Source organism: Lissotriton helveticus, chromosome 2_1, assembly GCF_964261635.1.
Source record: "Lissotriton helveticus chromosome 2_1, aLisHel1.1, whole genome shotgun sequence".
In the NCBI taxonomy this organism is placed as follows: domain Eukaryota; kingdom Metazoa; phylum Chordata; class Amphibia; order Caudata; family Salamandridae; genus Lissotriton; species Lissotriton helveticus.
In genome coordinates this window covers 421,016,910-421,088,998 of record NC_136059.1, presented here as the reverse complement: position 1 = coordinate 421,088,998, position 72,089 = coordinate 421,016,910, and positions in this window count along the sequence as shown.

The following is a 72,089-nucleotide window of genomic DNA, read 5'->3' as shown; positions in this document are numbered from 1 at the left end:
TCAATATCCATGCCAACGGCCGGCCTGTTTTATCCCCTTTGCTATGTAGATGTTGTCTATACTGTTTGAGTGTATATTTATCTAGGCAGTCCCAAGTGTCACTACTTCATCTGCGCAGTGTTTGTTCTCGGGCTGTCCTCCTATTGTGAGAACCTTTCCGTCTGCAGCTCCACCAAGACCCTCTCCCCATCATTGAGCTCCCCCTGGGGCTGTCTACGAATGCCACAAGTCAGACCCAGGGATATTCCCCTCAAGACAACCTTCATCACCTCCCACTCATTAGCTCTGCATGTCGTAGAGCCCCAGTTGATCGTCATATAATCTGACAGTGCCCACAAAACTAACTCCCACCCTTCAGGGCCTTCTAGGACTTCTGCGGATATCCTCAAGAAGAGAGACTCTTCTGCCGGTCCACCCCATCTCACAACACAACTGACCGATGCATGATCAGACTGAATCATCCCATATGTGTAACCACGACATCACCAAATCTTGGGATGATTGCCATCAGTATCCTGCCCAGTCTACTGTTGGAACCGTGTGTAGCCGAATAGTATGTCATATGTGTTTAGTATAATTACTTCCCAGCCATCTAGCTCCCCCTTAATGTCCACATACCGTCCATCCACATCTGCATCCAAATATGTATGGGTGAATGGAATTCAATGAACCACCCATGTCAATGTGCCCCTAGTATATGTAGAGTAGGCGGAATGGTACACATGGCCACAACATATTTTAACTAAGCGCATGGTGCCTGAATCATCCCGGTGTTTCTTGCAAACATGCTAGGGAGATTTGATGTATTTTTTAAATAAGATATTACTCTAGACCTCTTAATTTACGTTCCATGTCCATGACATTCCATATCAGTACCTTAAGTTCTGGTCCCATCCTGGTTTTGAATTGTCACTAATCTTCATCTGCCCCGCCCAAGCCCACGGTCCACCTCAATTGCCTTGCTCTGATTATGAAACTGATGCACCCAACTCATAACCCAAACTTCCCATCCCCCCACCCACGGGAATGTAATGTAATGTACAACTGATTAACCATAAAAGCCCATCCTCTGCTGGTGTTAGGACTTACACAGCAACCCATTAGGCCCAACAATTGTACGATAACAATCAGCTACTCTGCCAATCCCTCTTTTCTGTTTAAACTATATAAGCCCTAAATGGTTGCCCTGTCACTTCCCTCTCTACTCATTATAGCCCAACTTAACTACCACTCTCGGGGCATCCCCCAGTACAGGTGCTTGTGGCATCAATGTTAGGTGTTCAGCCGAACCTCCTACCAGAGCCGTAGATCATGTCCTCTCCAATCCCACAAGAGCACTGTAGGACCACACAGTCGCTCCTGATAACAATTTCAGGCATTCAGACAGCACCAACTCCTGGTGCAATTGGCATTATTGTGTCCGATATACAGCCCGGGGTGGTGTTCAAAATTGAAGCGACAGTTCCATCCATGCCCGACAAAGGGTTTTCTTCCTTTTCCATTTCCCGGGCATCCTCATCGTCTGGTTGCATGGTTCCATCTTCTCCCACCGTGACCCTTTGCTCTCCCGATGGTACTGTGTTAGTGTCGTTATCAGCCGAACTGCTTTGATGCAGCACTCTTTTAGTGCAGGTGACCTATCTTTTACGTTGGCTGCATTTTTCTGGCGGGGCAGCGCTTTACTTCAAATTTACAACCATTCCCACACTTCCTCTGGTGTGTTGAAGAAGTGCAGCTTCCCCGGAGTCAAAACTTTCAGTTTTGCTGGATACAGGAAGGAGCATGTGCTGGAAGTGGCGGGCCTCAGCTTTCGCTTTACCCCTATGAAGGATGTGCATACATCTTGCACCTGTTTAGTGTAGTCCGGGCATATGGTGATTTTGGCAATGTCATAGTGTATGTCAGGGTGATTCCCCTGCCGCCTGAAGTATAATATCGCTGTCCCGGTAGTTGAGGATCTTGGCGATTCTTGCCCTCGCGGGAGCTCCCAGGGGGCGGTGGTGGCACCAGTGCCCGATGAGCCCTCCCCACTACAAAGAATTTGGGTACTCCTCGAGGGCTGAGGTCTGTGCAGACCCAGTTCTCCAGAACTTGTTCAGCCGACCCCTTTTTTGCTCATTCAGGAAATACCAGGACACGGATATTGTTTTGTGGGACCTGCCTTCTGTTCTAAAGCTTTCGTGGTCATGGACTTCTGTGCCATTTGTTGTTTGAGGGTGATCACCTCCCCCTGTAGAACAGTGATATTACCTTCCGCGGCAGTTCTTTTGTCTGCCACAATGCGCAAGTCTGCTTGGAGCAGATTCACATCAATAGATATTGTTTGTATTTGTTGCTCCAGTGCCATTCTGGAGCCTTCTGTCACCACCAGTAGTTCTTCTCGAGTGGGTTCTAATGAGCCATGGCATGTTTCTCTGTCTTTGCTGTGGCCTGTGTATCTTGTGAGTCTCTGCATCGGATGTCCTGGCATGGTATATTGGGTGATTGTAATTTCGAATGAGGTCGCACACTGCTCGTCCCATCAGCGTGTGACCCCGGAGCATGATGGCGATGTAGTAGGTATCAGCGGGTGCGCTTCTACCCGAGTCTTTAGTCGTGAGGGTATCCACTTGGTGTGCTTGCCATCCCTGGACACGTGTTTCGCGGTTATTACCGCTCGTCAGCAGGGATAAGGCATAGAGGCCTTTGACGGTTGCTTGGCGGCCTTCTCTTCCACCCCTAACTATTTTCTCTACTGATGAGGGAAGTTATCCCGAAACCCGAGCCATGTCTCGGGTGATATCCAAAAACCCGGGACATGTATCGGGTCTAGAGATCATCAGTTCAACAAGTACCTACTTGCACCCACTGGGGTGAACCACTCAAGAACTCCATGTACCAGAGTCCCAAGGGGCAATCCGGAGGAGGGGCTAGCGGTGTGCGGTCCATTGCGATTGTGTCTACATATTGGGTGATTGTGTTTGTAGGGACAACATGCACCGCCTTGTACTTACCCATGTTGCGTGTACTCTGAGGAGGGTGTCTGTAGGAAGCAAGTCTCTCACCGCCGCCGCGGAGGTGCCTCTACCCGGGTAATACTTCTGGGCCCTTATTTCAGTCTCTCCGCCACGCGGATACAGAACACGTCTTGTGGTATTGTGGTTTCTGGCACACCTGACCACTTGTCGGCCTGCGCAGGGGCCCATTTACCAACAACACGGGGCCCCTCTCTGCGCGCTGCTTCCCAGGTGCAGCGAGATATCGCCTGGCGCGTCCTTCAGTGAGACATTGAAGTGCCTTAATTTCGCTGAGTCTAAGCCCTTCACCACCCCCTCTTTCTAGGGCCATGCTCAGGGTCTACATATGTCTTTTCTCCTGGAAAAACCGTGGGGGGTCACATCCAGAGAGGAGACCATATCCCTGCGTTATCACTCCAAGCTCACCTTTTCCTTCTGCCCAGCAGTCACAGCCTTGTAGTCAGGTGTACCGTGCAGCTCTCAGGACCAGTAATCATGGTCCCAGTCTCTAGTGCTCAGCTACAGGCAAGCTTGGGCCTTATTCAGGGTGTGTCCCGTGATCAATCGTGCTCTCTACATGGTTTGGCCGTGTCTCAGCCTTTCCCTAGTGCTTTATTGCCTGCTGGGCTCAAAAGTATATGCTGGTGACATGCATGGTGGACGGTCGCAGCAGGCGGGTTGGTGTGTGTGAGCATCCGCGGTGCTCCTCCCCTGCCCGCCGGGAGCCCCAACTTGTTTGTGCCCAGGAGGGGGCTGGAAGCATGTGCAGGAGTGCGGCTACCCCCCCTCCCCGCCCCCCGCCCCCTCACCTGTACAAAGCTGCTCATCCCGCTCCTTGATGTCGTTCCCAAGGCCGCTGGAAATATTAGGAAGATCCACTAGAGGAGTAGCTACATCTTGGGCGGAAGCTAATCGTACTTTAATTTGCGACATAGGTTAGGCCTCAATTTCGTCTACTCCAGTATGTGAAGTCAAATGAATTAAATTTGAAACATTTTAAATAAGAAAAAGAAGACAAGGAAACTAAACTTTATTTGTGCATTCCCATCAAGAATCATTTTTCGTAGTATGACTTTAGTGATATCAGCAGAGATAAACTTTGTAAATTGTCACGTGCCAGTGGCATGATTACTTACTGGCAAATCCATTATTCCAGGTCTCAATATTCCTTGTCCCTATCTTACAACCCTCCCTGATTCATGCTTTCCTCCTGCCAGCACACGCTTGCTAATTATATTTGATGTTTGGGGGTTATGTTTGACACATACATCAACAGACCATTGTCTTTTTATAAACAGGATGACGACTTCTGGCACAGGGGTTTTGTTGAATTTGACTGGGAGAAAGTAATCGGTGAAATTCAGTGGCACCTAACATATTCTTAAATTGGACATACCAACTGGTATAGGTGCTTTTCATCTAATGTTCCTTCGGCAGATGCCTGAAATTCCCCAATTATAGTTAGCTTTGCAATCCATAACTCATGCACCAACTACTGTGTATCGATCCCTTGTTAAATTCCGGCAGGTTTGGCCTGATTACATTTGACAAATGTTGAAGAATGTAATGCACTCAGTAATTACTGTGTGTGGTAAATACCACATAACTCGGATTTTCGACCCCTGCTCTAGCAATGGTTTGAGCCGGCGTCAGATAACCCTGACCGACTCATAGTAAGGGCCTTTGCCTATGTTGTTATTATCCATTTATTTTTCTACCAGTAATGAACATTTGGCAAAATACAGACGTTGATTTTTACTTTCTCAAAACAGTAGTCACTAGCATTAAAATAAATGAAGCAAATTAGCACGTAGGTCTTTATTGATCGCCAATCTACATGTTGCTTGTTAGAGTTACTTTGCTTAAATTCATTTTGATGCAGTCTGTGCTGTTTTCCCTACTAAATTCCTTCTGCAATTTCTTCTGTATGGGGTTGCTTGCATTCTAATGCAATTAATAAAATGCAGGTACATGAAAGTTTGTCTTATTTACCAGATTACTTTCATGAATAATAAGGCACACCTGTAAACGTCTGTAATATAGGCTGAGCTGACATTTTGAAGCTATTTTCTGGCAGCAAGATCATTTTTTCTGCCTGTTCGCTTTTATTTTGCCGAGATAAAAGTTATTTACAACTAGTTGAATAAAGCAGGTATAACTTGTTTTGAGATTTCTGTTTACATTTAATCATCGAAAGGGCTTTTTCGTTGACCTACTACACCGGAAATAGGTTACATGTTCCATTCAGTGCTTAGCATAACTACAGGATATTTTATTCAATTCAACTTCTTGTGGTTATTTGTGTTAATTTAAGAATGGTCTGTAAGACATTTACCAAAAACACAAACGTGTTTTTGTATGGCGGTGTTCATTGTCGAGCAGATGCCCTTTGACGACAGGCAAGAAACCAAAGCTTAGTGGGCTGTGAAAACATGTTGGGGAGTGTATCGTTTGCTTAGTGGCGCCAAGGAGTATGTTGTAAGATTAGGCCCACAAAATCTTTCATTCATCGAATTACAATGTAACCCTCGAAATCCATTCAGTAAAGCTTCAACAAAGAGTGCGAAAGAATCACAAGAGGGGCTGACTTAAAAATAAGACAAGTGCATGGGAATGTAAGTGTCGAGTATGTGTATTTTAAGTAAACATAAGGATGTTTTGGACTTCCAATTTCATTTTCAGAATTACTGACATCATCCCTCTTAGCCATCTATCTTTTCCTTTCTTAGCAATCTTCAGTCAGAGCAGGTTTAGCCCAGTCTCACCGTGCCTTTAATCCCTTGTCACTCAGGGAGGTTTCAGGGACCGCATTTAGCGAACACATTTTTCACCATGAATATTCAGCTTTTTCGCATTTATTTCCATCTTCTTTAATGCATGATATGCTTTGTTATAGTCATTAAGTTTTATGCTTTTAATGTTTCCTTTAATATTTCATTGACAAGATATTGAAAACAATTGCTTGATCTATTTACTATGTATCTGACTTACATTACTTGATTTTTGTATGTGTCATTTTTTTGGAAGGACACAATAGACGAATTTGCAAAATAGCATTTTACAAATTTATTACAGAGATGATATTTTTATGACCCTTCACAATCCCATGAAAGTAAGTAGCAGACTAATAGAGAGCGCGTTGTTTCATAACCTAGGAGGCTGGATTGAAAATAGGGAATACAATATACCATTTTTTTACATAAATATTAGCATGAAAACGCTGTTCTTTCTAGCTTAATAAACATTGTCATTGCCAATAGGGATGGCTTTTTTTGTGCTAACACCTCAAGCAATAGCATATTGGAGTGAGCCACAAGGGAGGGAGACCGGAGAGAGATGCCGTAAAATAGTAAATTAGTACCTTATGCAATTTAATACAAGTCTTCAAATGCAGGTGGAAGGATATACACAAGCAGCCAATAGGATGAGATTTAGAATGAATACTGCCCTGGGCTGAGCCAAGACCTGCTTGAACAAGTCTCAGGTCAACGGATAAATAACACTGGGTAAACAAAGACAATGGCTTTTTGTGATGCACCAGTGGCGTAAACAATGCGCCTTGTTGCGCCATATTTACAAAGTGACGCATCTAGGTAGATGTGTCACTTTGTAACCCCCTGCGCCACATTATACCTGCGCTAGGTATAATGTATGCAGGGGAGGCGTTCCCCCGCAAAAAGCCTCGTAGAAGTGACTCAGTGAAATCTATGAAATTTCACCGCGTCACTTCTAGGACACCGTTGCGTCAAAATCTTGCGCCTGCCTCACACACACACAAGCCTTTTCACATGGGGCTTGCCCCATGTGAAAGGAAGCATTGCTGGAGTTGCGTCACTTTTGTGACACACTCCAGCAATGCGCCACTTTTGCGCTTACAGATACGTCAGAAATACTGACGTATCTGTAACTCCTTGCGACATGATACGTCATACATTAAATATGACGCATCAGGTATGTCGCAAGGAGTGCGCACTGAGAAGTGACGCATCGCTGCTTTCACGCAGCGATGCATCATTTCCCATGAATGAGGCCCTATGTATTTTGTAAGTTAAAGATCAATTTCAAAGGTACACTGGCAAAACCAGACCTAAAATGAGAGGAGTGGTGTGAAATGTCTCGGAAGAAGGAGTTGAAAGTAACAAATCAATATGAACCCGATGGCTTACATGAAAAATTGAACGGTTGTCAATAAACCAGACTCTGATTTGGGCAGCAAAGGCTGATGGAGGGTGAAGGTCACAGAGGAGGACGAGGCATGGTGAACCGGCTGTTTGGAAGTGGCTAAAGTGTATGATCCAGCCATCAATAGCAAGGGATAAGGCTGTGAGATCTGTGTTTTTGCTGTCTGCTCCCTAGAGGATACTAGTGCGCATAACCCAAGTTGAGTCTAACATAGAAATGAGTAAATTGATATCTGAGGACATTCCAAATTGAAATGTGGCCTTAATTCCACATTCCAAAGGGTACAAAATTAATTCATTGTTAAAATTTAATTTTCAATGCTTGCAACCTGATGTTCAGTGTATTTAACATGCAATGTGTAAAATAAGGTTATAGACAAGTACATAATGAAGAAATGTTGCAAAGTAAATACAGGTATTTTATGCAGTGTTTTGCAAAAATCCATTGTGAAAACTAATATTGTGCATTCTTACCAACTGTATTTAAAAGCCTTGACAAGGCAAGATTTCTTCAGAAAACATTTGGCGGCTCAGTAGGTTGTAGCTGATTGACTGGGACCTTTTTTCGCATATGATTAAATTGTAAATACATCCATCAACTTTGCAGCGGGTGTCGCCTTTATTGTAGCTTGAATTAATAATGAGGACTGAGTCTTATGATCGAATGAGCAATTCTCTAGCTTATGACGTACTGAATTTAAATTAATGAGATGCAACATGTCACAATGAAGAACAGGAAATCCACCAGCCAGATAATGGCATCGACTGAAAAGTCATTCAAATTGACTTGTGTGTCTATTGTATACTGATGGATGGACATGCCTCTCAAATACACTGAATACAGCCACAAGTGAAATTCAAGATTAAGGTCATGTGTGACAGAATGAACCCAGGCACCCAGGACATCACAGGCAAGGGAAGGATGTTTGATCTCCAGTCTTTGCAAATCGAGATTTACTATTAAAAAAGAGGCAAGGCAATCAGGACCATGTCATTTCGAACACATGTGCAAGCAGAGAAGATGCTTAACGGTGCCTCATGGGCCACTATGTCACGTTCCTATGAAAGATCAGCAGCCCTGCTAAACAGGAATCCCCAACACCAACCACAATGAGGGGATCAGTAACCACCTGAATGGTGGTCGTCTCTGTACTGCAGCAAAGACAGAACTTAGACTAATTAGATTCAAATAGATCATGGTTGTAAATAGGCACTCATAGCTGATGTGCCATTTCTTTCCTGATTGCTTCATCAAAAATGCAATAATGCGTTATTGAACAATAAATAATTCCTAAGGTCCAATCACATGCATCCAAGTTGGCTTTTTTACACAGCGGCGGAAAACATAACACTCCTACTCTCTGGTCCTTGTGGTGGCTTCCTACACCTCTATCCCACACAGAGTCTTCTCCAGACTAGCGGTGATGGCTCATCACATCTTTTACCCAACAGTCCTCACCTATTTGAGAGACCATTTCTGTTGTTATGTTACCATCAATAGTCTACGCTGCATCTCAGCTCTGCACTTCACAAACGTGATTTTCCATTAGGTGCAGGAAGGGTGAAACATATGAAATAATATTCATGAATCAATATGAAGCCATCAGGATCATGGCCAATGCGGAAAATCCCAGGAACGGACTTCTCAGTGGGGTCCATATCACTGCGAGCTATTCACAAACACTTCTATCTTACTTAATGGAACGGTGAATTTTCAAAGGAGAGCTCCTGTATCATAGCGGAATGCCTAAATTAAAACTGAACATTTATACTATTTACCGCTGCAGTTTAAGTCGTTTTACCATGGTTTTACCAACAAAATATTTATTTAGACACACCGCCATAATGGTAGATGAATCAGCTAGTAAAAAATTAGGCGTAGGAAAACTCAAGACCAGCTTAATTCTCCATGTATCTAATTTTTATTAAAAGTAACCCTTGGCGTAGTAGGCGTAGTGGGGCTACGTAAAGCTACGTGTAGTGGGCGAGAAACTACGCCCACCCACGCACTTCGTGTAGCCCCACTACGCACCACCCGCCTCTCTCCCGCCCTCCCTAAATACTTACATTACCTTTTAAAAATGAATAAAAAACACTTACCTTGTACGCTGCATCCCCCGGGGCTCTCTCTTGTAATCGCTCCGCTGTCTCGGATACTAATGCGCATGCGCGGCCGCCCGCGCATGCGCATTTCTCGCGAGAAATGCGCATGCATGGGCGGCCGCGCATGCGCATTAGTATCCGAGACGGCGGCGCGATTACAAGAGGGAGCCCCGGGGACGCAGCGGACAAAGTAAGTGGTTTTTATTCATTTTTAAAAGTTAATTTAGGTATTTAGGGAGGGCGGGAGTGATGCGGGTGGCGGGCAACTTTGCTACACCCACAGAGTGGGCGTAGTGTTGCCTGCTTCGCCTACTTTGCAAAGGGCGAAGTAGGCAACACTACGCCCACTTCGTGGGCGTAGAGAAGTCCTTTGCCCAGGGTTAATTAAAAGCAGATTCGGCATGCCTAACAGTTTATTTACTTTATTTATTCCTTTATTCTAAAAGCAATTTTAAAGAAGAAAGTTTTATTCAAACTGATTTTTAATTTCTTTCAGAAATTCAGAAAATAGACTTTATTAATTCGAGTCAGAACACAAGTATTAGCAAAAGACATAGTTCCCAAAATTCATTTTCTCCTGACTTCCTTAACTAAAACCCTCATCTAAAGTGCATTTCTCATTCAGTGAAAAATAGAAAATGATTCAAAGTCTTACATCTCAGGAAAATCAGCATACCGGCAGCATCTCGGGAGGAAATCGAAAAGGAGTTTTTCCTTAGTAAAAACAGCACTTTTTATACCCTTTTCACTAGCTCTGTCTATCTAAAAGAGTAACTTTCAGCATAAATTTGAGTTCTGATTGGACAATTTGGGGGTGGATGAGCATCACCTCATCATCACATTATTCATTTTTCTTCCATCAGTGAAAATTTTAAAAGGTTCTTTGTTTTAGAAATGTCCGGACTAGTCACGTTCTCCATTAGCAACTTCATGAAATCTTCTCGCGTTCAGAACTACTACACTCATCCTTTTTGACAGTCATCTGGACTTTAAGGCCACACTGTCCTTGAACTGCCTTCACTTCCGGCACAAACAGCTCGCATTCGGACTCGGACTTTGGCTGCGCATGCTCAGTTCATCTTCTATTCGCAGTTTAATAAAATAGCCAGGTTTTCACTAGGCCTCACAGGCCAGAATGGGAACTATCATAGAAACAACCACAAATGAACGTTAATTTTAGAAATCTAACTCTTCTGTTTACCTCCCCTCTTACTAAGGTTTTCCCTATTAGTAGTTACCTAGCGAAATAAGCAACATTTATGCGTAATATGCTCACCTGTCTTCATGTTTTGCCACAAAATACTTAAACAAAAAGCATATTTATGCCGCATTTCATTGTCTCAAAGCTGCTTAATAGTTCAGGACATGACAGAATCACAAAATTAGTTAATTATGATTGCAACACAAGCAAAATTAGTTCCCACGTATGTCTGTGTAGGTGCAACGCTTATTCTAGGTTGGGTATTTTCATACATCACTCAATTAGTTCAAGTTATGGTTATGGAAGTGTGATTTTGCATGGGGTACACAACATTTTGTTTCTTCACCTTGCTCCATCAACTCCCCCCTTTGGTGATCTTATCACCAAATATCTCCCAACATTTTGCAAATTTTATCAAAACATGTTCCAAGTTCTTCAGATTAATATGTGTTTATAATTTAGTATCTTTTTCCCTAGTCTCTTTAAAGACCCTTTCTCGGAATACCTCCAATTCTATATCACCTTCTTCTCTCTCTCTCTCTCTCTCTCTCGTTTTTCTTGGATTGCCTTCTTTAATGACGTTCTAACATTCCTTCTTTTTCTGTATATGCAACATAATCTTATCATTAAAATCACTAACACTATCACTGTTACTTGAAACCAATGTTTAACTGCTGTAAAACTTTTACCAAGACGTTCAAGAATACCATCAACCTCCAGTGGTTCAATTTCTCTATGCAACTTTGTAATATTTGTGATGTACTTTTCAATATTTTGACTTATGTCTAGAATATAGGTACAACAGTGCTGTACCTTTAATATTCCACAGACTCCTCCTTCTTTTGCCAATATTATGTCAAGAGCAAGACGATTTTCCATTACCATAGCTCTCATAGCAATCATTTCAGTGTTTACCATTAAGAATCCACCTGCTGTGTCTGTTGACAAACGATCTACCATCATTGACAATCTTCGAATTCGATTTGCATTAAAAGATATTCCCACTGCTGGTATCAGTGCTCCAAAAATATCACCTATTATTTCTATAACACTCTCCCTTTTTCTACGACTTAAAGGTTTACCTATCTTGTGTATGCCATTAGTACCTCTATCTACATGAAAGATTTTAGGAAAGACCAAACCCGCATAGCAAGTCCTGTACCAGTGGTCAGGTAATCTATCATAAGCCTTGTTTCCACAAATGAAATAATTACCAGGAAAAACTGGATTGTTTCCCCCTTTAAAACCCCAACCCCCTATAATTCTATAGGTGTCCTTACATTGGATTGCTCCCACAAAATAATTGCCATACACAGTGTTGGCTCTCCTAATACAGAATTTCCCTAACAATGGAGTGTCTATATTTATGGCTACATTCACATTTCTTTCATCAAGAATTTCATCTTTAAATGTCCAATATTTGGATTTCTTATGCTTTGCGTTTTCTTTACGTTTATAAGCCATTCTTCTCTCCTCAACCATGTCTAAAACTGCTTTTTCTTCCACTCTCATTTTACATGTCAAATTATTTTTAAAAGCATAATCGTGGTTGAATTAATCTATCTCCCCTATTACTGTGGCGAACTTTATCTTATTCAGTGCATTATCAGTTTTCAACTTTGCAAACATTTTATCCGAATTAGAATAATGATATTCCACTTTTCCTGTTTGATAAAACAGGCTTGCAATCACACTACACGTGACTCCATATGTAAGCGGAAGGTGGTGATATGTCACCCCTTCGGAAACAGATGCAGGTAACTTCACGCATATGTAACAGTCACTAGCATCCATTGTTCTGATATATTCAGACAATAACCTTGAAAACTTATTTTTTGTGTAATCACTAATGGACCTATCCTGATGTGTTTCTGGCCTATATACATGCTGCTTGTTAGGCTTTGATTCTACATTTTGTTCACTTGAACTCACATTATGTTTCAACTTCACTAAGTTATCCTGGAAAGGAATGACAATAGCTAAAATTATCCATATCAATATTAGTAATCCAGTACATATCAAACATGATCTACACCATTTTCTAAATAAAGAACATTTCGTTTCATGCTCATTGTTAACCACATTTTTTTTTATACAGTGATTTTTTTTTTAACAAGTTTTCTTCGACCTTTTGTCACCTATAGGTTTTGACCTTTCACTTACAATGCCTTTTCTTTTATCAGGTTTTCAGGTTTACCTTTACCTTATCTCTTTGATTGATTATCACATTTCTCCGTGATTCAGTTCTTTACTCACTTTTCCCTTTTGTCTCTGGGCAGTTCAAATGTTCTTGACTACTGTTTACTTCTTCAATTGGAGGTAATACTATATATGTCCATTCAGGTGTTTTGTACTTCTGATTTGGTCTTCTCACTCTTTTTGGCCTTTTAACAACTTCTATTCTTTTTCTCAATGACTCCTTTTGACTGGTTATTTCATTAACTTGCTCCTCTAGTTTTCTTTCTTTGTTAACCCGTTTAAATCACAGTCCATCATTTCCTTTAGGCCAACTATCTCCTTTACAAGCTCTTTTTGTCTTAGGCTCAGTGGTGTTATGTTCCACTCTCCAAGCCCTTTTTCTTGAACTCTTTCCCAATGGAATTTCATCTGCACTGTCGTCAGTTTCACTTTCAGTCTCTTCGACAGTTTCGTTTATAACAAACTTTACAATATCTTTTCCGTTTTCAGAGTCAGTTTTCTCCTTTGACAGTTCTTTCACTCTGTGAGGAACATCTCCATAGCTGGTACTTGGAATCTCATCCTTATTGTGAGTTATTTCCTCTTTTCCAGTGTCAGGATTTTCGTTCCTGCTTCCAGAGCTTTCAGACTATTCTTCAGAATTTTATTGATCATCAGTTTTATCTGTGCTTTGCTCAGTATCCTTGCTGGTGTTATTCTCTACCAATTCTCGATCTTCAGATTGATCTTCAGAATTCGGTACTTCAACATTTTCTCCTTCTTCAGAAACAGAGCTAGCATTTGATACTTCCAGATATCGACGTTCTTGTCGAGCTTCAGAATCTGGATCTCCCTCTGGTTCACCTTCTGAGTCAGAATCAGTTGTGCTTTCACCTTCTTTGTTTGGATTTTCAGGTTCAGGCACAAGGATGGTAAGACTCGCATGCACCCATCTCTTTACTCCAGCACATTTAACTGCAGTGGTGCTAACCAAGATGACTTGTCTCGGTCTCTGCCAACGAGGCACCAAACAGTTTCCTTTGCAGTGTACCTTAATGCGGACCCAGTCTCCAGGAACTAGATCATGAGTTGGATTTTTCTCTTTCGTGTTCGATTCAGTTCCCACCTGATGGAAACCAGAAGTCACCACGTCAGACAGGTTTTTGCAGTAATCCAGTATGATGTCATCATTAATAGTCAATAGGCATGGGCGTATTTCACGGATCCACGATCAGCGAATTTTGCGTATTTGCGTATTGTTGATCCACAAAATCCGCAGATCTGCGGATTTGCGGATTTTTAAAAATTTTTTTTTGCGGATTGCGCTCGTGAAAGTCAAGGATGCAAAGGCCTCTATCCAGCATCACAGCTGATTTTCGACGGTAGATTTCGGAAGAAAACACACCTGCCCAGCCTCGACAATGCTCACGATTGTTTTTGGGCTGATGAATGCATCACTGAATTTGAGCTTCAACTGTCCATCATAGTGGGTAAATGGCGGGAAGACGGTTCACACCGCAAGTGTGTGGGCGGGGCCAAACGGGCGGGGATTCCATGCGAGCACACATGCCTCTGGTGTGTATAAAAGGTCACAGACCGATCAGAGCAGCAGATGAAGAGAAAGAAGCTCCTGGTCACAGGAACAGCCAGGGGATTGCGCTTGTGAAAGTCAAGGATGCAAAGGCCTCTATCCAGCATCACAGCTGATTTTCGACGGTAGATTTGGGAAGAAAGCACACCTGCCCAGCCTCAACAATGCTCACGATTGTTTTTGGGCTGATGAATGCATCACTGAATTTGAGCTTCAACTGTCCATCATAGTGGGTAAATGGCGGGAAGACGGTTCACACCGCAAGTGTGTGGACAGGGCCAAATGGGCGGGGATTCCATGCGAGCACACATGCCTCTGGTGTGTATAAAAGGTCAGAGACCGATCAGAGCAGCAGATGAAGAGAAAGAAGCTCCTGGTCACAGGAACAGCCAGGGGATTGCGCTCGTAAAAGTCAAGGATGCAAAGTCCTCTATCCAGCATCACAGCTGATTTTCGACAGTAGATTTGGGAAGAAAGCACACCTGCCCAGCCTCGACAATGCTCACGATTGTTTTTGGGCTGATGAATGCGTCACTGAATTTGAGCTTCAACTAGGGCACATGCTTTATTGATATCTGTAAGTGCTTCCTGTTGAGGTTTAATTTTTGTGACAGGACCATCGTGCCAGAATGAACCCTGCCCTTCATATCCTGTAACTATTTTAGGATGGCGCCGGCAAGCTGCTCAAGCACCAGCTTTATTTTATCTATTTGTGCTTCCTGTTGAAGCTAACTTAGTAACTATTTTAGGATGGCACTGGCAGTTTGCCGGCGCCATCCTAAAATAGTTACAACTTCTTCAAGCTTGAAGGCTTGAACTTTTGCCACCCGGATCCGCCGCTCGCGGATTTGCGGATTTTTGGTAAATTCGCGGGAGTTCGCGGATCGCAAATTTACCGAAAATCCGCAAAATCTGCGAGCGGAACGGATTTTCCGCCCATGCCTAATAGTCAACAGTTTATCAACTGGTACAAATGCTTGTCTAATCACCCTCCCGATTAAGATCTCATGTGGACTCAGTCCAGTCTTTCTGTCAGGAATGCTTCTTAAGGTCATCAAAACAAGTGGCAAGGCATCTGGCCACTTTAGTCCTGTTGCCAAGCACATTTTTGCAACCCTGTTTTTAATGGTTCCATTTACTTGCTCAACCACTCCTGAAGCCTCAAGCCTGTAAGCACAATGCAGTTTCTGACGAATAACCAGTGCTTCACATACCATTTGTGTGAGTTCATTTTGGAAATGTGGGCCACGATCAGTTTCGATGGTCACTGGAAAGCCGAACCTAGGGATTATCTCACGTAGAAGTAACTTTGCAACAGTTAGCCCATTGTTCTTCCTTGTGGGGAAGGCCTCTACCCATCGGGAGAACAAACAGATGATCACTAAAACATATCTGAGTCGGTTACAAGGTGGAAGTTCTATAAAATCCAATTGCATTCGTGTAAATGGACCACCCTCACGTCCTATGGTTCCCAAATTCACAATTGTTTTCCTGTTTGGATTAAACTGCTGACACACTAAACATCTTTGACATAAGCTTTCAGCAATCATCCTAAACTTTGGATTGTACCACGTCTGTCTAAATAGACGAAGCATGGCATCTCTTCCAATATGAGCTTGACCATGGTACATTCGGGCCATATTTGAGATTATGCTAGTGGGCATCACTGGTCTTTCATCTTTGTAAACCCAGATTTCATCTTCCTCTCTTTGTCTGCATCCTGCTTTCAACCAGACATTTTTCTTTTCCTCACAAGATACTTCCTACATTTGCCTCACTTCCTGCCAAGTTTCAACTACAGTTGTTAGCATTAAAGGACTTGAAACATGTTCCTTTTCCCTGTCCCGATTGATGGATGCAAGATTTTTAGTGCAGCATTTGGCAATTGAGTCTACATACCTTTTACCTCGGGTGATGTAGTCATCCCCCTTCTTTTAAACCGCGCATTTCACAACAGCAATTTTATCAGGCAACTGAATTGCATCTATCAACATTCTCACAAACTCTGCATTCTGTATTGGTGATCCTGCAGACGTCATATAACCTCTTTGGGACCACAGTTGTCCGTAATCATGGACAACTCCAAAACCATACTGACTGTCACTATGGTAACCTTGATTTCTTTTCCCAGTTCACATGCTTGAATCAAAGCAATCAATTCTGCTATTTGAGCAGAACGAATCCCTTTCAGACAAGAAGCTTCCAGTACATCAGCCACTGTGCGAACGGCATATGCTGCACTCAAAACACTCTCATCTGTTCTCAGACACGAACCATCAACAAACATCACATAGTCGGACTCAGGCAATGGCTCATCTCTGATGTCTGGTCTTTATTTGGTACAGTATTCAAGAACATCTAGGCATGTGTGATCAACCTCATTTCTCACCTCAACTTCCATGGTATCAGGCAATATTGTAGAAGGATTTACATTTACACATCTAGAGATTGTCACATTTTCTGCTCCCAAGATTGTCTTTTCATATTTTGGCATCCTACTGTTAGTCAAATACTGTGTCTTCGTCCTAGTGAGGAGATTCTCCACAGAATGAGGTACATACACCCTCACAGGAAATCCCATCACTAGCCCTTCACTTTGTCCTATACTGACACTTGCAGCTGCTACTGCTTTCAGACAACCTGGCAACGCCTTTGCAACAGGGTCTAAAACAGCTGAGAAATACGCACTTGCCTTTCTCAGTTTTCCATGTCTCTGAATCAGTACTGACAATGCACATCCTTCTCCTTCACTGCAGTACAATTCAAACTCTTTTTCATAGTCAGGCATCCCTAAAGCTGGTGCTTCACATAAACTCGTTTTTAACTGTTCAAATGCTTCCATCTCAATTTTGGTCAGTACTATAGGGTCTCTGATATCTGCTCTGGTTAACCTCTGTAATGGCTTTGCAATCAGTGAGAATCCATTAATCCACTGTCTACAGTAACCCACCATTCCCAGTAACATCCTCACTTGTCTTTGAGTTTTTGGTGGCTGCAATCCTTGTATCATTTTAATTCTTTCTGCAGTGACTTGTCTGATTCCTTGGGCAATCTTATGACCTAAGTATTGCACTTCTTTCTGACAAAATAGTAATTTAGATGGAGACACTTTATGTCCCAGCTCAGCCAAAAGATTCAGCAATGCAATATTATCTGTTATACATGCATCTTTTGTCTTCGATGCCACTAGGAGATCATCAATATATTGAACCAATACAGACTCTCCAGGCATGTTTAGGCTTTCTAATGATTTCTTTAGCAACCGGTTAAAGATAGATGGACTTTCAGTATACCCTTGAGGAATTCGGCACCATGCCAAAATATCATCTCCGAATCGGAACGCAAATATTGTCTGTCTGTCTGGATGTAATGGAACTGTAAAGAACGGATTACACAAATCGATCACAGTGTACCATTCTGCATCATGGGGAATTTGATATAAAATCACTGCTGGATTTGCTACAATCGGAAAACATGGGACAACTATTTATTAACCTTTCTCAAATCCTGTACAATTCGAAAGGTTCTATTTGGCTTTTTCAATCCCATTATTGGTGAATTACAAGGACTGCTCTCTATTTCTCTCAGTATGCCTTGATCAATCATTTTGTTTATCACTGGAGTTATTTCTTCAATTATTTCTGCTGTCATTTTGTACTGGCGAATGTTCGGGTAACTAACACCTTCTTTTATCGAGACTTTTACAGGATCTACATCTTTCATTAATCCAATCTCTTCTCCTGTTTAATCCCACACCTTCTCTTTCACTACCTTTTTCATCTCATCAGGTATCTTTTCTCGATCAAACACAGGGAACAGTTTATTTTGTTCTGCCTCAATCATGAGCATAGTAATTTTATACAGGCTATCTTCATCTGGGGTTTGCAACTCTATGCCATCCGGTGAACCATATATGGCACAGTTCATTTTGCACAAAATGTCTCGTCCTAACAGATTTACGGGTCTACTATCACACACCACAAATCGGTGCATGTCTTTGAAATTTCCAATTTCTACCTCAACTGGTTGTGTAAAAGAGGTTTTAATCTGTCTATTAGCCACACCTACAACTTGGATACTCTCTCTCTCTCTCTCTCTCTCTCTCTCTCTTTCGAGAGAGAGAGAGAGAGAGAGAGAGAGAGAGAGAGAGAGGAAGATTTTGGACTTCCACTGATCTAACAGTAGAACGGGTAGCACCAGTGTCCACTAGGAAAGTTATTTCTACATCATTCACCTTTCCGACCACAAATGGACCAGACTGATCTACCTTAAGAGTGGCTCCAAGCACACACTCTTCTCCCTCTCTCAAGCACAGTCAGAAACTTTCATCCGACTAACTCCCACCTTCCTCTTGTAACCAATATTGGGGACTCACATTCACTCTGTGTGATCTTGTTACCTGCTCGCCTCCGCTGAATCCTGTCTCTGCACTGTATCTCTGTTGGGTTACACTGTGTGGAAGTGGCGGTTGTGGCACCTGACTTTGCTGATTAACTATCTGCTGTTGTTGCGGTTGCTGTTGTATTACCTCATGCTGCACCTGCGGATTCAATGATGTATTTTCTGGATTAACTCTTGGTGGACACTTACACTCTTTCCTCCAATGCCCTATCCTGCCGCAATTATGACAAGGGAACTTCTTCTTTAGCTCTTCTATATTTATTTATTTATTTATTTATTTAAAGCACTTATATAGCGCGGCTGTCACCTAACAGGTATCCTGGCACTGGAAATTACTCCTAAGGTGGAAGGCGGTGAGGAACAACCGAGAACAGGAAGCCCGAGTGAACAATTAAGGAAAAAGCCAGGTTTTGATCCGCTTTCTGAAAGGAAGAAGTTGCGTTGTTTGGCGAATGTCAAGGGGCAGGCTATTCCACAGTTTTGCAGCTGCAACTCTGAAGGATCTTCCCCCAGTCCTGACCTTGTTGATTCTTGGTACTGTGACAAGGCAGGCTGTGGAGGAACGGAGAGCTCTGGTTGGGATGTACCAGGTAAACATGGCTTTCAAGGATCTGGGCCCGACTCCGTGCAGTGCTTTAAAAACAAGACAGAGTGATTTAAAAGCCACTCGCTGCTTCAAAGGGAGCCAGTGCAGCTCGGCCAAGGCCGCTGTGGCCAAAGATCTCCTGGTCCAGCCAAGGGCCAGTTTGGCAGCGGCCGTCTGAACTCTTTGGAGTTGGTCTCACAGTACAGCTGGGGCTTCGAGCAGCATTGCGTTGCAATAGTCAAGGCGACTAAGAATGGTACACCTGACTATTAACGCTCGGGCCTGTGAGGGGAGGAGTGGCATGATCTTGCGTAGAGAGTGCAATAAGGCTGAGCAAGTGGACACTGTTTTCGCAACCTGAGTTTCCATGCTAAGCTTGTTGTCCATCATGACACCCAGGTTGCGGACAGTGGTGACCGGCTGTGGCTTTTGCGGGGCTTCCGGGGGCCAAAATTCGTCTGGGAACAGGCGAAGAATCCGGCTTCCAGCACAAAACAGAACCTCGGTTTTGGAGGAGTTAAATTGCAGGGAGTTTTTGTGCAGCCAAGCAGCTGTATCTCTCAGACAGTCATGAAACGATTCCAGAGGGATCGATTCTTCACCCTCCCAAGAGAGGATGAGCTGGGTGTCATCCACGTAGTTTATGGCTTTTAGCCTATGGGATTTTATTAACGTAACCAAAGGTTTAAGGTAAACGTTAAAAAGAATGGGGCTGATGGACGAGCCTTAAGGCACCCCATGGGGTACTGAGGAGAAGGTAGATTGAAACGGGGGAAGGGACACAGCCTGCTTCCTATCCCGCAGGTAGGACTGGAACCAGAGCAGGGAGGTGCCGTCAACCCCAGCCTCCCTTAGTCTCATCAGCAGAATCACATGATTGACCGTATCGAATGCGGCAGACAGGTCCAGCAGGATCAGGGCTACTGCCTGGCCCCTGTCTGCACGCATACGAAGGTCCTCCATGGCCGTGAGGACAGCTGTTTCGGTGCCATGGGCTGGACGAAAGCCAAATTGTATGTCGTCCAGGATGTGATTCTGCTCCAGATGTTTAGAGAGACAAGAGCTCACCCAACGCTCGGCAATTTTCGCCGGGAATGGTAGCAGGGAAATAGGCCGATAGTTCAGTAAGCACTCGGGGTTCAAGGAGGGTTTCTTCAGCAGCAGAGTGATAAGAGCCTGCTTCCAGGGTGTCGTAACAAATCCGCAACGTAGGGATTGATTGCAGATCCTGCAGAGAGTGCAGAAGAGTTCTACTCTGAAAGCTTTCCAGGTTTTAGGGGGCAAAGGGTCGAGAGGGGAACCCGAAGAGATCCCATGCGCCAGTCTATCGAAGTCCACCTCCAAGATCGGGGGAAATTCCCGCAGACAATCCAAGGGTTGGCACCCTGGGTTCACCGTATCAGAGTCAGTAGTGACAGCCCCGGGGCCGTTGAGACGGCCCAGTGAGGGGGAGGTGTTCAGGTTATGGATAATGGTCTCGATTTTGTCCTTGAAAAACAGTGCGAGATTATCGCAGAGTGCTTGTGTAGGATTGTGGTAAATAAATAATTAATTACCGGTTCTCTTTTTCAGGATACTCATATAAACAGATAGCTCAATAAATAAGAATCAAGATTCGAGGTAGCTGGAGTCTACAGGCTTTAATCAGACATAAAGGACAGGAACAGGATAGCCTGCATGGGAATGGGATGGCAGCTGCCGGGGGCAGGATCTGGGAATTGGCTAGCTTTTAATAACAGTGCACAATATTTATAGTTAAACAAATACATTACATTCAATACAGGGGGCGTAGCAGTAGGCGTGGTTTGTAGCAGTCGCGAAAGATAAGGGCAAAATGATGTAACAAGAAGGCGTGTACAGGGCGTATACATAGACATGTGATGTAAACGTAACAGAATATGTCATAAAAAGGGGCGGAAACATGGAGGGGGCTACCTGAGCAGCTGGGACCTCTAACCTAGTGGTGCGCGCAAACTGGCAATGACGTGTTACCAGGGAGAACTGGGGGCTATGACTTCTGCCCTAGAAGAGGAGACTAAAGTCTGGAGGGTCAGAGCGACATGTACCCAGGCATATCTAGTATCTGGTGTTTATAGTACATGTTGATAGAATCCAAAAGTTATCAGGGCAAAGGCTACTTGATACTAAGACTGGTGCATGCATAATTCTACATGTATTGTGTGTGCGAGGAATATTCTATGAATATTAATACAGTATTTCTCTTACATGGAGACATAAAGGCTAGACCATGACGGAAACTATTGATGTGATTCAGTAGCTTAGGAATGCAGAGAAGGAGGGCTGGACTGATAACTAGAAACATAACATACTCTTGGCAGACTGGGAGGCAGAGCCAGGCCGGGCCGGGCACTGCGAGGCATGAAGTAAGTGAAGGGTCAGGGATACAGGTGGGGGCTGTATCGCTCCTCGGAGAGGGTTCAGGAGACAGGAGCTGAATCTGAGTCCGGGCCCTTTTGAGGCCTAGAAACGGGGACAATTCAATGAATTAACGTGCACACTGTAAAACGTGGCAACGTAGGTTTACATAGGCCTAATATTCGTTGTTTTCACGAGGACTGGAAACTGGCATACTAGAGATGGACACAACTGTAATTGCGTCTTTAATCGATCAGAAAGGGGATACATGCATATCGATCATGCACATATGACATAACATGGGGAACACGTAGGCACATATGACATGGCAAAATTTACTTTTCCACATTCCCTCCTTGTGCCCTACGTTTCCATCAGGAAACATCAATATTCATGATACCATCTATCATTTCATATAGCATCATTTGCTCGTCTCGAATTGTCTTGGAACGGGACTTAGGACTAGGAATACAAGAGGTAGCACACATGCCGCAAATCGCAGGGCCACATTGTATACAGAGGCAGCAACTGAATATGATCATTACTGCAATACCTAGGAATGACAATACTTTCCATCCCCAGGCAGATATAATACTCCAGAGCCAACTGGACCATGTCCAGGTGCCTGGATTCTGGTGTAACTGATGGGCAATTTTATGAAGTCTGGTTATAGCTGAATAAACAGACGGCGCGTTATTAGGAATGAAAATGCAGCAACTAGATCCGATGACTCTACATGCTCCTCCTCTATCGGCCAGTATGACGTCAAGAACGAGACGATTTTGGAGCACGACAAATCTCATAGCAGATTGCTCTTCGGTTAAGTTACCTAGAGCAGAAGTAGTCTCATTCACTACTGCTTCGAGGGTTCTGGTTAACCTACGTATTAACTTACTATTCTGGACAGGGCCTATAAAGAAGAAGAAACCTTTATTGAAGTCTTGATACTGTTCTAGAGTAGTTTCAGTTTGATCGACAATTGGGGACTCGATCTCCCTTCTATGTCTGACGTGTACTAGATGTGTGTTTCTATGATAATCAGATGGGGCTAGAAAAACTGGTGGCAGTAGGAAGGCAATGTAACATGTTCCATCCCAATCGAGGGGCAGACGAATATATGCGGTCTGACCACAAACAAAATAAGAATGACGTGAGGCTTTGAAAATAGATTTCCCACTGTCTCTATACTCGACAGTAATAGTACAATCACTATGTCCTACATGTGCGGAACCATTCTTTCTGACACATAATTCGCCTTTGACTGGTAGTACTGAAATAGCAGGTAAGTCTGGAGTAGTATCAGACTGAACATTCAATACCATAAAATTCGAAGAATAATTACCTAAATTATAAACTTCATTTTCTAGATCTAACCCTGTTCTATGGGGGAGACCTTGCTTGTCTGGAAAACATGTTCTATTCAGAAGGGACATATCATTGGAGGATGACGTTAACGTGGACCATGCTCCACATGAACCATTATGTGAAAACGGATAAGGAAAGAGTGGCAGAACTCCCTTCGGTGTCTGGAAAGGGGGGAGTCGACCACACACCCAACAATTAGTGGCATTGCTGGTCTGGTGTGAATAGTGTAACATTCGGATGAATGTATTATTACGCATAGCAAGACGATAGGATAGCTCGTGAGGAGGCAGATCACTAAATGTGTGCTCTACTGTAGCATTAGCAAACTTATTTATATGAGAAATTGGAAAACATAAATGTAATGCATAACTTGTGCAGGTAACCATCAAACTTAGAAACAATAAGAAACTTAGAAAAACGATACATCGTATAGAGTTTTGACTAACTCTCTCACTATGGGGGTCTATCTCATACATGTCAGATACCTGTCTAACCGTTTCACCCGAGAGGGACTTAGACAATTAAACTGGCTGACTTATTTTACTAGACCGGAGCTTCAACTTATACTCCTCTTGCGGAGTTTTCTCTAACAGAGGAACTTTCAGTTCAGGATTTAGATCAATGTCTGGTTTCAGGCAGTCTTTAGAAATGGAACAGTCTTTAGAAATGTCCTTTAAAAATGTCTTTTTCCGGACTCCATGGAATTTCTTGATATGCGACAGATGGACCCACCCCTTGCGGCCCTCCAACTTCACGGCCGTGCGGGTGGTCAGGAGAACTAGTCTTGGCTCCTTCCAGCGAGGCTCCAGCGGACTTGAACGATCAAAGTTCCGTACGAGAACAAGGTCCCCTGGAATGACCTCGTGCGGTTTCACTTCAGTATTGTCTGGAAATGCAGCGGCAACCTGTGAACGACAAGAGTGTAGGGCAGACATCAAGGAAGCTAGGTAATCTGTCAACATATTACTGGAAACATCTGTGATACTGCGGGGTCTAGGTGTACCCCACATATTTGGGGGGCGGCCGAATACGACCTCATAAGGGGACAGACCTGATCTGGAATGTGCAACCATCCTCATGAAGAATAAAGCAACTGGCAGGGCAACTAGCCAGTCTACACCTTTCTCTTTACAAACTTTCGCAATATGGACTTTCAGAGTTTGATTATGTCTCTCTACGAGACCGGCTGCTTCAGGATGGCGCACACAATGGAACTTCCACTGGTATCCTAACAAAAGGGAAACATGTTTCATTAACTCGGATGAGAATGGCTGGCCGTTATCTGAATACATGACCCTAGGGAGTCCATAACGGGGAAAGAATTCACGAACCAACTGCCTGGCAGTGGTCGCTGCTGTGTAATCTGGAACTGGATATGCTTCTGTCCACCTGGACAAAGCGCATACAACTACGAGGACATACTTAAAACCTCGACATCGCTCCATCTGAATATAATCCATCTGGAGGACTTCAAAAGGGTGGTCAGGGGGTTGGAATCCACCTTGTTCCACCGGGACACTTTTACCTGGATTGAATTGACAACATATCATACAAGTACGGACTTTCTGCTTGGCTGCAGCTCGTAAGTGCTTGTTGAACCAAACGTTCTGTATACTGTCTAACATGGCTTTTTCTCCTAGATGTGCTGGACTATGTGCGGTGTTAATAATGACTTGAACCATAGAGTCGGGGAGAAACCATGTGGCTTTTCCCCTCGTCACCCATCCTTGATCTGTCTGGACCCCTCCTTGTTCGGACCATTTCTTGATTTCTTCGGGAGTAGCATGTAACTGTATGTCTATGACATCTTGTGTAGGGTCCTTAGCAGGTAAGTCTGGAGTAGTATCAGACTGAACATTCAATACCATAAAATTCGAAGAATAATTACCTAAATTATAAACTTCATTTTCTAGATCTAACCCTGTTCTATGGGGGAGACCTTGCTTGTCTGGAAAACATGTTCTATTCAGAAGGGACATATCATTGGAGGATGACGTTAACGTGGACCATGCTCCACACGAAGCATTATGTGAAAACGGATAAGGAAAGAGTGGCAGAACTCCCTTCGGTGTCTGGAAAGGGGGGAGTCGACCACACACCCAACAATTAGTGGCATTGCTGGTCTGGTGTGAATAGTGTAACATTCGGATGAATGTATTATTACGCATAGCAAGACGATAGGATAGCTCGTGAGGAGGCAGATCACTAAATGTGTGCTCTACTGTAGCATTAGCAAACTTATTTATATGAGAAATTGGAAAACATAAATGTAATGCATAACTTGTGCAGGTAACCATCAAACTTAGAAACAATAAGAAACTTAGAAAAACGATACATCGTATAGAGTTTTGACTAACTCTCTCACTATGGGGGTCTATCTCATACATGTCAGATACCTGTCTAACCGTTTCACCCGAGAGGGACTTAGACAATTAAACTGGCTGACTTATTTTACTAGACCGGAGCTTCAACTTATACTCCTCTTGCGGAGTTTTCTCTAACAGAGGAACTTTCAGTTCAGGATTTAGATCAATGTCTGGTTTCAGGCAGTCTTTAGAAATGGAACAGTCTTTAGAAATGTCCTTTAAAAATTTCTTTTTCCGGACTCCATGGAATTTCTTGATATGCGACAGATGGACCCACCCCTTGCGGCCCTCCAACTTCACGGCCGTGCGGGTGGTCAGGAGAACTAGTCTTGGCTCCTTCCAGCGAGGCTCCAGCGGACTTGAACGATCAAAGTTCCGTACGAGAACAAGGTCCCCTGGAATGACCTCGTGCGGTTTCACTTCAGTATTGTCTGGAAATGCAGCGGCAACCTGTGAACGACAAGAGTGTAGGGCAGACATCAAGGAAGCTAGGTAATCTGTCAACATATTACTGGAAACATCTGTGATACTGCGGGGTCTAGGTGTACCCCACATATTTGGGGGGCGGCCGAATACGACCTCATAAGGGGACAGACCTGATCTGGAATGTGCAACCATCCTCATGAAGAATAAAGCAACTGGCAGGGCAACTAGCCAGTCTACACCTTTCTCTTTACAAACTTTCGCAATACGGACTTTCAGAGTTTGATTATGTCTCTCTACGAGACCGGCTGCTTCAGGATGGCGCACACAATGGAACTTCCACTGGTATCCTAACAAAAGGGAAACATGTTTCATTAACTCGGATGAGAATGGCTGGCCGTTATCTGAATACACGACCCTAGGGAGTCCATAACGGGGAAAGAATTCACGAACCAACTGCCTGGCAGTGGTCGCTGCTGTGTAATCTGGAACTGGATATGCTTCTGTCCACCTGGACAAAGCGCATACAACTACGAGGACATACTTAAAACCTCGACATCGCTCCATCTGAATATAATCCATCTGGAGGACTTCAAAAGGGTGGTCAGGGGGTTGGAATCCACCTTGTTCCACCGGGACACTTTTACCTGGATTGAATTGACAACATATCATACAAGTACGGACTTTCTGCTTGGCTGCAGCTCGTAAGTGCTTGTTGAACCAAACGTTCTGTATACTGTCTAACATGGCTTTTTCTCCTAGATGTGCTGGACTATGTGCGGTGTTAATAATGACTTGAACCATAGAGTCGGGGAGAAACCATGTGGCTTTTCCCCTCGTCACCCATCCTTGATCTGTCTGGACCCCTCCTTGTTCGGACCATTTCTTGATTTCTTCGGGAGTAGCATGTAACTGTATGTCTATGACATCTTGTGTAGGGTCCTTAACTGTCATACAAGTAGTCGGATCTAGAGTGAGTGTCCGTGTCGTGTTAACTGGAATGTCTGGGGTCTGAGCTGTAAGCTTGGCTGTTCGATCTGCTAGATCGTTACCTTGGGAAATGATGTCAGTAACTTTCGTATGTGCCTTGCACTTCATGATAGCAATAGCTGTCGGTAAATGTATTGCATCTAACAGAGCTTGAATGAGGAGACCATGCTGAATCTTGGTTCCATGAGAAGTCATGAAACCTCTCTCCTGCCAGAGCACTCCGAAGTCGTGTACAACTCCGAATGCGTAACGTGAATCTGTATATATGTTTACTTTCAGGTCCTTGGCACGTATGCAGGCTTGGGTCAGAGCAACTAGCTCTGCTGCTTGAGCAGACAGGGTGTCAATACGGTGTGTTTCAATAACTTTAGTTTCAGTAGTCACTGCATACGCGGCTACTAGTTCTCCTGTACTAGTTCTCATACATGAACCATCCACATAAAGTGTAAGGTCGGGATTAGGTAATGCAATGTCTGTCAGGTCTTGTCTTGGCTTAGTCATAGTGTTAATGACTTCCACACAGTTATGTGTGGCAGGATTTGAAGTAACTGACGGTAACAGTGTAGCAGGATTTAGAATGTTGCAGCGTCGGATTTCTATGTGTGGCTGGAACAGTGTCAGTTCATAACCTGTTAAACGTGCAATTGTCAAGTGCTGAGTCTGTGTTCGGTTTAAAAGAACTTCCACGGAATGTGGAACTTGTACTGTCAGGGAGTGTCCTAATACTATGGAATCACTTTGTCTGATAGCTAGAGCTGTAGCTGCAACTGACTTGAGGCACGCAGGCAGAGCCTGGGCTACTGGATCTAGTGTGCTCGAAAAATAAGCACAGGGCTTGTACTGTCCGGCTTGATCTTGTGTGAGAACAGATAATGCAGTACCATCACGTTCTGTGACAAAAAGTGTAAACGGCTTACTGTAGTTCGGTGTAGCTAGAACAGGTGCTTGGCATAAGGCTTTCTTTAATTCATTAAAAACAAGTGTATGTTCAGATGTCCAAGGGAGGACAGTCGATACGGCTGCCTCCTGTGTCGTTAACTGTATCAGTGGCTTAGCTAGAAATGCATACTGAGGAATCCATTGTCTGCAGTAAGAAGTGAGGCCAATAAAAGCACGTACCTCCTTCTGTGTCTTGGGCTGTGGAAGACTCGCTATCAACTGGATACGGTCTGGTGTCAACTGTCTACCCCACTTGGACAGTAAGTGGCCTAAGTAGATCACTTGCTGGACACAGAATTGTAATTTGGAAGGGGACACCTTGTGCCCCTGCTCGGCCAGAAAATACAGGACTGTAAGTGACGCATGCTCGCAGTCACGTTCAGAACGGGCTGTGATCAATAGATCATCGACATACTGGAGCAGGGCAGTGTCAGTTGGCATGTGAATATTGTCTAGCTGTCTTTTAAGTGCTTGACTGTAAATACTAGGACTTTCTGTGAAACCTTGAGGAGCTCGTGTGAATTTATAGCTCCTTCCATTTAAACAGAATCCGAAAAGGTACTGGCTGTCTGGATGAATGGGAACACTGAAAAATGCATTCTTGAGGTCTACAACAGTGAAAAACGTAGCTTCAGAATCAATGGCTGTCAATAGGGATGAAATATCTGGGACTACTGGGTACTGGGGTATGATACATTTATTAAGTTCTCGAAGGTCAATCACTAATCGATATACTGGAGGTGCATTTGGATCAGTACGTTTCATGACTGGAATGATAGGAGAATTACATACATTGGAGTCAGTTTCTACAACCACTCCTTGAGCGATGAGCTCATCAATAATTTTGGATAAGGCTGCTACAGCCTCAGGTGGCAATCTGTACTGTCTGATTCGTGGCAAGACTATACCTTGCTTGAGAGTCACACGATGGGGTGTGATTTGCATAAAACCTACATCAGTTGGACCTTGCGCCCATAAATGCTGCGGTACATTTGATAGTCTTGGATCAAAATCACGCAATACATAGTGACCTTTAAAGTCACGCAAAAACAATCGGACTCCTTCTGGGGAACAGCAAATAACTGCCCCTAATTCTTTCAATGTTTTAATGCCTAACAAATTTTCTGGACATGATTTCGTAAGTAATAAATCAGTAGTTCGGGACAATGGACCAACTTCTAGGGAAACTGGTTTTGAAATCTCGTTAACAATAGGCTTTCCTGAAAATCCAAGGGAAACATTTCTAGAGCCTGAGAGCGGAGCCCCTGGAACCTCGTCATGACTGATAGTAGTCCTACTTGCCCCTGTATCAATCAAAAACTTTCTGTCTTTCCCTAATACTTGACTGTGTACATAGGGACCCTCTTGATCTACAGGTATCTCGATGAGAGGCAAGCCTACCTCCCTCTCTAGGCTGTTTCATGAATACTGTTGATACTCTGGATACTCTGTCTGGGCATACTGGTACATCTGCTGTGTAACATGCTGTGTTGCAGCGATAGGCTGCGGTGCTGGAACTGTCTGTTGTGCATTCTGTGGTGACTGAGAAGTCTGTGAAACTTGTTCTTGTCTAGGCGGACGTGGTCTTTCTTTAGTCTTACCAGTTGCTATATTGTGTTTCAGAACTGCACACTCGTTTATAAAATGACCTGGCTGTTTACAATAATTGCATGTCCCTTTAACGGGAGCTGCAGGATGACTGGCTTGATTCGGACCCCTCTTCTGACTGTCTTGTGGAACAGATTATGCAACTAATACTTTCATTTTCGTGTCTTTCATACGTCTCTTTTCGTGTTCTTGCTCTTCCCTGATTCTATTCTGGTGATACTGGAGCATCTGAAGCATTTGTGACGGGGTACTAGCTTGCCAGGTACTTTCGACTTTCAAAACTCGATTTTTAACTTGTGGACTTGAATTCTCGACTAGTTTAGTAACAAAAAGATGAGGGTATGACTCGCTACTCGTCTTCAGACCACTGTTAATAATAAAACATTTTTCAAATCTAGAATAAAAATCACTAGTGTCTTCATCCTGTTTCTGTTTGCATGCTGAGATTGCATCCCAATCTTCCTTTTTCGTGGCTAGTAACCTTGGCAAAACTTGTATCAATAACTCGGGCAATTCTTTACATTTGTCCCCAAGACCGGTACCTGGTACTCGTATTTTATCTTCAGCTTCTAGAGCTGTCCAATCAATCTTTTTCACTCCCACCTCCCATTCTTTTTCCTTGAGTTTTTCATATACCCCTGCGGGCAACAGGACTTTTAGCATTTTAATGATATCTGGATACGTGTATTCTCCCATACGGAGCATGTCTTTTAATTCTCGATGGAACCCTGCTGGGTCTTTGTCGTGACAGGGAATTAACTTTTTCATCTCTAAGAGTTCCATCTTTGTGATAGGGGTGTAAACAAATACTCGTTGCATTTCACCACCCGCTGTCCTAACTGGGTGTACTTCTCGTAACGGATGCTGTCTATCTATGTAAAATGGTTTACTTTCTGGAGGTGAGACGTGAACAAAATGCGGATTCAGTAACGTTCTATATTTGTGGCGCTGTTCTAGAATGACACTAATTAAATCAGTACCTAAACCTCTCCATTTATACTGGAGTAACTCCTTCAGAACATCGTGTAACGGACCTGGGTCAGAATGTTGCCCCTCATACAGTGTAATGAGGTGCTGGATCATATACATACCCACCAGTCGCTGCTCGGCTGGGGGCAGTTTCAGAAACATTTGTGCCACTATTTCGTCTGGAAAAGTGGTAGAATCCGTAATCCATCGGACTGCTGATCGGGCTAGTTCTTGTTCATGCATAGTACTAAGTTCACTATAACCGATTCGTGATTTCAGAATGTGATCGGTAACTTGAAATACTTGTTCAAGAGAGCCTTGTTCTGGTGTTGGAGGAGGAAAGACTTTCTTGTGTTCTAGGCGTGAATGTCGGTCGGGAAGTCTAGATTTACCTACATACGCTATTCTGGTAGGATTCTCGTCGTCTACCTCTTCAGTATCAGAGTCGTCTTCTTTCTCGCTTACTTGTGCTGCTTTGCGTTTCTCGTGCAACCTTATTATTTCCTTACGAATTTTCTTGTACATACTCTCTATACAACTTAATGTCCTGTGTCTTCCCTCGGCCCTATTATCACTCCACTTTGTCAGGACTCTCATTTCGGTCGGATCTTTAGTCGGATAATCTTGTTCCCTTATTAAACAATTAATTAGAAACTTTAATAGCATGAGCTGAGTCTCAGCTTTCCTTAGAGACATGGCTTCGCCAATACTTTCTGGATCTACTCCTGTACGGATGAAACGATATATTCTGTCTAGATCTTCTTTCATATTCGGTAGGGTGTCCAAATACTCGGTCACCCGTCTTACGCGCAATGAATATATAACCATATTATCATCGCCTGGGACTGGATCATAACGGCATTCGGTAAGAGCTCGCTTGATATCTGCAACGGACTGATGTTTGGGCGTACGCTGTAACGCACGTTCATGTAACTCGACTAACGTTACACGTTTGTGTGGCGGCGGGGTACCAGGAGGACCTCCCCCCGCGGCCCCTAAACTGGAATCGTCGACTGATACTCTTCGTGCTGGCAGAGTGACCGATGTAGCGGGTACTTGTACTGTAGGCTGGACCGGGGGTACCGTAACAGGTACTGCAACGGGTGCCCCGGTGGCTGGAGGAACAGGAATTACATTATTTACAGGAGCTGGCGGAACAGGATTTGCATATTCTGGGACTGTGTCGTCCAAATAGGACGAGAGAAAAATATCAGCTGCGGTCGGTTTGTGACGTAGCTTAATCGGAACTAATGGCGGCGGAAAATTACATGGTTCTTCCGGGGTTGCTTTTGGCAAGCCCTCGGCAAGAAGAGGATACATACCCTTGATAAGGGCATTTCTCTGTCTGTCTGACTGTTCGGCTTTTACTCGTTCACCTATTTCGATTAATTCCCTTTCTGGGGCTCTTTCTTAGGATTCCCTACTTAATTCTAACTTTCTGATTTCTTTTTCGGTTCTTTTATGAGATTCTTTGCGCCATAACTCGATGGCATCTTTCTGGGACTGTCTGGATTTCTTTTTCCATAATGCTTCTTCTACTCGCATGATGCACTCGGCATCCCATGTACCTGATACAGGCCATCTATATTTCTCTTCTAGATCTTTAGTATACTCGACCCATAAGTCTAGATATAATATGGCACTTATGCCATGTTTATGATACATAAAATGACCTGGACTGTCCCTAGGCGGGACAGGAACTGCTTCTTCGAGCAGACCTTTTCTGGTTTTTAACTGACGTAATTTCGAGAACAGAGGCATGACTTAGACTGGAATCTGGACACAAATACAATACACGATAAACACGATAATAACTTGAAAACAAATCACTCATACCACAACATTGAAAACACATGAAATAACATTTAAAATAACAGTTCGGACAGAATATTACCTGGAATACTGAAAACAGAAACACATGAATTTCTCGAGAACAGAACAAAACTTACTGGAATGACTAGATGCACTGCTAAAACAGTACGAAACTTACCGGTCTCATAAAGAGACACGTCAGGACCCGCATCCACCTAGGTGGACACTTCGTGTTGGATCTGTGTACCCAAACCCATGGACCAGAGACAAATTAATTGACCCTGTCTAGATACTACCCCAGCAATGGTACTCACCGGGCAGCAAGAACGGAAGGCCTCGGACTGGACTGGACTGCTACGACGACGGACGGACGAACTTCGGACTTCAGTTACAGGTGGGCCTCCGGATACCTCGGACCTTGGACTCTCGGCTTGGGCTCTGGTCGGGACTCGCCGCGTTCCTCCACCGCCTCGTCTGGACGCTGGACCGCAACCTCCGTCTCCTCCGTGGGCCTGAGGGATACTTGAAGCAGAAATATCTGCACGTGGCCGGTATGGTTCCGTCACGGCTGCAGAGGATCAGGGGGCCTGCGTGGCTTCTCCGGCGCGTGGGGAAAGGGCAAGTCCCTGTTCGGGCGCCATTATGTGGTAAATAAATAATTAATTACCGGTTCTCTTTTTCAGGATACTCATATAAACAGATAGCTCAATAAATAAGAATCAAGATTCGAGGTAGCTGGAGTCTACAGGCTTTAATCAGACATAAAGGACAGGAACAGGACAGCCTGCATGGGAATGGGATGGCAGCTGCCGGGGGCAGGATCTGGGAATTGGCTAGCTTTTAATAACAGTGCACAATATTTATAGTTAAACAAATACATTACATTCAATACAGGGGGCGTAGCAGTAGGCGTGGTTTGTAGCAGTCGCGAAAGATAAGGGCAAAATGATGTAACAAGAAGGCGTGTACAGGGCGTATACATAGACATGTGATGTAAACGTAACAGAATATGTCATAAAAAGGGGCGGAAACATGGAGGGGGCTACCTGAGCAGCTGGGACCTCTAACCTAGTGGTGCGCGCAAACTGGCAATGACGTGTTACCAGGGAGAACTGGGGGCTATGACTTCTGCCCTAGAAGAGGAGACTAAAGTCTGGAGGGTCAGAGCGACATGTACCCAGGCATATCTAGTATCTGGTGTTTATAGTACATGTTGATAGAATCCAAAAGTTATCAGGGCAAAGGCTACTTGATACTAAGACTGGTGCATGCATAATTCTACATGTATTGTGTGTGCGAGGAATATTCTATGAATATTAATACAGTATTTCTCTTACATGGAGACATAAAGGCTAGACCATGACGGAAACTATTGATGTGATTCAGTAGCTTAGGAATGCAGAGAAGGAGGGCTGGACTGATAACTAGAAACATAACATACTCTTGGCAGACTGGGAGGTAGAGCCAGGCCGGGCCGGGCACTGCGAGGCATGAAGTAAGTGAAGGGTCAGGGATACAGGTGGGGGCTGTATCGCTCCTCGGAGAGGGTTCAGGAGACAGGAGCTGAATCTGAGTCCGGGCCCTTTTGAGGCCTAGAAACGGGGACAATTCAATGAATTAACGTGCACACTGTAAAACGTGGCAACGTAGGTTTACATAGGCCTAATATTCGTTGTTTTCACGAGGACTGGAAACTGGCATACTAGAGATGGACACAACTGTAATTGCGTCTTTAATCGATCAGAAAGGGGATACATGCATATCGATCATGCACATATGACATAACATGGGGAACACGTAGGCACATATGACATGGCAAAATTTACTTTTCCACAGGATGGATAGTTTTTTTGGCACATTCAGGGTGGATGAGGTTGTTAAGGATCTGGAAAATGCTTTTGGAACTATTGGCGGCAGTAACTATTGTGGAACAGAAGTAGGAAGATTTACATTTAATAATCGCAGATTTGTATTCAAGGAGTTTGTTTTCCAGAGTAGTTTATTACTGTCGGAGTATCCTTGCCTCCAATTCCTCTCAGCCTGTTTGCAGGCTAATTTAAGGGCTTTCAGAGAGTCATCGAACCAAGGGGCTGATGCTCTGCCCTTAGGCTTACCTCTTTTTAAGGGAATATGGGAGTCAGTAGTAGAGGATATCCTCGTGCAGAAAGCCTCGTAGTTGTCCTCTACCGGATTATCGGGGGAAAAACTATCTTCCACTTGGAACACGGTACCAGTAGTACTCAGCTTTTCCAGAGCTTTCCAATCTCTGTACATGAATTCCGAAGAGGTGCTGTGTGCCGGCATTCTCGCCCCCTTACTAGTTATATAGAATTTGAGAAGAGCATGATCGGTCCAGCCCATAGGCAGGATATCATACAGGTGTACCAACTGAGGGGTAGAGAAGATAAGGTCGAGTCGGTGACCTGCTTTATGAGTGGGTTCCTTGACCAGTTGTTGGAGTCCCACGCTTTCATAAGAGAGCAGAAGATTGTGCAGTCCAGTATCTAAAATACCGTTCGGCCAAAGGTTGAAATCGCCTAAAATGATTAGCTTGTTATGATAGGTCGCCATGTTGGTGAAGGAGGTGACTAGCGATTGTTGATGTTGGGAGTTGAAAGTCCCCGGAGGGCGGTAACAAATAATTGCCGTGAAAGTGGCTCCGGTGAGACTGTTAATAGAGAGGCTGAGGAGCTCGGTCCCAGCGACCGGATCCATGTCTAAGGTGGTGATGAGCCACGAGGCTCTATAGATAATACCTACTCCACCACCGCGGCCTTTGGGTCTAGGGAGATGCAAGATTTTAAAATCCTGTGGACAGGCCCAGTCTAGTTCGATGTCGCAGTCGGCGTGGGTCCACGTCTCGGTGAGAAAAAGAACGTCTAAGTGATGGGTGTCAATTAGTAATTGAATTTCATCGGCGTGCTTTGGCAGTGATCTGACATTGGGAAGTCCTCCCAGGAGCAGACCCCTAATGGCGAAGTCATGCAGTGGAAAGGCAGTGTCAGTAAAAGTAAGATGACCTTCGTGCGCATACTCTCTCAGATTGAGCAAGGTCTCACGAGTATAAAGCGGGGGGGTGACACAAGGCCTTGAGAGAAATTGAGCAGAGTGGTCCGCGCTTGTCGCGTCCTGGACGTGGACGGGCGCAGACGGGCTGCGCTCGTCCGCTGCGCTTCCGGGTGGCGAGCATTTTTAATTAGGAAGGGAAGGGGAAGGGGCGTGGCTTGTAGCGAGGGGCGTGGCCAATAGTCTCGTGGGCGATGGCGGCGCTGCTGTAGGTAAACACACCAACACACAAGTTTTAAAATCACAGGGAGTGCTCAATGGGTTTAAAATATAGCAGCAAGGTGGCTCCCGGCTTCCGCCTCAGGAGAAATAATAATTTCTTCCCTACAATATTTGGCTTTTCTTAAGACTTCATCTATAGTGCTCGATTGCCAACCTATCGTGCTATGTCTAATCAAGTCTCCAATTTCTGGTCTTAATCCATACACAAATCGATATATAAAATGACTCAGGCCTTTTTCACTCAGTTCTTCATATCCAGTGTATTGCTTAAATACCAACAACAATCTCTCATAAAATGCATGTACAGATTCATTTGGTTCCTGTGTTGTTCTGTCTATTTTAACCCAATCTGTCTCTTTTGGTGGAATTTTATTCTTCAAAAACACAATCACTTGTTCGTATTTGTGCATTACTTCAGGTGACGGGGCACCTGTTACTTTGTCTCGAGGATATTCCTCTTTTGGCCAATTTACAGTTATTTTATACTCGGTCCACAAATCTGCTGGCACGACTATGTCAAATAATCCATCCGGATCAACCCATAACACCTTTGAAACTTTCACAAATCGATCTACCTGTCGATACCATTCTACTGGCTTTTCTCTCAATCTGGGGAAATCATTTATAAATGATAATATATCCTGTCTACTCCATGGAACATGCACATATCCTCCTCCAGGTATTTTTTCTCATTGGGAACTCATTTGCGACTGTTTCCTTTTCTCAAACTGGAAACGCTAATGTGGATTTATCGCTAGTCTCCTCTTTTTTCTTTGCCCGATTCACTCTCCACTTACTCACATCTCCCCATCTCCGTAATAGCACAATTAATTATTTTATTTGGGTTAACATTCCGGCCGTATTCATGTTCTCAATGTCCTTTTCTGAAATATCTACTCTATAGGATTTCTGCAATGTTTTATTCTTTGCAAATTCTACTTCAAACTCATTTGCCAGTCCTTCTAAGTTATCATGTACAGACTTTGCTTTCCATGTTATACTTTTACACATGAACATAAGTTCATCATCTTGGTACGTTTTCAATCTGTCTGTTCCAATAATTAATTCTTGAATCTCAACTTTTAATCTTGCTACATCCAGTACTTTGGGTTCATGCTCCTTTAATTTCAGAGTTTTAATCCAATCACTTAATTCCTGCTCTGATGGTCCTACAGGGGTTTGAGTTAAATCTATTTTCTATGTGCTTTTTTCGGGTGTAGCAGAGTCAGATTCTGCTCTGGTAGCATACCTATAGGGTAATCTCTGATTGAAAGTTAAGTCAGGCAGATTTACATTATTTGCTCGTCTAATTTCTGACAAATCTTGATACATTTTTTCTTTTAACTTTTGCAAACTCTGTTGTAACACGATTGTTAGACTTGGTTCTTTTATTGTCTGGTTTTCAAACACTGGAAGTACAGGTCCTATCGTTACTGGAACTGTTACTGCTTCTATGTTTTTCGTAAGCTCTTGTATTCTCTCTTCAACTCGTTTTTCTACCCTATTTATACTTTGTCGTTCGTAAACTTGCTTGGGGGTACCGGTAAGTCTTGGTTCTGCTATTGAGGTATTTGGATTATATCTCACTTCTACTCTTTCTGGTACATCCCTGAAATTTGAAAACTGCTGTGGGGTTTCATTATTTCTCTCATCTCCTGATGGAGCATTAGGTGTAGTCCATAAATAACCTGGTTGATATGGTGGCAGTCTCCTATTTAATATTTCTTCTAGTACAGCATCCTCTGACTCACTGTCACCATAACCTTCTTTCCCTGTTTCTATATTTTTCCTTTTTTCTGTGCATTTCCGCCCTTCATAATCATCCACTAATCTGACTGGATACATTCCATCACACATGTCAGCATTTCTCCATCTACGCATTCTACACTCCTGTGTCTCTCCCCATAAATTACGAAATTTACCTCTTGGTCTGACATGTCCTTTCAGTCTTTCACTTTCCAATTCATGCATCTCATCTTCCCATTCAACTAAAGCTTCAAATTGAGTCAGTCTAGGTCTTGGGTCAAGCTTCATCATATTTTCTCTCAAATTCTCAAAACTGCCACATCTAAAGATCCTCCTTCTGGAAAATCTAACACACCATCATTTCTGGTATACCTTACCCAATTCTCCAACCAAACACATGTATGATAACCATATTTTGACAACATATAGGAAGCAGGCGTTTTCAGCGGAGGAAGTAATTTTCCCTCTCTTGTTACTATCGCCTTGTCGTTTTACAAACACATTTTTCAACGTTTTAAACCATGAAGGTTTCTTCTTTTCCTCTCTTTACTAGTAAGCCATATTTTCTGTAAATTCCCTGTCTTTCAAAAGATCACGTGCTATTCTGTTGCTGTTCCGTAACACCAACCTATCACAGCGCGGTTCACACTAACGCACCAATTAGAACAAGATACATCTCTTTAGTGCTTAACCAATAGTTCAGCTGCTTTTCGTGATGCACCAATCAGCCTTTGCTCTATCTTGGTCACGAGGACCAATCCCTGCGTGACACTTTTGACGTCACCAGCGCTCCGGCTTGTGCAGCGCCGACTGACCCCTCCATTACAGGATTTTTCGAGAAGCCGTATTTACAAGATATTTGACGTAATCAGTTCGTAACTTACACAAAACAACTCCATTCGTCTGTTTTGCTAAACAAAGTGATAGAATTTTCTCAATCACACAAGTATTCTGTATTTCCAGTAGACAGCGCTTACCTCTTCTCTAACACAGAATTTTTCACTCGCCTATAAAGTAGCACCACTTCCTCTACCTTACCCTTCTCTCAAGCTCGGGTTAAGCTCTATTACTCTCCCAGCAGTAAGTTTTAAATCAGGATACGCAATGATCCCTGTACTTGAAAGCCAAGATTTTATAGACTGTCCTCACTACACATTTATCCTTTCACACTGAAAGTCCTTAAACTTGTGATATGAAATGAAATGAAAAGGAGTTTTATTGAGCGCTACAGCTGCCCTGAGGTGTCCAGGCGCTAGGACTAGAACAGTAACTTCCAAAGAAACAGTCCAAGGAAGGTCAGAACTTAGTTAAACAGAAATGTCTTAAGCTGTTTATGAAAACTCAACAGATTGGCATTGGTTCTCAGATGACAGGGGAGAGTGTTCCATAATTTGGAGGCATTATAGGCAAAGGATCGGCCTCCTGCTCTAGCTCTTTGAATCCTAGGGACTTTGGCCAAAAAGGCATTTGAAGAGCGGAGTAATTTATTAGGTTGGTAGGGTAAAATCAGGGAGTGGTTAATTTCTGGGCCTGATTTCCAAAAAGCTTGATGGGCAATACACAAGGTTTTAAACTTAATTCTATCCCTAATGGGAAGCCAGTGCAGAGCTCTTAGGCCGGGCTTTATCGAGGCTCTACGTGGGACTCCAAGCAATGTGCGAGCCGCTCAATTTTGTGTCCGTTGAAGTTTTTGCAAACTATACTCCGGGGCCCCGAGGTACAGGGAGTTGCTGAAATCAAGGCGAGATTGAAGTAAGCCTTGTATCACTATCTGCCTGGCCTCAAAGGGAAGAAGTGGAAGGATTTTTTTAATCATCCTAAGGAGGCCAAAGCAGGTAGCTGATACCTAGGTTGCCTGTGTGTTGAAGGTCAATGATTTATCCAACCACACCCCCAGACTTTTGATGTTATCTCTGGGAGTGGGAGGGGCGCCCATGCTCAGAGGCCATAACAGCTCCAAGGTGGAGGGGGCTGAAGGGCCTAGGAGCATGAGCTCCGTTTTATCGTCATTGAGATTCGAACAGGACTTCGACATCCAACTCTTGACCTCTTCCAAGCATGTTGTTAAGTTGGACTGTGGATGAAGGCCGTTCTTTTGCACAAGGGAGACCATTAGCTGGGTGTCATCCGCATAGGTAATGATGTTAATACCATGTGGACGAACAATCCCAGCCAGCGGTCTCATATATGCATTGAAAAGCGTAGGGCTCAAAGAAGAGCCCTGCGGCACCCCACAGCCCAAAGGCTTGCTTGAAGAGACAGATGAGCTTTCAAAGACCTGGAAGGTTCGATCACTTAAGAAGGACTTGAACCAGGCCAAGGCTTCTCCTGATATTCCTAGGTCAGGGAGACGGTTTAGGAGGATTTTATGATTTACCGTATCAAAGGCGGCGCTCAGATCAAGGAGGATCACTGCCACTGATCCTCCCCGATCCAAGATCCGCCTTGCCGCCTCTGTCACGGCCAACAAGGCAGTCTCCGTCCCATGTTTGGGGCGGAAGCCCGTCTGGGAAATATCAAGCAGATGGTTTCGCTCGAGAAACTGAGTTAGAAGGATGTTGATATGTTTCTCGAGGATCTTGGTTGTCCAGGGAAGCAATGAAATCGGGCGATAGTTGTTCGGATTGCCCGGGTCTAGAGCGGGTTTCTTCAGTAATATCCGAACCATGGCATGCTTTCAGGCCGGTGGTACCGTCCCAGTCCTTATGGAGGAATTCAACAGCTCCATAAGTGTGGGAAGGATGGCTGTGTCAGCTAAGACCAGCGTGCTAGGAGGAGCAGGGTCCAATGGGGAGCCAGATTTTATTTGATATATTAGGAGCTTGAATGTTTCGAGATTCAGCAGAGAAAGATGGACTAAGCTGTTTTGCGAAGAATCTCCTATTTTCGTGGCCGGGTCAGATCTTTGAGTAAAGAGTTCTACTGCTGGGTCCAGAAAGGAGAGATAGATTGTATTCACTTTGTGAAAAAGAAGTTGGCCAATTCATTGCACCGGGAGAGTGGATTGTAGTTAGCTGCCGAGGGAGATGGAAGCCTAGTCAGAGTTTTTACTATCTTATATATCTCCTTAGGCTTAGACTTAGCCGACATTTTTTTCCATTATAAAAAGCCGAATGTGTGGCTTTTATTTCAGATTTATACGTCCTAATGGCTTCCCTATAGGTGGCTTTGTCCACAATGTCGTAAGTCATGCGCCACTTCCTCTCCAGTCTCTTACAGAGACGTTTTTTTCCCTGAGCTCTTCAGAGTACCAAGGCGCAGTTTTTTCCTGCCTTTTTGAGCCTGAGGTGTGGAGGGGAAGAATGGAGTCCAGGGAGCTTGTAATCCATTCGTCAAATAAATTGTTACTGGCGAGAGGGTCACAAGTAAGTGCGGGTCTGGTGGTGGTAAGGATATTGGACCAATTATCTACATGAAGCTTGGACCAATTGCGTATTCTGCGTGAAATAGGAATTACAGAAGGTGGTTTATGTGTGGTCCAGATAAAGGGCACCAGGAAATGGTCTGTCCAGGGGAGGCGACTAATAGTGCCCACTTTAAGATATTCACAATTGCTAAATATTGGGTCTAAAAGGTGACCCTTAATATGTGTTGGAAATGGAACAAGTTGCTCAATTGCATTGCAGCCAGACTTGCTATAATTTCTGTTGCAGTGGTATCTTGGGTGTTATCAAAGTGGACATTAATATCTCCAAGTAACGTGAAATTCGAAGGGGATGTGACCAGTTCTGCCACAACGGAAGGGAGAGCTGTTTGAAAGTGTTTGCTTGATCCCGGGGGACGGTAAATGAGAATACAGGTAAAACTAATATTAGGAGAAAATTCGATGACATGGCTTTCACAATCAGCGATGGACTCCGAAGAGCAGCGACATGCATAGATGTCCTTATATATAATAGCTAGCCCTCCACCTTTGCCCTGAGGGCGATCTAAACAGGCTATCTGATAGCCTGGTATGAGGGCTTGAACCATGTCAGGCTGGGTGTCTTGGTTGGGTGTCTTGAGTCAGCCAAGTTTCGGTCAAGAAGACTACATCAGGACCGAGTTCGTCCAACAACAAGGCTATTTCTAGGCTGTGTTATGGGAGGGACCTACAATTGAGGAGAAACATGCAGTAATCCCTTGAATTGGGCTTAGTCGAAGGGTTGATGAGCTCAGTCTTACAATAAGGGCAGCGGCGGGGGGTCTCCAAAGGGTGGAAGTGGTGACAGCAACTTACTGATGTGGATGGGCGCAGTTGGTATAGAAGGTCCCTGTTGTAAAGCATCCTACTTTTTAATAAAGGAGCAGGGGGGGTGGCCCCTGGACCCGGTCGGGCGCGGACGGGCGCGGACGGGCGCGGACGGGCGCAGACAGGCTTGCCTTTGGCAACCCGGTCGGGCGGGCGGGCGCAGCGTCGTATTTCACTTGTGATATACGACGATACCACCGCAGTATACAACGATAATACTACCTTTTGAAACAGACTATGCGATGTGCGACTTCACTTGCCACACTTCCTCTGCCTGTAGACAGAGTGACCAGCTTAACGCAATACTCGGAAAGCCTTTTCAGGACTACATATAACGTAATACGAACTCAACAGATGTTAGTGAAAATTCTGTACATCAAAACCCTTATCACATTTTATACATAATCCTAGCTAATTCTATAGCAACCACTACTCTGCTACCAAGCTAAATTACTGATGCAGTGCTACTCCAGAAATAATTTCAAAAACCATATCACCTTTCCCTGAATCACCAGAACATGCATTTACTCATCAGTGGGGCCCATATCATAGTGAGCTATTCACAAACACTTCTATCTTACTTAATGGATCGGTGATTTTTCAAAGGAGAGCTACTGTATCATATCGGAATGCCTAAATGAAAACTGAACATTTATACTATTTACATCTGCAGTTTAAGGCGTTTTACCATGGTTTTACTGACAAAATATTTATTTAGACACACCGCCATAAGGGTCGATGAATCAGCTAGTAAAAAATTAGGCGTAGGAAAACTCAAGACCTGCTTAATTCTCCATTTATCTAATTTTTATTAAAAGCAGATTTGGCATGTCTAACAGTTTGTTGACTTTATTTATTTATTTATTCAAAAAGCAATTTTAAAGAAGAAAGTTTTATTCAAACTGATTTTTAATTTATTTCAGAAATTCAGAAAATAGACGTTATTAATTCGAGTCAGAACGCAAGTATTAGCAAAAGACAGATAGTTCCCAAAATGTCTTTTCTCCTGACTTCCCTAACTAAAACCCTCATCTAAAGTGTATTTCTCATTCAGTGAAAAATAGAAAATGATTCAAAATCTTACATCTCAGGAAAATCAGCATACTGGCAGCATCTCGGGAGGAAATCGAAAAGGAGTTTTTACCTTAGTAAAACCAGCACTTTTTATACCCTTTTCACTAGCTCTGTCTATCTAAAAGAGTAACTTTCAGCATAAATTTGGGTTCTGATTGGACAATTTGGGGGTGGATGAGCATCACCTCATCATCACATTATTCATTTTTCTTCCATTGGTCAAAATTTGAAAAGGTTCTTTGTTTTAGAAATGTCCGGCCTAGTCACGTTCTCAATTAGCAACTTCATGAAATCTTCTCACGTTCAGAACTACTGCACTCATCCTTTTTGGCAGTCATCTGGACTTCCAGGCCACACTGTCCTGGAACTGCCTTCACTTCAGGCACAAACAGCTCGCATTCGGACTCGGACTTTGGCTGCGCATGCTCAGTTCATCTTCTTTTTTTTTTTTAAATCTGTTTATTGAGTTTTGCATAAAATCATTACAACACTCATTGAAATCAAACCATTACACTACAGCATTCCACCTTGGATACATCGCGGCACAATGTACATATCCACACAGCAGATCAATGTTAGGAACAGGCAGATTAATATATCTCATAACAGAATTCTATTCACCATCTGAGTTCGCCGTCTGAGTTCTTAAATAGTCTGTGAGGTATACCCAGTAATCACGTGGTCTTGATCTGGCTGGTAATTCTTCCCCATATGTTCGTAATGTGTCTTGACAGTATGCCATGTCCGCAATCCATTGCTTAATGGATGGTGCCTGTTTACTGCCCCAGCATAGAGATATTCTACGCTTTGCGAGCAACAGGGCTATCATGCAAAATGTATGTTTTAAAGCTTTCACATTGGGTACTAAACCCAACAAGCAACTCTTCACAGTACAGTCCACTGGTATCGCCAGCATGTCTGTTAATGTTCCCGTAACCTGTTTCCAATAATCGTTTATTTGTACACAGTGCCATGCCAAATGTAAAAAGTCAGCTTGATCATAGTTACATCTAATAAATTTTGCTTCTGGTCTTAAACCACATTTGTAAAGTTTGACGTGTAATAGGTTTGGTGTAGGTATTTTACATGAAGTAATCTTAGGTTCCCATTTGGTGTCAGCAATTGTGTGAGATTACAGGTCATTAGCCAGTCATCATCTGTCAGTGGATCTTCCAGAGACACATTCCATCGAGTCATGGCCTTCTGGGATGTATGCTCTACTTCATCTTGCGCGAGTTTATAGAGTTGTGATACCAAGTGTGCGGTATTAGGGGACGTGATGATATGGTGCAGTGTTCGTAACTTTGCTGGCTCTTTTGGAAAATCTGGGTATAAATCCTTCACAGCTCTCTTTAATCTATGGTGGGTAAATTGAAATAAGAGTGATTGATTTTGAATGTAGGTCAGGTCTTGGGCACTGTTAAATACCCCATCTGTATATAAATCACCCATAGTGACTATTCCCACTTGCTTTAGTAGTTCCATACCCAGCTTTTCGTTTGTCACCGATATTTCTGGATGATGGTGTAATGGGAGAGCTGGTGCGTATAGAGGTAGTTTGTTCGCTAGTTTTCCTAGTGTGCGCCACGCTGCAGCAGTCGTATCAATGGTATTGATGTCACGCTCATGCAATGGTGGCCTTGTATGTGTGATTATCGCGTCCAACGGGACCGGAAACGCATCACCCTCTTCTACCGCTGTATGTGTCAGGTACGGAACCTCATGATACCAATGGGTAGCGTATTGTGCTTGCGCGCATAGGTAATACAAATAGAAATCGGGTACGTTCAGACCGCCTTTGGCATATGGCAATGTAAGTGTGCGTAACTCGATTCTCGCCTGTTTCCCTGCCCATATCAACTTCAAGACCATCGTCGTGATTCTCTTGAAGACTATTAGCGGTGGGCGGATTGGAATATTGTTAAATAAGTAGAGCAGTTTAGGCAATATCACCATTTTAACTAGTGCTATACGGTCAGCTAGCGAGAACGGAAGTTGTACCCATCGATCTACCTTTGCTTCTATGTCAGTTATTACTCTGCCATAGTTAGTGCGTATAACCAATCATGGGTCTCTGTGATACCATACCCCCGTAGTACCTGAGAGGGTCCGTCTGCCATTCCAGTGGAAATTCTACATCATGCGGCGTAGTAGAGTCAGTTAGGGGTATAATGGAGGATTTGTCCCAATTTATTTGTAAGCCTGAGTGCCCGCCAAACTGGATGTATTCTCGTATTAAAGATGTCAAATTTTGTTCTGGGTCTCTTACATAAAGCACCATGGGCCAGATGTAGGTAGGCTTTTACCGGTCGGTAACGGCCGATTTCGGCCGTTACCGACCGGTAAATGGCTTTTCGGTATGTAGGGGCACATTTTTACAGAATCTGTAAATTTGCCGATTCTGTAAAATACCGAGATGTAGGTGGGACTCTTCAGAGTCCCAAAGGCCCTACAAATTCGGTATTTTACCACCCAATCCAATTGGGTGTTAAAATACCGAATTCAGGTGTGCATGCACATGTGTGCATGCACACCTATGCCATGTGACATGGCGCACATGTCAATTTTCGGGGTGCCAGAGGGTGTCAAAGTGACACCCCCTGCACCCTTGCAGAATTCGGTATTTACCGATTCGGTAATTACTGAATCGGTATTTCCCATTGAGTCCTATGGGCTGTGAAGCCCATAGGAATCAATAGGAAATACCGATTCGGTATTTACCAAATCGGTAAATACCGAATATTACCGATTCAGTAAATGAACATCTGGATTTTCCTACATCTCCCCCCTTCATATTTACCGACTCTTAAATACTGAATTGGTAAAATTCGGTATTTAAGAGTCGGTAAATATGATTTACCTACATCTAGCCCCATATCATCTGCATATAGTGAAATGTGTAGGGGGCGGCTTGGGAATTGTAAAGCAGAGTGATGATGTAATTGTCTGACCTTACAAGTGAGGGGCTCTAATGCAAGGGCAAATAATAAGGGAGAAAGTGGGCATCCTTGCCGTGTTCCCCGTTCAATTTCAAAGGCTTCTGATATATAGCCGTTTATGCGGACTCTGGCGACTGGCCTGGTATATAGAAGTTGTATCCATTGGGTATAGAGCGGGGGGAATCCTATTCGTTGTAAAACTGCAATTAGGTAGGGCCATTCGATGGAGTCAAACGCTTTAGCAGCATCCAACATAACCGCCACTGCCCGTGTATTAGGTGTCAGGTAATGTGATAAAGCAAATAGCGTGCGCGTGTTGTGAGAGGTGGATCGAGAGGGGATAAAGCCCGCTTGACCAGGCAATACCAGCTTGGTCATAAGTGGTTGTAGCCTATTAGCCAAAAGTTTTGCCAAGATTTTGGAGTCCACATTTATTAGCGACAGTGGCCTATATGAGTCGCACTTTTCTGGACTTTTATTGGCCTTTAGTTAAGCTATTATTACTGCTTCACGCTAACTGGGGGGCAAAATACCAGTCTCAAAAGCCATTCCGTACAGTCTTACCAGGTGTGGAGCCAATATGTCTGCGTATTTTTTGTAAAACTCTCCGGTGAATCCATCTGTCCCTGGTGCTTTGCCGTTAGGCAAAGATTTGATCGTGTCCACTAGTTCTTCTACAGTTACCGGGAGGGATAGATACTGTCGTTGTGCGTCCGAGAGCCACGCAATAGCAACATTTTCCAAATACTCAAATATATCTGCTGCTGATTTGGTGGGTTGTGCTGTATACAGGACCTTATATGATTGGACAAAACTAGTCAAGATGGACCTAGTGTCTGTGCATGTATCTCCATTGTGATCTGTAATCTGCAATACTGCTTGTGAATTTCTGGTGTCACTTAGTTTTGCAGCTAATACTCTGCCTGCCCTGCCGCTTTCGCCAAATCGTCGTGCTATTGGGCGCTTGTGTATGTATTTGATCTCGTCTTGTACAAATGTTTGATGTTCGGAGAGGGTCTGTCTAATTTCAGTCAATAGGGCCGCGTCCTGTGTACTGTTGTATAACATTTCTAGGTCCTGTAGTCGTTTTTCGCATCTTGTTAACTGTGATCTTATGTCACGTAGTATGCCTGTGGTCGTGCTTATGCAGACACCCCTTATTATCGCTTTAAACGCTTCCCACAGTAATCCTGGGTTGTCTATTGTGCCTTCATTATGCACAAAATACTCTGTGATTGCTCGGGTTATTGTGTCAGCATAGATCGGGTCTATAAGTGCAATGGCATTGAATCTCCAACTAAATGGGGGTGGTGTATATTGCGGTATTTGTAATGTCAATATCACTGGATTGTGATCCGACAACGTCTTCGGGAGGTGCTGTATTGTTGTGGTCCACAACAGCACGTTCTCTGACCCCAACCAGTAGTCTATTCTCGACCAGCTGTTATTAGCTGCAGACATATGTGTGGATACTTGTGTTGTGGGATGTTTCACTCTCCAAATATCATACAACTGTTTATCGGACAAGATATTGAGCAGTTTGGCCCGCGCCTTAGTATGGTGCTCTATGGTGGAGCCAGATCTGTCCAGTCGGTCATTTAACGCTAAATTAAAGTCTCTGCCCCAAAATAATGTCCTTTCTAGATCCTCGTGTAAATATCTCCATATTGTGTGAAAGAAGTCTGGATCATCTGTGTTGGGTCCATACGTGTTCAGGAGTGTCACTCTTTGTCCCCTTAGTATCCCGTTTAGTAATATATACCTGCCCTCTTTGTTGACCACCACCTTTTCCACCCTAAAACCCGTCCCTTTTTTAATCATGATGGATACTCTCCTGGAGTAAGAAGAGCAGGCAGCATGGTATACTGTTTCTGCCCAGCGTGTGCCTATAGTTTTAGAGGCATACGGTGCCATGTGAGTCTCCTGCAACATAATGATATCACCATGCCATCTGTCAATACTAGCGAGTATCTGCCTTATTTTCTTAAGGTTAGTGAAGCCCCGTATATTCCATGTGATCATGTGTAACTTTGTTTTATCTGCCATGTCGTGTGGTACCGCCATTTAGGGTTATCGTTGGAGTGTATTGCAATGTGAACTCAACGGATGTCCTAATGTTTGTCTGTGCCTGTCTCATGTGCTTTAAATGTATAGTGCTTACAATACGTGTTTCCAAAAGTGTAGCAATGCTTCTCAATAGCTTTGGTTTGAACAACTGAACAATTCCCTTCCCCCCCTCCCTTCCACCCACAACAGCAGCCCAATCCTGCCGCCGCCATACCCAAACATAGAACTTTTCGTAACTAGAATTCAGGTCGGGGAGCTCCCATGTGGAGGCTCGCCGAGGACACACATCTCCATCCAAGTTAATGGATGTGGATGGACTATCAAATAGTGCTAGATAGAGTCTACTGTTCTAATCGCATAAGATGAATGATAGTAGACTGTCGAATCATGTATTAACAACAAAACCCTACCCCTCACATTCTCAGAACTAGCCTGGCCGTAGAGATACAACAGCAAGTTATACAGAACATATGTTTCATCTCATATTTTGCATTCCCTCCTGCCCTACAAGGTATCCCACAACTCCTTCCGCATTCCTCCACCACTGTGACTGTGTAACACCTTCTCGGAAAGATCACAACTTGTCAGTGACAAACATGGGGTTATTACTTGTCACTCCTCCCATACAATATCATGCCATGGGTAATAGCCTGAAAGGTCCACCGTCTAGCTCATCACCACTGGCTACTCAGTAGCAACACACTGTTGTGTCTAATCAATATCTACTGTACAGCATATATGTAGGTGAAGTGTAAGAACAGGTGTCTGCAAGGGAGGTAGGCAGTCTGTGGCCACAACAGTGCTATCCTATTATGAACCCTCAAGAATAACCATCCTGTAGCGTGTCATGGTGTAGTGCGCACTTCCGTATACCCAAACATCACAGTGTCTTGCCACCTTTCCGACCTGTCTTGTATGGTCGAGAAACTCATCTTCATGACGTAATGAATCTGATGCGTTTCAGTCTTATGCCACTACAAACGTTATGTCCCTCTGTTCATGCTTACCTTGTAGTGGCAGTACATATTACGTCAGATATACTCACAGCACCGCATCCGGCGTGTTATATAATTTTGCTGTTTTCAGTCAGAGTTCTGCTCCTGCTCTTCTTGATGTTGCTGTTTCCTCTGTTCATGAATTTTCTTGATAAACTCATGGGTAGCTTTCGGCGTCGGAAGTATCATTGTTTTCCCTCTCCAGTTGACTTTGAGCCGCGCCGCATAGAGCATCGCGTAATCAATTTGTAGAGATCGTAGTTTGGATTTCGCATTATTGAACTCCTTCCTCGCCTGCTGTACCGCATACGTGTGATCCGGGTAGAAGTAAACTCCAGGCGGTTGCCTTGATATTCAATGTCTTTCTTTTCACGGCCATCCGCAATTTGTCATTACAATCTCGATAATTCAGAATCCTTACTACCACGGGCCACTGGAGGCTTGGGTGCCAGGGTGCGGTGAGCTCGTTCCACTATGAATATGGGTTACAGCCGCTCAGTTCCGAAGATTGCTTTGCACAACTCTTCTATGTATTTTTCCATCTTCCCGGTGTTGGTAGTTTCCGGTATGCCCGCTATGCTGACGTTGTTACGCCTCGACCGCGCTTCTAAATCCTCGTCTTTGTGTCTAAGTTGTTCCAGCAATTTGTCTTTCTCACCACTTTTAGCTGCGCTCACTCGCGTTTCATCTTCCACCGCTGATATCCGTTTCTCAGCTTCATCCAGCCTGTCTCCCTGCTTGTCCAGTTTTATCGCCATTGTGTCCACTCGGCAAGTAAGATGATCTAGTTTGCCGTTAATATCTTGGAGGCTGGTTTGTATTGCCGTCAAGATGGCTTTCATGTTATGCTCAGTGCTTCCTTCCGCGCCCGCGTTGTTATCACCAGAAGTGGTCGGTGCTCTCCCCGACCGTCGTGGCTCAAACGTGAGTTTTGGTTGTTGCCTCTCAGGCTTCCCCAATATCCCTCGCTGTGGGGGAACGTGTGATAGTCGAGATCTCAGTAAGTCCCCTGAAGTTCCCGTGACAGGTTGCAGTCGCTATGCACAGTTTCTACAGCCTGTATCTTCCACCCGATGTGGTGCACAATGAATGAGCGGCTCATATATTCATGCTCGTATCGTTATATAAACCTGTACACATTTTTTCATGCATGTGGCCTCGGCACTGAAAGGTGAAGTGGTGCCCCTCCAACAGAACTCCAAGCCTTCCTTCGTCCACGTGTTGTCCGAGAAGCCGTGTGCCAGCGCTGTCCACCAAGACACATCCAAGGTACTTCTGGCATGCGTATGCAGTAGATTCCGCTCGTTAGTGCTGCTTGCTGAGGTTATGCGACATGGAAAGTACCGCCGGCAATGACAATCTCCGTGCATCTCCTTCAACTGCCTTCTGCCTCTAAAATGGAGGCTGCCATGTGGGGATATGTCGACACCCGGATTACACCAGAGTCTCGTCCGTGTGGGACTGTATTACGTGTTATACGCAAACCGTGCAATTCCTGAGTTCTCCCGGAGCCGCATTCGATTCGGGCATTCACTCTATAAGCCAGTGAAATCCGCAGGCATTCGCAACTGTAGGGATCATTCGCAGCCGTTTGCCGAGGCCGTCAACATCATGGGCAGCGCCATCTTGGTGAAGTGTTATGGGTCAGGCAGGCCGTGTTACGCTGGTAGTTCAATGCGATTTAATTACCACTGTGAGAAGCGCGGAGTGTCATTTCCATTAGAGCGCGCGGCGTTTTGCAAGTGTAGATAGGGCGTTCTGTCACGTCCAGAGTTGTAGTAACAGACGTTTCAACTTAGCGCCCTTCCGCCGCCATATTGGAATAACCGCCACTGTGGTCCCGCTCAGTGAACCATTGTAAACATAGCACCAACAAGTATGGTAACGGCCGTGGCAGAGTTACACGGAGTCGAGGACTCTCTGGTGTGATTCTCACGCGCTCAGGTTGGGCAGTGGGGCATACGCGGTGCAGTTGGTAGTTTCTCCGCAATGCCGTGCGGCCGCCATCTTACCCGTTCATATCACAGGACAGTCGGCGAAGTCTTGCAGCATTTTCTTCTATAATGACTGGTGTTACTGTAGTTTCGCCAGTACCTGATGAGGCACGGTATGCACACGCATCAGTCTATGCGTTCCGCATTGTTGGCACTATCAGTTTGTCGCCGTGTTACCGTGTTATCTGGTCCGTCCGGCGGAGCTGCTTCACAAGGCAGCCCTCCCGCAGTGCGCCCTCTAGCGCCCCCGCTCAGTTCATCTTCTATTTGCAGTTTAATAAAACAGCCATGTTTTCACTAGACCTCACAGACCAGAATGGAAACTATCATAGAAACAAACACAAATGAACGTTAATTTTAGAAATCTAACCCTTCTGTTTACCTCCTCCTTACTAAGGTTTTCCCTATTAGTAGTTACCTAGCAAAATAAGCAACATTTATGCGTAATATGCTCACCTGTCTTCATGTTTTGCCACAAAATACGTAAACAAAAAGCACATTTATGCCACATTTCATTGTCTCAAAGCTGCTTATTAGTTCAGGACACGACAGAACCACAAAATGAGTTAATTATGATTGCAACACAAGCAAAATTAGTTCCCACGTATGTCTGTGTAGGTGCAACTTTTATTCTAGGTTGGTTATTTTCACACATCACTCAATTAGTTCAAGTTATGGTTATGGAAGTGTGATTTTGCAAGGGGTACACAACATTTTGTTTCTTCACCTTGCTCCATCATTATCTCTGTTTTCTTCTCCAAGTTAAGAATCCTCAAGTCATGTGGACAGACACAGTGGTTCTCAATTGCACTCCTCTCTTTCTCATGCCCTGCAAAATGGGACACAGAAATAGGAAACGTTCCAGCAGGCCACTGCCTATGCAAGTCAGGTAGGCGGTCATTAGTAGTCGCAAGTGGCATGTTTGGCTTAGCCTTTGGTACATCTGGCACTGCTTCTCTATCACTGGTTTCAGACTCTGAGACACAGAAAGGAGTCTTTTGAGGTGCTATGGATGAGCCAAGGGTCAACACTGTGGAATCACTAGGGCTCAAAGAGTATGCGATAGCACTTCCACTATGCCTGGCATTTGTGTATTATGGTTTCATGCCACCACCCTTGAAAGAATGATGGGAGGGGGCAATGACTGTCAAGCTCCGCCCAATGCGGGCTGCTTCTGTCCCAGTCCCTCAGAACTTTCTCATGTTGCCTTGATAGCCCTGAATTTCCAGTAGAGCAACACACTCCAACAGTGACCCATCCTCGACCTCGAACAATCAGCACCCATCTGACTGCTCGCCGCTCTCAGCTGGCACCCATTTATGCCCTTCTGCTCTTCTTCTTTCTGCTGCTCTGACTAGCAAAGTGGAGGAGAGGTGAGGTAAAGTCTCCCCTGAGACACCGTCTTAGATTTCAGAGCAGCTGGTTTGCAATGATCATCTGTCCTGATACTATTGTCATTTGCGCATTTGTTTATATTCGCTCTTAGTATTACACTAATGTGGGAACCAAAGTGAGTGAACATTCTCATTGTTGTTCCAAAGTTGATACCTGACTTTGTATGTTTTCCCCCCAGAAGTGATACAGAACTTTTTGTAATCTTTTGACCATTTGGGAACATTACTGGGTGAAGGACACTAGCTAGCTATATAGTGCGTGAAAAGATTGAGAACAGAGTTCTCACTGAAAATGGAGTCGTTCTTGTGTTGTTCAGAGAGCCTTGACTGACAAGAGCTCCTAATGGGAATGTCAGATAGTGCACCTGAAGAGCTAGATATGCTTCAATCCACAGATTCTCAGCTGGGGGTCAGTCTCACTAGTCCAGCACACAATAGAGGTGAGTGCTGCAGAGATTTGAGGTGTGTGCCCGGTGGCTGACAGAGGGTCATGCATGCATCCATGCATTAGGGGTGTGCGTAAGTAGAGCAACAGAGGGGAGTACATGCCCTGGGTGGGTGATGGAGAGGTAGGCATGTCCAGTGTAAGGAATGAATGCCTGTGTTCAAGGTCTGGGCATGCATTGAGAGGAATATGTTTGAGTGGGCCCGGGTGCATACCATGGGCCAGGAGGTCTGCATGTGCCAGGGAGTACATGTGTGGTGTTTATGATGAGAAAAGTGTATTGTGTATCGAGAAGAAGGAACAGTGGCTATAGTGGTTCCAGTGGAGAGAGGCTAGTGTGTGCCAGGGAGAATAGCAATGTGTGCCCAGTGTGGCAGGGCTAGGGGGTCTGTGTGCCCAGGGAAGACACTGACAGCATGTCAGAAGAGAGAAAGGTGGAGTTTGTCAAAAGGGATACAGGGCTATGTAGCTCTGGGGTTAGAAGGCCTGAGGGTGTCACAGTTAAGAATGCACATCAATGGTTATAGGCGACTCTTTGACAAGTGAGTGGGTGATTGCATGCCAGTGGTGTAACATAAAATTATGGGGCTCCTGTGCAGAATATCATGAGGGGTCCCTAAGACTCTCAAATCTCACAGAAATGCTTAGGCCTTAGACTTAATGGGGATGCATGAAGGGTGTTAATCCCAGTCCAGTGGCTTTTGTTACCCGTAGTGTGTGACTGCATGTGTGTCTCCATCATGAGAAGGAATGCATGGGCCAATGGGGGAGAAACCGCTCTGTGTACCGGGATAAAAAGTAATGAAAGACAGAGGGGGATGAGAAATGCCAGGTATTTAAGGGTGGCAAAACTGTGTGAATCAAGGTTAAGAAGGTCTGCTTCTGCTGGGTGGAGTTCAGTGCATGCCAATCTTCCTGGAGAAGTATTTTTTGTGTGAGAGGCACATGAGAATGGCTGTGTATACTGGTGTATCAAGCACGACGTGTGAGCCAGGGTGACAAGGCTTCATTCCCCGCATCTTGGAGGTAGTGTAAATGGTTGGGGTGTGATAGTTGTGTGTGCCTGGACCTGATAAGGATTGTGTATGCCAGTGGTTAAAGGGGACTTGCACTAGGGGTTAGAAAGACACTGCACATGCTAAGTGTGAGAAATGGTGGCATGTCAGAACTCAGCTGTTAGAAGGCCTCTGTGTGCCACAGTGAATGTGTGACATGGACCACACCCAGTTTGTTGCTCTGTGAGAGAGCAGTCACTGCCTCCCCTAGCTCAAAAGTCACTTGTGCCGCTGATGATTTAAATAACTTTCAACAAAGATGCTATGGGAGCTGCACGCTCCTGAATTAACAGATCAGCCCCCAAAAACAATGGTCCTTGCCTAAACAATGGCTGCTCAGCTTGCAGTAGATGGCCCTGAGAAGCTTGCGTCTGATAAAGAAAAAAAAACTGAAACTACTGCTACCTGTGTTAGAAAGGAGGTTTTCTCAATGAGAAGAACTCTGCGTCATAACGTCATTCTGACCACCCTGAAAGTAGAGACATTATCGTCATTACAACGCTTTTGCCAGCCACTCTACTGCTGGCTCATGAAACATGGTCAGGTGGCAACCCTTTTAGCCAAACATATTACACCATGGTGGAAGCTTTGCCTGTTCCATAAACCGAGTCTTTGGCTCAGGTCTACATGGTTTGTTTTCACACTCACGGGTGACACGTCTGAACTTTGTCCAAAGCACCAATGCTGGATGTGAAAGACAGGTCATCGAGCCCCGGCAAAACCCCACCCAATATATGTAATGAGGTTGTGTCAATGCTTTTGAGTTACTAACAGGGAGCTGAGGTAATCCAAATAATCATACATTACTGATTTACACACTCAAGATCACTAGAAAGGGAATATGAACTTCAACAAATTTATTTTAAAATATTTATTTTAAAATTCTGGTATCTAATTCACATCATATTGTTAAAATCAAAGAAGATAATACAAAACAGCTACACTTTTCAATCACAGTAAAAACAATGAGAAATCGTAACATCACAATTTATTTCCCTTAAACTCTCACTATGCTGTCTCTAAACACTATGCTAGTTCTAGCAGTTTAATAAATAATAAGCTTAAATTTCGGAGATGGTGCATATACCTGGACAGGAGAGTTTGTTGTCTGTTTGGGATAGCTTGTCAGCTATTTGAAGCACAGGGCCAAAAGCTACAAGAGAACACAATCCTGGCCCCAGTTTCTGAGTGCAGAATGGAATTCTTCACAGCCCATCCACTGGCTTGCCCACAGGTGCATCCCAGCCTTTGAGAGACCCTCATACCACCCATCTTGCCCTAGCAGTACTCTCTGTCCTGTTTGTCCTTTCCTACCTGGTAACCACTGAAGGCCTTCAAGTCGCACCAAATCTTCACTCCAGTATATCCCACCCAAGACATATCACGAATAGAAATTCACTGGAGGGGAGGAGGTGTAGGAATTTTTACTGCACATTGGCAAATTGCGTAAAGTTAAGACAGTTTGTCCCCTTTCACCAATGACATACTCTACTGGTTGCACCAGACTATGCAATGTCAGAACTCCTTTTTTTTGTCGTTATCAAGCAATATTTTTTTAAGTTTGGAGGAGTCAGAGGCCTCTTTGTTCGATCTATCCCAAATACCCTGTGACCATACGGTGGCTCATACGGAAAGAGATAGCCTTGTCCTCTGGGGCCTCTTTTTGTCCATATTCAGGCACATGATTTTTTGGGGAGGCAGAGCTAGTCATTCTGACTACTCAGTTCAGCTTGAAATCGTTGTTACCTTTGCCTTAATCATTGGACGCCCTGATGTACAAGTATCTTTCCCAAATATTCCAAAATTTGTTTTTCATACTGTCCTTCCCCTGCTTATCTAGTTTATAAAACCTTAGTATGGAGTTTTGCCTTTCACTGCGTAGTGGTGGCGAAGGTTTTACCCAGTTGATACATATTTCCCTTCCGGCTAACAATTTTAGTAAGAAAGCGATGTTTTCCTGGTCCTTAGTCATTTTAGGAAGGTGTGTGTTATTGTAAATCCCGAAAATAACCATTTCCATACTTACCTCTATGGGTCGTCCCAATACATCCGAGAGGGTCTTACTAATCTGTTCCCCGAATTCCTTCAATTGGATGCAGTCCCGGAACATGTGCAGGTCATCTGCTTTTTCATCCCCACATTTAGGACACTTTTTTGCATTGTTGCTGTTGAACTTTGTTAATCTTTTTGGGGTCCAATACGATCTATGCACCGGGAAAATATGTTTTTTCTTTAGCGGGGCAGATTTTACTACATGCCCAAAAATTTCCATTGAGGTTTGCCAGTAGTGTGAAATGTCTAGCCCTGGCATGGCTTTTCCCCAGATTTAATGTGTACCATTACCAGGTTGAAATTTCCTTTTTTTTAAATTGTGTGTTCACTAGCTTTTGCTCAATGTCGTCGTCCCCATGCAATTTTACCTTTATGCCTTTTATCCAACTATTTAATTGATAGTATTTAAATCTGGCTAGTGATCCCTGTGTCCATTCGTTCAGAGTCTCTCATTCTATGATATTGTTATTTACTATCAACTTGCCCCAGTAATTTATATTTCCATCAGTCAGGGGGGTCACTAGCCCATCTTTCAGGCAGTCTGGTGTTCCAGGGGAATCCGAGATTGGTGCATACTTGCTGTAGTAGGAGATTTTTAAAGTCAACCTTATTCCATACCAGTTTTTTGCTGCTGATTTCAAAGTCTTAAGTTTTATCTTTTTGAAATATTTGTGGTGTCCAAATTTGTAGAGATAATGATCCCCGTCAGGGCCGATTAGGGCTTTCAAGCATGTTGGCCATGTTTCCCATTTACCCAGAAGTTTCCTTATGTTTTTAAACTGGAAGGCTCTGCAGTACTCAAGAACATCTGGGCTGGCAATACCTCCCTGGGCCTTGTTTCTTCTTAGTTTTTTCCAGCCAATTCTTACCCCATTGGCTGCCCAGATGAAGCTAGATAGCTCCCTTTGCAGCTTCTTTATCTGCTCTGTCTTGAAATCTAACGGGATAGAACTAAATAAGTATGTAGATTTTGGCAATATATTCATTTTGATTAAATCAGACTTCCCTAAGAAAAATAATTGTAAACCTACCTAGTCCTTAAGAAGTTTTATTGCATCTTTATGAATTCTCGCAAAGTTTATGCTCGCGATCTCTTCTTTATCTTTTGTATACTCTATTCCCAGGTACTTTATTTTATCCTTCTCCAGAGGGTTTCCAGAAAGTGTATTCCACTCTAATATTTCCGATTTTGTTTGGTTCACCAGATCCCCAGAGAGTACCCCAAACTGGTCTATAATCTCCTCTATCTTTGGAAGTGAGCTGTTTAGGTTGCCAGTGAATATCATTAAGTCGTCCGCATACAAGGCAACTTTTTTTTCCCAATCCCGATGTTCAAATGGTATAATCCCCTCCTCCTCTCTCAGGAGACATGCTAGGGCCTCTATGTACAATTAAAAAGGAGAGGGGAGAGGGGGCACCCCTGCCTGTGCCTCAGTTTTTCTGTATGCTGTTTGTAAGAGCGCCATTGACCAATATTCTGGCAAAGGGATTTTTATATATATTTATTATGGCGCTCTCAAAATTGTCCCCAAGATTAAACTTAACTAGGGTGGCGTTCAGGAAAGGCCAACTAACTCTGTCAAACGTTTTTGCAGCGTCGAAAGTAATAACTGCCAATGGTGTGACATGGTGGGTTGCAATGTCGATGGTACTAATGAGCTTGTGCGATAATTCGTGCCACTGCCCTAATCTTTTGGCCAACACCTGTGTGTAGATTTCGTAGTCTGAGTTTAAGAGAGAAATGGGCCTGTATGATTCACATTTGACTGTATCCATTCCTGGTTTTAGTATGACACTCACTATCACTTCATTCCGGGAGTTTGGGAGATCTTTTTTTCCTAGGAATACTCATTTAAGAGATCTGTAAGGGGAGATATTAGTACTTCCCTTAAAGATAAGTAGATTTAATTTGGTAATGCATCCGGGCCTGCCACTTTTCCTCTCTTTAAGCTTTTTATTGCATCTAAAACTTCTTCTCTGGAGATCTCCACGTTGAGTTCTACCTTTTGCTCCGGGGAGGCCGCAGGGATCATTGGTCTCCCTAAAAAAGCTTGTATTTGCTCTTTGGAGCAAAATATTTTTTCCCTGTACAGCTTGTCAGAAAAATCTGGGAATTCTTGCCTGATTTTGGAATTTTCCAGGCAGTATCTAGGTTGGCCATCTTTCTGTATCCTTGTAACCCTCTTCCGTTTTGTTCAGTTTTTGTTTTCCATGCCAGGATCCTCCCACAACTCTCTCTGTACTCATATTGTGATAATTTACTGGCCTCCCACTTGTCCTTAACTATTGTTTCAAGGAACTCACTTAATTCTGCCTTTTTTCCTTTCATTTTTTCTTCTATTTCTGCACTTTGGTAGTGACTCCCCTAAGCTCTGCCTCCAGATTCACAAGTTCCCTTTCAGTTTGTTCAATAAAGGTCTTTTTCTTCTTATTTTTGTGCCCCACAAAGTTTAAGATTCTCCTTCTGATGAAAGCTTTATACGCATCCCAGGCAGTTTGTTTAGTTGTACCTACCTTGTTCAATTGGAAGAACTGTTCTGTCCCTTCTGCTAACCTATCAGTGCAAGATGGGTCTAGAAATATACTTTTATCCACTGTTCACCTCTGAGAGGAGGGGGACATTTTTAGGATCAGACTGAGTTGCACTGCTGAGATGTGCTCTGGTAGATGCTTGACTTGCTTAGTACATTCCACAAGGCATCTGCTGACCAGAAAGAAGTCTATTCTGGATGCATGACATAGCCTTTTATTTTTTAAGGTAAATCTGTGTTTTTTTTTCCTTTCTCTTTCCACACAACTGCAATCTCCAGATCCTTAATACACAGTCCTACCCATTCTCTCATTTTCGGTTGGTTGGGGTGTTTTTTTTGCTGGGTGACGATCTTCTTTAGAATTTAATAAAATGTTAAAGTCCCCACCCAATATAATTGGCGCTTGGGTTGTCAATAGATTGGAATACAGTTTTTGAAGTGGTTCAGGGTCATCTAGATTCGGGCCATAATAGCCCGCCACTGTGTAAGAGTTGTTGTACAACCTTGCTTTCACAATAACCCATCTTCCCTTTTGATCTATTTCTGTTTTTTCAATGACTGCGTTCAAGGATTTTTTTAATATAATTGCCACACCTTTTACATTACATTCTTGATTTGTGCATATGCAATGTTCTATCCAGCTTTGATTTCTACAGATCATTCCCCATTCTTCCTTTGTTAGGTGCGATTTTTGTATTATGATTATTTCACAAGCTATGCTTTTTAGGTATTCTATGATCTTTAGTCTCCGGTTTTTTATTCTTAGCCCATTTATATTCCAAGTTAAGATGTTAAGCCTCTTTTCTTTGGGCTCCTTATCAGCGACTAGCATCTGTTTTTAATCTGTTGTATTGCTCTCGTGGGCCTTTTTCCTCCTCTTGGTTTGTCTTTAGGACTTTTACCCCCATTTTGCTCCCCACCCAGTGCTGTGATTTTTTTTTCTTTTTTCCAAAGTTTTTTGGGAGCATTCTGTACAATGTACCTCCCCCCACCCTGGAGAAGCCTCCTTTTCCTTCTTTCTTCTGGGCAGATTTTCCACCCTTTTGAGCTCCTTGCCCTTCAGTTGGGATTCCCGTCTATCACTGGCGTGAGTTTGCAATATGCCTTGCGGGTCTTATGTTTATGTCCTTAAGTGTTCTCTTTCTGATGCGATTTAATTTGCATAATGAGGCTTTAAACTTCCTTCGGTTCACTTATGTTAAGCATTTTATTGTCCCACATAATTCTCAATAAAGCTGGGAAGCGCATTTGAACATTAGCACCTAGTGCCCTTAGGTGTCGCATATGTTGGCCCAGCTCCCATTGCCTATCTTGAGTTGTTCTTGACATATCTGACCTGATTCTGCAGGTCCACTCGTCTTTGGTAAAAGATTCGGCTTTTAGGCTGTCACTCCGGATTTTCTCCTTGAGAGAATAGGTCATAAAATTGATCAAAATGTTCCTAGGGTTCTTTCTAGATTTCTCTTTCCTGAAAGGGTCTCGGTGTACCCTATGAATGTCCTCAGCGAGGTTGGCAGATTTGGTCCAGCGGATTTTCTCCTCTAGTAACAGGATTGTGAAACCCTTAATATCATCTCCTTCGATGCCTTCCAGCACATTTAGAATTTTGAGGTTATTCCTCCTACTATGGTTTTCCAGGGATTCCATTCTTTCACTAATCTTGATTTCTCTGGTCTTTAACCTGGTTATTTCCTTGCAATTCACCTCCGTCTACTTGCTCAGTACCTCTACCTCCCCATCCACATGCGTCACTCTGTCTATGAGGGTATATATTTTTTGATCTAAGGCCTTACAGGCTTCCTGTATCTTGGTCTAATTCCTCTCAGAGATCGCGAAGTTGGCTCTCATCTCCTTCATCATTTCCTCCAGGAATTATTCGGCATATGGGCCACTGAGTGGCATTGGCTCTTGTCTTGGACCTGGACTGTTGTCTGCTTCTCTGTCCGGGGTGGCACTCTCTGGGGCACACTCAGGAATTTTCTCTCCTACTGATGGAGCAAGAATTCGCATATTACGCGGCTTGCTCGTACTCATGAACCTCGAATAACTTATAACCACATAATTCAACCTGTTCGTCTTACTAATTTCCCTTTATTCTGACATTTGGGGTGTCCTAGAGACGCTTGCATATGTGTTTACTAACTCAATAACGTTCGTAACTAAAATGGCCGCTGCTTGGCGGGTTTTCGTTCTGCGCATGCGTTAGTCACACTCTCGTGACGTGACGTACTCGCAGTTCTGGTGGGAACCTTTGCGCTTGCGCACTTGCTTTTAAGATGGCTGTCTGTGTCCTAACGTGGTGAAGCTTGCCCTAATGTTTTATGTTATTGTCTGTTTGCATTAATCACTCACGCCATAGTATATTTTAAGTAAAGGGGCATAGAGTAGCAATTCATGGTATACAGTGTATTCATTTATTTCTGTGTTTTAATTTGTTTTCGCTTACTTTTCATTTACCACGTTCTTGAGGGTTTGCGAGACGCACATGAATCCATCTTGAAAAGCTCTACTGCGCATGTCACCCTGGCAGAAGGAAGGCAACCTTGAACAGTGGAAATCAGCCAGCTGGCAGCCACAGTCAAGATGCTCCTGAGAACATGACCTGCGACCCAGCAGGATGGAGCTGAGCTGTACCGCAACTGAAACAAATGTATTATTTTATTGTATTCTGTAGAATATCTCATGGGAACCCCAAATTCACAAGGCGGTCCCAGAGTATGTAAATGCAGGCTTCCAGAGAGTTAATATGATTGGTGTGTTGACCTATCCTACGTGGGGACCAATTGAAATTGGGGATTCTGACACTTGCAACATTTGGGGGGTGGTACACTGACCCGAAAACTGTATAACTAGCCTAGGTTTAGCTAGAGAAATTGTCCGACTTGTCCGAATAGCTGACCTGTCACTGACCCAACGCACTCAATAGGTGACTGAATACAGAGCGCTGCGGAGCACTCTGTCCGAAAATATACCATAGACTCAAAGAGGTTTTACTAAACCTTAGGTGCTGGCGGAGCACTTTCCTGGGGAGTTTGATAACCCAATCGGGGTTCTGGCCGATAGCTGCAGAGAGGGTGGAGCGCAGGCGTTGCTTCCAAACTGCGGGTGCTGGTCGTTCCTTGATGGTCCTGTCCTGATCCTAATCTGGGTTTCCTGTCCTGTCCTGGGGTGTCCATTCTGCACCTGCTGTCCCATTGATGACTGTCCTTCCTTGGGGTTTTTCCTGTCCTTGACTGATCCGTGGCCAGGGTTGGTCATCACACCTTTCTAGGTAAATATATAGTGCTGAAACTCTATACTGCACTTTCTATTTTTCTGTCTTTTGCTTTAATAAAGACATACTCTTGCGCATAATTGATTTTCCATGCTTTCGCGAAGCTCCTGAATGAAAGCTCATGTGTTATTTGTTTATCCTAGAATGATCCAATTTTTTTCCCATCCTTAGTAAATTCCTTTTGAATTCATGATACATAAATGTTCTTTGTTCTTTCCATTATTCAACTAATTCAAAGTAATTTCACCTGTCTAATAGTATGGTCAGTTCGCATTTTATCTATAGTTTCTCTTTATGGGAAAAGATTTCATCATAGCATTTTCAGACGTCCTTATTGTCTCCTCATCTTTTAGTCTTTCCGTACTAAGTTTTAAATTCGGAAACTGCTACCTAGCCTGTTCCCTGTTCTTACCTCCCTTTAGATTTATAAATGATTAGTTTAATGGTTTTTTTATATGGATATGTGCTCTTTGTTATCTTGACGATTGATTGCCTATTGGTTATAAACTGTATGCTTTCTGAATCTGAACTTTAGATAAATTCTTTAAAACTTCCCAGTAGTCTGTCGTTATTTTATGAAAGTATAAAGAGTATAAGTTGGTATTTTTGTTTTACATCTTTCTCCACAGCTAGCTCCCTGATCCATTGTGGTCATTAGGTACCCGTAACAGTGGAATGGTAAGTCGGGTACAGTAGAGAAAATAGGAAGGAACCAGGGTTACTGGTAGTAGAGTGTAAGGTCACCTGATTAACGTATATAATAAAATTGTCAGTTATGGGCCCGATACGTATATAGTAAAATTGTTGGCCGAGTGACCTACGATCTCTATCACTACTTCCACTTCTTGGGTAGAGAGGATTTGGTATTTATTACTCGTTGTGAGACCTGAGCTCCCATCCTTAGGTTTCTCTGCCATTCTTATGTCTTTTGGGTTTATGGTGCTTAACAGGGATGTAGTAGATGGCTGATGGTTAGTTTCCAAAGTGGCACCGCAGCTAGACCCCTCCGGGGACTTTGGCATGCGCGTTCCCTTCTCTGTTTTGTGGTCCTTCTCCTGAACCTTAAAGAAGGATCTTAGCGATGGAGTAATTTTTTGAGTGCAGCTACGTCCTGGTGCTTTTAGATTTACACTACTCGCTCTAGATAATGGTGCTAGTGGCTGCCCTGAGATGTGCTTCTTGTTTTGCCTTCTTAGTCCTTGGGGTAGCGAATTTATCAGAGGTAAAATTTTTCCTTTGGGGGTGTTCGATATTTTTATATCTGTGTCTGTCTTGGACTTGGGCTTGTGCTCAGCAGTCCCCTTCACCCGGAGGTACCTACTTCTGAGGCTGTACCCTACTACTTCAGTAGTATCACCCCTGACACCTCTGCTAGTAGTAGTAGTGGGGGCCTTAGAGCTTTCTAGGTTCTTGCTGCTACCCTTTAACTGACAGGGGGCCCTGGGCACACAGCTTGTGCTGCTTCTACAGGTATTTTCCCCGTACCTTTGCTTATAACAATAAGCCATCAGAACCGAGCCCTAAGCCAGAGACCCTCTCACTTACCGGCTCACTCTGTCCTGCACGCTCCTCCCATCTCACCGCAGCAGCACACCCAACTCCTCCGACCTTCACCCGGGCTGGGCTTCTGGCATCACAGAGAGCGGAGCTGCCCCTCCTCTCTCCCTTCTCAGAAACTGCCACTACCGCCGCCACCTCTCTCCCCCGAAAGGACACCCAGCTCACAGCCTTCCTACAGCAGTGGCGTGCCCTGATTGCTTCTGCCCACACTCTGGGCGGGTAAAGCGCCCCTTCCTCGGGCTCCGTTTTCCCACTTTCAAATCCCCCACCCAGATCCAAAGCTGACAGCCTTCACAGTGATGCTCCGCCACAGCACGATCTGCTTCAGGTGAGAGAGCTTCTGGTTGTTTGACACGTAGCTGCTGTGTGAGCAACACCAGCTGCCACGGACTCCGCCTTCACCCTTAACCACCGTATGAGCAGCGAGCTGCGAGCCGCAAGCTGCTATGACCACTGCTCCGCTCCGCTCGCTAATGATTCCGGAAGACGAGATCTCCCCTTCGGTTTCCTCGCCTCTTTCGCCCCTTGTTCTTAAGTTTAATTCCTGAGTGCCTGCTCCTCCAGGGATTGTTACGACGGTGTTCCCATTCCACTGCAGACGGTTATTTTACGCTCTCTTCATGAACCTCTGGGCAAGAAGTTCCCGACCGAGCTCTTCAGTCGGCTGCCATCTTCTCACTTTCTCCCTGTGTCTCGGAATTTTCCGTCAGAACTCCTTTTTATATGGTCACAGGGTTCGCATGAGCTACTGGGCCCTAACGTTTACTACTGATGTCCTGAGGCTCGACCTACTATGGGCTCTGAGTAACATTGCCAAGTACTACCCCTTCAGCTCTTGACCCTTAGTGGTAGAGCAGATCGAGCAGACAAAGCCTTCTATATGGCCAGGAATCCCAATAAAAGAATGTCCAGTGAGCAAATTGCTTGCTTTTATGAAAAAAGTAGTAATTATATACACACACAAAAAGAAATCTGGCACACCACAAATAATATATAAATCAATCAATCAATCAGGGGTTTATATAGCACGCTACTCACATGTGAGGGTCTCAAGGCTCCGGGGGTAAGGGGAGCGGCTCCGGCTCAGTTGAAGAGCCAGGTCTTGAAGTCCTTCCTGAACGTGTGCAGGGTCGGGGAGTGTCTGATGTTCACATAGAGCTTTTTCCGGGTCCTGGCTGTGATGTAGGAAAAAGCTCTCCTGCTGGTTATGTTTCTGCAGATGCGGGGGACCCCTGCCCGAGCGAGGTTGGCAGAGCGAAGGTTCCTCTTGGGTATGTGGAAGGATACTCTCGTTGAGGTATTTGGGTTCAATGTTGTTGAGGGATTTGTAGGCGTGGGTGAGGAGTTTGAAAGAGACCCTCTTCTCAATGGGGAGCCAGTATACACAGTGCTCCTAAGGCCATCAATCTAGCATTATCCGGTTAAGATCATTACTCCCACTTTACTGTCTAAGGACAGTGGTTATTCCCATTTTATGTGAGGCAATATGCAATGTAGGCCCTGCTGGTGAGTATGAGTCTTAGAAGTTCTACAATTACTTTTCATTTAAAATTTTAAAGTTTCTCAGTGTCATAGCACTAAGTTGGAGGAAGTTCCCCAGAGCCTCTGCGGCGCAGTGGCCAGTCTTAGCCACTCTTGCTGGTGTTGCGATATGGAAGCCCTGGATAAGTGTTGGTGGCCTGGAGATGAGCAGTGGTCTGGATGCTGAGGGCAAGGTGGCAGGCATCTATGGTCATGTGGTAAGTCTTCCTTATTTTACTCAGGTCTCGGGTGACTTCTGGGTTCTGGGACCGTATTACTTAAAGTGCGCCAGGGGCACAACAGGTGTGTACTCCAACTTTTTGCACCCATGAGTCACTTTGATTTTACAGAAGGGTCCTCAGAAGATTCTAAGCACCCTTCTGTCATACTCATTAAACTAGAGCACATATATCATCAGCGCCTGTTCCTTCATTTGCATGCGGGCCTAGTTCCATGAAAGTGCTGGAATCATTTTTATTCCTGCACCCATGCCATATTGCATACGTGGGTGTAGAGGCAAACAGACCCTTAGGAGATGAACTGAAAGTGCTCCATAAAAGGGTGTCTCACTGCCAGTGTGCCCCCAGAAGGACGATCCCTGGAAGGTTGAAAGGGTGTCCAATGAACCCCCAGATCTCCCCTTGCAGACAGGTGCAGTCATTTACTGCACCTCTCTGCAAGGGTATCTCTCTCCCTTCTTCAAAGTGCAAGCAGATTACTGCCTTCACTATGAAACACAGAGCAGCTTTGTAGAAGTCAGTCTGTATTTCATTGAATGTACTGCCCTAAGGGGCAGCGCATGTTTGTGTCTGGACTGAGGGCAGCACTTTCATCATATTAGGATGCACTGTCCCTGTTTGCACCTGATGCACCTGTTTAAAGGTGCACCATGGTGCAAGCATGGAAAGTGCACCATATTTGTAATACGGCCCCTGGTGGCTATGTTGATGCTCTGCTTAGACGAGCCTCAACCTGCTGCAGCACTCTCTCTTCACCACGGCCCCCACCTACCACATAGGGTTGTGCATTTAAGCACTTTGGGCGACAGCTCCTCTGGGTGGCAGTGCTCAAAGGTGACGCCCCTCTTCAGTCACAGTGGTACACAAGTGTGATGGCCCTTTATCTTCACCTCAGCTCCCACTTGGCATACAGCGGTTGCAAACAGCGGCACGCAGGGCTATGGCCCTTTTGGGTCACAGAACTGTAGAGGACGACAGCCCTGTTCGGGCACAGTGATGGACCAGGGTGACGGAGGTCATGAACATAGGTATATGTGCAGATGGCCTGATCTTTGCGACAGTCCAACTGGACTGTAATCTCACATTTCACTTCAAGGACAGGACCCCACTGGACCTCGTTCCTTCCAGGCACTCTTCTCCTCCTCACAGGGTCCTCTAGTCTCTGCAGCAGGTAGACATTTGTGCTCCAGACTCTGGAGGCAACTGAACGTTATTCTCCTGGGTGATATCCCCTTACCCAGAAGGCAGACTAGCAAATCTTTTCCCCAGTTAGGCAGAAATCATGCTGAGCATCTCCAATCTGATGTGCAGCCACAGATGAATTTTTGATATTTCATGTTCTTGAGAGGCTCATGCTCCCCTTTTTGTAATCTGTTTGCAGACAAAGACATGATTTAGTGTCTCATTCCTTGAAGCTCATGCTAATGTGCTGGTGACTTTGAAGTGCTTACTCCTCTGTCCTGTCCTTTGTCAATGAAGCATTCTGTCAAAGTAGGTGTGACTCCAAGTTTAATAGCCCCCCAGGACAGCTCATGGGAATGACTAGAGGATCACACCTGGATGCCAACCTCACTGATATATGCCTACCAAAAGGTTACAGAGGCCCCAGCACTGATATTTATGATTTCCTGCCTGCAGTGTTTTCCTTTTCAGCCCCATCATCTCCCTGAGAATGTACCGAGACCCCACTGACCACAGACCTTTTCAGAATCAAAGAGACCGTTTGAAGTGCACAAGAGAGCCTTGCTCTTCCTCCTCCAATGTGTGTGTTTACCATCCAACTCTCAGGAACACAGGTTATCCAAAAATATGTCTCAGATGGCTCCTCCACCACCATAGGTGGAGAAGTGTGGCTCAATGGTTAGAGCGGCAGACCCTGATGCAGAGGCCTAGCCCGGGACCAGGGTTCAATTCCCCGCCTCGGCGGGTCTTGGGCTCAAAAATTCCACGGACCTGATAATTCTCGCCTCGGTGCCTATTCCAATGATGGAGTCTCACTCTGCAACTCTGGGTAATAGCTTGCTTAATCTCCACAACGGCCCCCACAACGCTAAGGATGCCTGGCCTCCACCTTGGGGGTGCCCAGGAGTGGACACCTCACAGGGAAAGCCAGGATGGGTTCCACAGCGGTATTCGTACAAGCGCCTTGAGACCCTTGCGGGTGAGTAGTGCGCTATACAAGTATCAATTTACATACATTCGAAGGCCCTGGGTTTCTAGTATGGAAACCACATGCCTCCATGTACTGTACCACACACAGGCACACATACATTACAGCATGCACAGGCAAACGTATGTGTCCTGCACATTGCTACATACCAACATAAGGTAGGCTAAGGGCGAGTTAGCTACACAGTAGTTGAACTTTACAAGAGTGAGCTGATAGGCTTTATACTAACCCTGGGCGTAGTAACACTACGCGTAGCTATGCAAAGTGCGCTTTGCACTACGCCAGCTATGCGTAGCTACGCGAACTGCCTAGTGCACTGTGCAAAATGCTGTTCGCACTGATTGCACAGTGCCGGATGCTTGTCTGCACCGTGCAGTCAGTGCAAACCGCATCTTGCACAGTGCAAGCGGTCGTTTTCTGCTGCTTGAGATTTGTACTCGAGCGGCATGTTTCTCAACGCGGACTGGTAGTCTCTCATCGTGAGCGGTCGCGAGCATACGCGACCACTCGCAATAGGAAACCTGACCTCCCCATGTTGATAATCTCACTCCACGCTCGCGATCGGCAACTTGATGTTGCTGATCGTGAACGAGGAAAAAGTCTTGCCGCAATGGTATTTTGCTCGCTCGCGGTCGCCAACTTGATGTTGAGGACCGCGAGCAAGCAAAAAATGCCCGCTATGCGTTTTTGCACTGTGCTACATGCAATTCGCGTAGCTCGTAGTTGCGCAAACTAAAAGCTCTCCGCGAGCGTAGAGTAATCCTACACTCAGGGTTACCTTATACTAGTGACACAAGTAAAATAGCCTGTACACTCTTCTGATTACAACACTTTGGGCAACTCTATCGGTTTAACAAGACCGCAATCTGTGAGAAAGGTGTAAGTCATTGTGCACGTGCATGATCTGCGTTTGTCCATGATGAAAAATCTGCGCAAAGGATACAGATAGCGTTGCAGCTGAAGCACTCACGGCAGGGGTGCACATCTGTCACCTTGGAGGGTATATTCCGGTTTCAACACGAACGAAAAAAAAAACACTTTGCCAATCCTTAAACCTTGTTCTCTGAGGGAGTGCTGTGGGGTTGTCAATTAGGAATGTTTGGAACAGCCATGTTGGTTTCCACATGAAATCCTATTGCTTGCTAGAAACGTTTTAAGTAAATAGGCACCTATGATGGAGAAGTGAGTGAAACACTGTCTGACTTTCAGGGGTTGTAATAGGAGACTTTTATCATTGGTTCCTATGTGCGGAATAGGCATAACAATGTTTGCAAATGTTCATTTGTCCTAACCCCATATTAGCTGATTGTTCTCCACAAGCATTCCATACAACTCGAGATCTCTGATGTATGTCCGTCGTTGATTAAAAAGACCTCTGAGCATTGATGTAGGAATAAGATTACAATAAGCAGATTTATAAATATTTTTCAGAATAAAGAATTAGAGACTACTATTAAAGGGTTCTCACTCACATCATTTTAAAAAGGCTAAAAGTCAATACATAATCATTTCTACCTTGTTTGCAATGGGTTCTTACGGTTGCCTAAAATCCATTTTTACTTGCGTGACTGGTTATTTTTATATGCAAACAATCTGCTATTGAAGTAGATAAAATCAGAAGACTTTCATGAGAAATCAGTCTACCTATTAAAATAAAGTGCGTATTACTCATCATTGTCTTGGTACTGAAATGACAGAAGGGTTTGCTAACTTTTTGGAAACCTCCAATTGAAAGATCTACATATGTGTTGCAATCCATTATTACTTTTTTTGTTGGAAAATTTGGCCTTTGCCATAGTTCATCAAGGCATTTTGAGTTTTACTTGATACGTTCTTAGATTTGCTGTTTATACAGCAGTAGAAGCCTTGCTAATTTGCGGGACTGATAATAGGAGAAACTAATTAGGATATTATAAGCATTATCGTTAGAGTTTCAAAAGAGGAAAGCATATATTATCCATGTCTTATTGATTTTTTTAATACTGCAACATGCAGATGTAATAATCTTTTTGGTGTCGTAGGACACAGGAGGGGGTGTCTTCACATTTGAGTGTTTTGTGCAGGGTCTTCTATGATTTTAGTGTAATTTGTAAACATGGTAGAAGGTGAAGGACACCTGCTGTTTTGCTAATAGATTTTTTCTTTTTTTGTCGAATATTCTGGCTGTGCATGTTTGAATTGTACCACCACACATCACTTGTTTAGCTTGAATATTCTGAATGGATTGTTACGGAATGTAGTTAAATCTTTGATTTCTGTTAGTAATGGGAGCTAAACTTCACAATCATCCTATTATTTATTAAAGGAGTTGAATTTCTAATAAGGAGCCTGGTCATCCTAGATTTTTCACGGTGCAGAGCAGGAATATCAACGTATAAATATCAAGGGGCATTAATATCTCCGCAAAAATATTGTAGTGAAGAAATATCGACTACAAAAATATCGTGGCAAGAATATCGACTGACAGGTAAATAATATTGATTTCAAAAACATCAATGTTTTAAATATCATTTACAAAAATATAGTTGACAAAAATATCGAATTAATAACAATGTTATGTATTTTAGTGTTTTTAATGAGAATTGTTTGTCATTTTATTATATGTTTTGAAATGTTACTACTTATTAATTTATTTTAGGTTTAATGTTGTGTTTTTAGTGCTGTAGCGGGCTGTGGGTTTAGAGGGGAATAGGGTGGGAAGTAATGTAATTATATAAAATGTACTAAATACTTAATGTGTTAATTGATTAATTAATATTAGTTTAATAATTAGTTGTTAATTAATTTCAATGAATCAATTAATGTTTAATTATGTTATTGTTTAATTTTAGGCCTGTGTTGTAGTGTTTATATGTGTAAATGGTGTGATGGGTGGCAAGAAATTAATTTTTTATTGATTAATTATTAAATAGTTTTAAATTAATTTCCATTAATTAATTCATAATTATTAATTGTATTTGTGTAATTATTTGTAGGTGTGTGTTGTGGTGTTTATATGTGTAAATGGTGTGAACGGTGGTAAGTTATTAATTTGTTATTGATTAATTATTAAATATTTATAAATTAATTTCCATTAATTAATTAGTAATTAGTCATTTTAATTGTGTAATCAATTTTAGGTGTGTGCTGTGGATATTATAGTGTTAATTAATATGTAATTATTGATTTTTCATTATCTTTGTTAATATTAATATATTTAAATTTATATATTAGTTATGTTACCATTGGAAATTATATTTAATAAAAATGTTGATGTGTTTGTTTCTTTATTGTTGTGGGATCCAGCGCTTTCCCTACTGTTGCACTCACTAGAGTGAGAATAGTAATTTTTACCCCGCCGCAATCCAGCACTTTCCCTACTTTTGCACTCACTGAAGTGGGAATAGTAATTTTTACCCATACGCTATCCAACGTTTTCCCTACTGTTGCACTCACTGGAGTGGGAATAGTAATTTTTACCCCCACGCTATCCAATGTTTTCACTATTTTTGTGTTTATTTTGTTATTAAATCTATGTTTTATTCTTTTTTTTAATAGTTTAATGTGTTAAATAAATATAGAATATTTTATTTAATTTTAAATTATTATATATGTGTATATTTTATTCTTATATAATTTAAAACGTTTATAAATTAAATAAAGATAATAGTTAATAAATTGTATTAAAGGAAATATATATATATATATGTACACTTTTTTGTGGGTTCATATTTATTAAATTAAGTTTATTAGTTATAATGAGTTCACTGGTGTCTCGGCCGCCATTCCTAGTCCCCTTAGCTGGTCGGATCACTTTTTGGTCCAAATTTCTATCAAGATCCCAGCTAGCTCCAAGAAGCAGTCCCTCCCGCCTCTCTGGAGGTGTCCTTGGCACAAACTAGATGGTACTTTGTTTGAGACTAGTCTGATCAACTCCCGTCCAGATTGGCCAGAAAACCCGGAAGAAGCCGACATAGCTTATAGAGACTGGGTTAATTCGTCTCTTGACAACTTTATCCCTAAGAAACTGTCCAGACCCAAGCGGAAGCAATCACTTCCTTGGTATTCCGTGGCATTGGCTGACCAGAAAAAGCAATTGTAAGCTGCTAGAGCGTACTTGGAGGCGATCGTATGATACCCTGGCAAAAGCCAATTTTAGATCAGCTACTAAATCCTATCATAAACTGATAAAGAAAGCTAAGGCTGAACTGATCAGTTCTAGTACTAACCGTTCTAAGACCATCTTTTCCTTGGTAAAGGATATGAATAAGTCACCGGTAGAATGTAATTGTTCAATAACATCTGACCCACAATGTGAAGAGATTGCTGGTTTTTTTATCAGTAAAGTTCAAGGGATCTATAATTCTCTTAAATCTGACGAGTCTGCTTTGATTCCACCTCAAACTCCAGATTCACTTGAACTCCTTTACTCCCTTCCTACCCACCCTCTTATCTCACAGACCAATATGGAACTTCTGGCAGTAAAAGTCAAGTCTGGGTCCCTGGAGGACCCTGTTAAACCTGAAATGTTCAATCTATTTAAAAATTCCATTCTGGCGGAGGGTCGGGTGCTGATTAATAAATCCCTTCAGTCTTCCACCATCCCTAAATCGTGGAAACACGCTAAGGTTGTCCCTTTATTAAAAAAACCCACCTTAGATCCCTCTAGGCCAGAAAGCTTTAGACCCATCTCTCTGCTCCCTTACTTGGCCAAGTTGGGAGAAGCTCACGTGAATGACGTCTTGACCAACTATTTGGAGAGCAATAAGATTCTAGATGAGTCACAAAATGGGTTCCGGCCTAACCACAGCACGGAATCTGCCCTGCTGGCCGTTACTGAACAACTGAGGCTAACACAAGATCTGGGTGGTACGTCGGCTCTTGTCCTGCTGGATTTGAGTGCGGCGTTCGACACGGTCTCCCATAGGACTCTACTCAGAAGACTGTGGGAGATCAGAGTTCGAGATGGAGCCTTGGATTGGTTCGCGTCTTTTCTATCTGACCGTTCCTTTCAGGTTCATGCTCCACCGTTCTTATCCAGCAGGTTACCATTGAGCTGCGGTGTCCCGCAGGGGTCAGCCCTCAGTCCCACGTTGTTTAACGTATACGTCCGCCCTCTGGCAGTGCTGGCCAGAGAACGTAATATTAAATTAACTTCGTATGCGGACGATACGCAACTTATCTTTTCCTTCTCCAATGACATCGAAACAGATCTGGCCAAGTTTCTAGATGATATTTTGGCTATCTCTAGTTGGTTGAGCGCGAACTGCCTGCAGTTGAATTCATCAAAAACTGAGGTACTTCTGATTGGTAAGGAAACACACAAGTGGGATGATCACTGGTGGCCCTCCATCTTAGGTCCTCCCCCCATCCCTAAGACGGAAGTAAAAAATCTGGGTGTAACTATGGACAATTCCCTCACCCTAGAGTCGCACGCAAAAAGAGTGGCC